The 72089-nt window shown below is 40.7% G+C and overlaps 2 protein-coding genes across 2 annotated transcripts in view; one reads left to right on the top strand and one right to left on the bottom strand.

The window, feature by feature from the left end:
- Window positions 1-11057, top strand: part of PLP1 (proteolipid protein 1) — a 14674-nt gene extending 3617 nt beyond the window's left edge. The window contains exons 2-7 of the mRNA XM_052663549.1: window positions 5073-5259; window positions 6840-6996; window positions 8170-8338; window positions 8787-8860; window positions 9619-9684; window positions 10943-11057. Of these exons, the coding sequence (XP_052519509.1) occupies window positions 5073-5259; window positions 6840-6996; window positions 8170-8338; window positions 8787-8860; window positions 9619-9684; window positions 10943-11014 (725 nt within the window). The 3' untranslated portion in view covers window positions 11015-11057. The remainder of the gene's footprint in view (window positions 1-5072; window positions 5260-6839; window positions 6997-8169; window positions 8339-8786; window positions 8861-9618; window positions 9685-10942) is intronic.
- A 37378-nt stretch (window positions 11058-48435) lies between these two features.
- On the bottom strand, window positions 48436-49041 carry RAB9B (RAB9B, member RAS oncogene family). The gene has a single exon (XM_052663760.1). The coding sequence runs from the start codon at window positions 49039-49041 to the stop codon at window positions 48436-48438; it is 606 nt and encodes a 201-aa protein (XP_052519720.1).
- Window positions 49042-72089: the final 23048 nt, after the last annotated feature.

Genomic DNA, 72089 nt, shown 5'->3' with positions numbered 1-72089 from the left:
CATGACTTGACTGTCTAGCAAGCTTGGATTTTCATGGCCCAGTGGCTACAGAGCCCCTTTCCAGCTCTTGAACATGGTATAAGTGCTGATTTCATGTAGGAAAGACAAGATTACAAGCAGGGTTTTGTCTGATCTGGATAAAGCCAGAAGCAGAAGTCTTTGTCTCTGGCATCTCCTGATGATTGTTGTTTTACTCCTAGAACCCACCCATTCATCCCCAACCATTCCTGGTACCAGTCACGGCTGCTCTAGCATCTTGGCCCTGTCAACTGCGACAGGTCCTGATCAAGTGAGCCTCTGTTCATGGGGTGAGGTTAAGGGGTGGGTTCTGGGAGGAGGGCAAAACTGTAGCTCAGATTAGAGACTTAGAGAGATGGGGCCAGTTTTTCACTCAATGAGCCTGCCTGTTGTTTAGCTCTATTGTATAGGGTTCTTCTATCTCTCCCTTTGTCAGCTGGATTCAAGGGACAGGCTGGGATTTGTGCAAGGCACAACTGGTCTCTTTCTATTATCCCTTTTGATCAAAGACCTTCCTTTCCTCCCTTTGATGGGTTCCCAGATTCAAACTGAATTTCCGTCATGGAGCTCGTCCTTGAAGCATGCCCAGGGCATGGGAAAGGAGGGAGGGCTTGGGAGCTCTTGGCTCCTGCTTAAAGAGACAGCATGAGGATCAACCCAGTATCTTGGATAGACAGAAATCTGGACGAGAGTCACAGCAGTCCTGTTGATCCTTGTCAGATTCCTGTGAAGAGCATTAATGAGAAGGACTTGAAGTTCTGTCACAGATTGATTAGTTTGGGGAGTTCGCAGATACATCTAGCCAACACTGAATATCTTCCCTTTGCTTATGTTTTGCCCACAGGGCTTGGTTATACACATTTTAACACTAGATTGTAGGTAGCTTTGGTCTTTGATTTGCCGATATGTTTGTTCTCCCCAAGACTGAAAGGTCTTTGAAGGAAAAGACTGGGCCTTATAGTTCCCTTTTGTTTCCCACAGTATCTAGGTTATTGCCATATGCTTAATAATTGTACCGGATGCAATGAATGGAAAGGAAAACCCTGGGCAAGGTCATTATTTTTCTGTATGATCTCTCATCAAAGTCAGGTGGTTTAGGGACTTCCCTGGCAGTCCAGTGGTTAAGACTTTACCTTCCAATGCAGGGAGCGCAAGTTCAATCCCTGGTCAGGGAGCTAAGATCCCACATCCCTAAGAGCCAAAACCTTCAAAAACACATAAAATAGAAGCAATATATTATAACCAATTCAGTAACGACTTTAAAAATGATCTATATAAAATCCTTTAGAAAAGGTCAGGTGGTTTAATTCAATTCAGTTGCATTGGGTAATATTATTGCTATATAGTTCTTTTCTGCCAACTCCACCATGTTGCAGTCAATACTTAGCCTGGAAATGTATGTAAGAATGTTTCCTGAGAGGCCAAGGAGGTTCTATAGAATCCTTCATGGCCTTCCTGAAACAAAACGGTACCTTTCCAACCATGAAGTCTTCTGAAATGGAGACCCTTTGGCTTTAGATTATTGTTCACACACCCCCAAATCAAAGGGAACCCAATGAACCTTTCTCAGAATGTTTTGATTGTAAACTCCTTTGATGGCACAATTTCTTGCATGTTCTGAGTTTTTCCCAGTTGGAATCCAAAATTTGATTTTTTGCTTGGGCTGACTGGTAGAGATTCTTCACTTCTGCTGAACTTAAATGCCCTCAGAACAAACATTTCATTTCAATGTGAAGAGATGGACATCTTATGCTGATATTGTTGAACTATTTATAGCTGAAGAGTGAAAGATATACTCAGGGCCATTTAATTTCAACTCCCAGTTAGAGACTCATTAAAGCCTAGGTCTTTCTTGTACCTTGCTTCGAGTGACAGTAAAACAGAAAAGGGGGTGCTAAGTTATTTGAGTTCTAAGAAAATGGAGGAAAAATGGATTGAAGAAGAAAGACTATCAGTGGATGATTCAGAGTTGCTCCCAAGGCTTAGCCCTTTATCACCCAGTAAGAACACTATATATGATACTCTCTGATTATTTGGATGATACAGGGATCAGATAGACTAACGAGGCTTCCCCCCCTGATCTTTACAACCCTGGAGGGGGCATCAGCTGAAGCTTAGAGTGGAATTCTATTTCGTTAGCAAGAGTTCAAGTTTTTTCATTCCTGATCTCACTTGCACCACCATTTTAGCCCTTTCCAGGATAAAAAAAGGTGGGGTGAGTCAGTGGGCACAGGACAGTCACTTTCTAGGGAGGATGGTTCTCCTTACTCTGGGCTAAACAAACAGTTCTTCCATTGTTCCCTGGGTCTGACCCCCTTCCCACCCCCAGGCCTGGAGGCCCCTGCAGAATACCAATGAGGCTCCTAAGATCTCAGGGGAAAAAACAAGGCTTCTTTGTCCAGGGGAGCTATGGAGGGTTCTGTCCAAGCCCTGACCCTGTGCTGGGGAGAGAGGGAACAGTGGGGTCATGCACTTTCCCCTCCCTCCACCCCCAGGCTTCAGAGACCTTCTTTAGTAGAAGATTCTAAGAGTTTGGGAGTGGGGAAGATTTGGATAGGCAGAGAAGGAAAATGGCAGCACTGTTTATTTCCAAGCTCTTTTTCTTGACTTACAAGATGCATCTAGTATCCTGACCTGTTAAGAAAGAGGAAGATTGATATCTGAATGTTTCCTGGGAACAATAATCAATTTCAAGTGCTGTGTTTTTCTCTCTGGTTTATACGTGCGTTTATGTGGATGTTTGCATTCATGCATGTGCCCCTGCTCTGGCACAAATGTGTACATGTGGGGACACACACACACACACACACCCCATGCACCAGCTCTAATGAACTCTCTTACCAAGCACAATTCGTACAAAGTAAACTGTGCCTCCACTTAGAGCAACAAAGCCACAGACTGATTGCTTTCCATAGAGGCCAAGTTTTCTGACAGCAGGCCTTCAGTTCTTAGAGAAGGGAGGAAATGCAGTTCTGCTTCAAATGTTAGCTTCTTATTTTGCTTGGCTTGGGCTTCTATGCCTCATCTCTGGGGTGACACACAAGAATATCGGGAAGAGGCTCTTTGAGCACCAAGGAAGGGCTGTCATTTTAGGGGACAGTGGGTAAGAGGACTCACTTGTGGCCCTGAGAGCAGAGACAAATGCCTCTACCTCAGCTTTCTCACGATAGAAAGAATTTGGTCCTTCAGAATCTGTTCACATGGACATAGTTCAGGAACATCTCAGATGGTCAAGCAGTAAGGGGTAAAAAGAAACTGTACTAGCATTAAGAGAGTCATGCAAAGGATTTTCCTCGTCCCTGGCATTAAAAAGATGAGCTTTGGATAAAGTCCAAATCTAAAAGTCAATACAATGCATTTTATTTGTGTAAGGAGTTTCAGCATGCTTTCCCAAAATAGCAGCTTCTTGGCACATTTGCTATTTATTTACGTGTGTGTATGCACACAAATAATTAATATATGCATATAGTATATCAACCCTGAATATTCATTGGAAGGACTGATGCTGAAGCTCCAATACTTTGGCCACTTGATGAATAGAGATGACTCATTGGAAAAGACCCTGATGCTGGAAAACATTAAGGGCAGAAGGAGAAGAAGATGACAGAGGATGAGATGTTTGGATGGCATTATCAACTCAATGAACATGAGTCTGAGCAAACTCTGGGAGATAGTGAAGGACAGAGAAGCCTGGCATGCTGCAGTCCATGGGGTCACAAAGAGTCGAACACGACAGTGACCGAACAGCAACAATGCATATAATATATACAAAATAATTCATATATCATATCTATATGATATGTGAATAGATGGATAAAATTAATGTATATATAACATCTTTCCTGAAGATTTTCATTTCTTTCACCTTTTGGGGTTGTGGCCAAGAGGCTAGAAGGTGCCTTTCTCATCATCTACTGGACGTTTGTTGTTTCACTCCACATGACACCTTAGAGCTCAAGGCTTGTACTTGGGACACAGCTACTCTCAGAACCTGTGACTTCTTACATGCCCTTCCTGTTTCTCAGCAACACTTGCATGGAGCCTGGGGTACCAGATCTGCGGAATTTCAGAGCTCAGCATTTTAAGACACCTGTATTCCCAGGCCCTAGTGTGTTTTGTCATGCCAGAAAGACATTTCATGCTTTGTTGACTTTGTATAATGTCTCTTTGTAGTTGTTTTGACAGAACTCCAGGGTAGGACTAAGGGTGGGGACACTGGCCAAACTGTAGCATAGGAGGACAAGTCAGCCATGCACAGTGTCCCCAAATCATTCAGCCTGTATGTTTACTACTGTGAATAATAGTCATCCTCCCGTGAACATCTCCTGTCCTCTGCCAGTTCCCTCCTTTCTTTGGAGTGCTCTCCAGACATCCAGACTAAGAAGAATCAAGCATTCTGTGCCGCAAATGCAATGTTCAGAAATACCCAGGAACATGCAATTTCAGTTTTCCCACCTGAAATGCTCTTTCAGGGTCAACTCTTGTCTGACAATATCAATATTTCTACGAAATTGGAAGGGCATTTACCCTTTGTAACCATTTACTAGGCTGCCTGAAACTGTTGGTTAAAAATGTCAGGTCTACCTAGCTTATTCTCCTCCATAGACAAAAATGTCCCCATGGCAGAGTCTATGTCTTTTATATGTTCACACTCCACGTGACACCTAGCACAATGCTGGGCACATAGTAAGTACTCCATAAAAGTTGATAAATGGCAAAAACAAACAAATCAGAAGGGTAAGAAAGGAGGGAATGAGAGCATCATCTTTCTAGCAGCCTACTTGAAAACTGATTACTCAAAAACTCATGGACATTTTGGGAATTCAAGGCAAGGATTTATCTTCAAGAATGGAACAAAATATGGTTGGGGGAGTCAGTCTCACACTCCCCAATTCTGAGGTTCTAGACTTTCCTGCTTTTGGTCTCTGAGGTGACTCCTCCTCCATCTCTGCAACCATGCATGTGAGCACAGGGCCTGGTTGGGCTGGCAGAGAGAGATGAGTGCTGAACTATGTATTGTACATCCCTGACTGTTTGCCCTCCTTTTTCTTCAGGCTTATTAGAGTGCTGTGCAAGATGTCTCGTAGGGGCCCCCTTTGCTTCCCTGGTGGCCACTGGATTGTGTTTCTTTGGGGTGGCACTATTCTGTGGCTGTGGACATGAAGCACTCACTGGTACAGAAAAGTTAATTGAGACATATTTCTCCAAAAACTACCAGGACTATGAGTATCTTATCAATGTGTAAGTACCTACTCTCCCCCACCAATCCTGTCTGTCTTGGAGACACAGAACTCATCAGTACCTTAGTGACTAGTAGGGGATTGGTGTGGAGCCAGACAGAATTCCTGGGTCTTCCTTCTTTTTTAAAAAACATTTTTTATTGGGGTATAGTTGCTTTACAGTGTTGTGTTAGTTTCTGCTGTACAGCAAAGTGAATCAGCTATATGTATACACATATCCCCTCCTTCTTGGACCTCCCTCCTACTCTCCCCTGCCATCCTACCCATCTAGGTCATCATAGAACACAAAGGTGAGCTCTCTGTGCTAATAGAGCAGCTTCCCACTCGCTATCTATTTTACACATGGTAGTGTATATATAGTGAAAGTGAATATATATATATGGGGCTTCCCAGGTGGTGTTAGTGGTAAAGAACCTGCCTGCCAAGGTTCTTGGTTGGGAAGGTCCTGGGTTGGGAAGGTCCCCTGGAGGAGGGTGTGGCTACCCACTCCAGTATTCCTGCCTGGAGAATCCCCATGGACAGAGGAACCTGGCGGGCTATGGTCCGTAGTGTCGCAAAGAGTTGGACATGACTGAAGCGACTTAGCACACACACAGTGAGTATATATGTCAATCCCAATCTCCCAATTTATCCATCCCTCCCCCCACTCTATGTCCACACATCTGTTCTCTATTTACGTCTCTATTTTACGTCTCTATTTACGTCTGTTTACGTCTCTATTCACGTCTGTTTACGTCTCTATTCCTGCCCTGCAGATAGGTTCATCTGTACCATTTTTTCTAGATTCCACATACACACATTGATAGGTGTGCAGATTCCACCTATAGCACATCTGAAGTCCTAAATGAAGGAGAAGTGCCACATTCAGGGGAGGATGTCTGGCCGCCTGCCACCTCACTCCTAACCACACCCCCTCCACCCCTGCCCTTGCTTTGTCTCACATGTTCTCCCTTCTGCTAGGTAGGGTTCACATGGACTGAGCTGGAGCCTCTGCAGTGGTCCATATAGAGAACTTGCGGGAGGCAGACTGATGAGACAAGAGGCGGGCCGCAACGCTTGTTTCACCACACCACTTGAGTGTGCTCTGGCCCAATACTAAGCCTCTCCTGTTTCTAGAGCAAGTTAGGCTCTATTTCCTTCATCCGTCTTCCTTCTTACCTAGCTCCTCTCTCCTCTCTCTTCTGAGGGAGCATCTCTGAAGGGTCAGGCCAAGGAAAGTAGGGTCCCAGTTCTTCAGGTCACAGGGTAAGCCAAATGTGGGGGAGGAGCATCTTCTTTTACTTCAATGAGTGTTAGTTGCTCAGTCATGCCTGACTCTTTGTGACCCTGTGGACTGTAGCCCGCCAGGCTCCTCTGTCCATGGGATTCTCCAGGCAAGAGTACTGGAGTGGGTTGCCATGCCCTTCTCCAGTTACTTCAATAAGTACAAGGTAGACGCCTAGAGGAAGCACCTAGTGATTGCCCTAAACCAACTCTAGCCTTGTTTAGGAGCCTATTCAAGAGTCCAACTGACTTATGCGGCAAGGGAACCAGGCCCTCCATGCGTAAGATTTTCTGGCTTTGTGTTATCTGTTAACACAGGATCCATGCTTTCCAGTATGTCATCTATGGGACTGCCTCTTTCTTCTTCCTTTACGGGGCCCTCCTGCTGGCCGAGGGCTTCTACACCACCGGCGCAGTCAGGCAGATCTTTGGCGACTACAAGACCACCATCTGCGGCAAGGGCCTGAGTGCAACGGTAACAGGGGGCCAGAAGGGGAGGGGTTCCAGAGGCCAACATCAAGCTCATTCTTTGGAGCGGGTGTGTCATTGTTTGGGAAAATGGCTAGGACATCCCGACAAGGTGATCATCCTCAGGATTTTGTGGCAATAACAAGGGGTGGGGGACAACTGGGCATGAGTCTGTGGCCTCATCCCCACCCAAGGCTGGGTCCTCTCTAGGGGCCTGGCTTCTGAGTGAGGACCTGATGGCTACGGCCAAATGAGAAGGTCAGGAAGAACGTGGTGCCCAGCCGGCTTAGCCTCACTTTTCAAAATGTCCCTAGAAAATTTCATCTCAAAGGGGAAAGCCTGAGTTCTGTGGGGTGCTTCATACAATCAGACCATTTCTAAGCCATCTACTGGTACCTCTTTGATCCCTTCCTAGCTGGGACCACAACAAGAACAGATCTGACTGCCTAAGAATTTAAAATGTTACTCAGTGGATTGAGATGTAGGTTCCTGATCTGAGAGGGAGGGTGGATCATAGAAATTGACTCCGAGATGGAATCCATACTATTCTGGGATCCTACATTGTTGAAGGTCCCAGAGGGAACTGGCATAGATCTGCATGTTTAAGGCCTTATCTGTCAGAGGGCTATTATGCTTCTAGTGAGGTACACATTGGTTTCCAGCCTCTAGAGTTAAAGACCATTTGGGGGCTGAATATCTGGGGGTTGTGCTGTTATCTTTTGTGGCTAGCAGTTGGCTTAGAAAGGTTTTTGGATTGGAAATTGAAATCTCTTATTGGCTTTGTTCAATAACTAGGGATCCAAAGTCCTTTGACAAGGGACATTTTCTAAGCTCAGCCTAAGGCATTTAAATGGCACGACTTTCTTTCAAGATCTTTTTTGATTTCTTCACACCTTTTCTGTCGAAACAATCTCCCGAAGCCTTTCTAACCCAGGGGTCCTCCTCACTCCAACCCCCACCCATTCTCCCCCTCCCCGTCATTACTTGGGGCCAATTCTCTAGTAGATAAGATACTGCCAATGACATTTGGCAAAGGTGCCCCGCTTACTAATTTTATTTGGCGGAGATCCCTGAAATCTGGTTTCATGTCTGGCACATGCCATTCCAGGATCTCTTTGTTTACATTTCAATGTCTGCAGACTGACACTGATTTCTAACCGCTCCATGTCAATTGTTTTAGTTTGTGGGCATCACCTATGCCCTGACCGTTGTGTGGCTCCTGGTGTTTGCCTGCTCTGCTGTGCCTGTATACATTTACTTCAACACCTGGACCACCTGCCAGTCTATTGCTGCCCCCAGCAAGACCTCTGCAAGTATAGGCACTCTCTGTGCTGATGCCAGAATGTATGGTGAGTTAGGGCGGCTTGGCTCTCCTACTCACTATCGAAGCCTGATATATTTGGCTCTTAGGCTAAGGAGGGTGGTAATTATGGGGAGAAATAAGAAGTATGGATGCTTGGATCTTAGTTCGTTAATCCCTTTCCACTGAAACCAGAGAGATTTCTTCCCTGAGAAGGGAACTTGTTGGAAGTGGTGGCAGTTTCCTTAGCTGTTTGCACTCCTCTCTCTTAGTTGACTGCTGTTCTGAAACCAGAAGCAGCCCATTTCAATAACAAACAGAAAATTTTGCAACTGTTCAATACCACCTTCTATTTTTTGAGTAAATCTTTAGAAAAGAAAATCCTGATAATTAGTAGGACCCAACTTTTCAGCCAGGATGATTAAAGACGGAAGAAGTTCTCCAGGTAACCCCAAAGCTCTGTGAAGCTTACCTTGTGATATTTGTCTCTTACTTAGGTGTTCTCCCATGGAATGCTTTCCCTGGCAAGGTGTGTGGCTCCAACCTTCTGTCCATCTGCAAAACAGCTGAGGTGAGTGAGCCACTGGGTTATTTTACAGTCAAATCGCCCAAACTGTAACATTTCTACCCATCTTGGATTTTTAGGACTGCAGTTTCTCTTTGCTGGGTTTTGAGTTAGCAGATTGCCTTCTATGAAATATCGCCTGAGCCAGTGAGCGTATACATGGTAAAATATCTAGTTTCCTAAAAACAGCAGATAAAACCTTCCATTCTAAGGCTTCCTCTCTTAAAAGAGAAATTTGTAGCTTTAGGTAAAGATAGAGCTTAATGGCAAAATCCCCCAAGTGAACATTTTTATTCTTAAAAACCTTATCAAGGAAATGAGTTGTGCATAGATATTCATAGATTTTATAACACAGATTTCGTTTGGAACTTCTCAATCTCATTTAAAAAGAAAGTACATTTGAAAAAGGATAACACTGTATTGAAAGTGGATATTATGCACAAATGCAGCAGGGGAATAAAAGGAAGGAAGAAGGCAGTAAACTATTTCTTTGAAAGCAAAATGTTTTGGGATCCCAGGCACAACCGTGGGGAACCAGTTGATTATTTGGGAGGACTATATTATTTTGTGAGTATTCTATGTTCTGGGTGCTATGGGTACACAGAAGAATGGGAGGCCTATACTCTGGGATGTGATAAGTTAGTTAGAGACGCCAAATTAGCACACACAAAAATATCAGCACCTTCTGAAAGTTGCGCTTCACAATCTACAGCACAGCTGATTTTTGCTGTTGCAAGACCCAGTTCTTCTGCATTTTCTTACAGTTCCAAATGACCTTCCATCTGTTTATTGCTGCATTTGTGGGGGCTGCAGCCACACTGGTTTCCCTGGTGAGTTGTCTTTGAATGATCTTGGCAAATAAATGGTCCTGGGATAGCTTGGAGACAGCTATACTGAAAGGTAAAAAGATAGATTCCTTCTAAACTTGAAATGCTGGTGAGAAGCTCCTGGGCAGAGACGGCAGAGTATGGAGACTATGTCTTTCTACTTTGGGTTGGCAAGGCAGAAAATTTTCAAAAATGAGATAGGAACAAGCAAAGTGATATGAGGGAAGAGGAGGAAAGAGATTTGTGGTCAAGAAATAAGATATTGGGACTTCGCTGGTGGCTAAGACTCTGAGCTCCCAACACAAGGGACCTGGGTTTGACCCTGATCAGGGAATTAGACACCACATGCCACAACTAAGAGTTCGCATGCTGTTGCTAAAGATTCTACAAGCTGCAACAAAGATCAAAGATCCCATTTACTGCAACTAAGACCTGGCACAGCCAAATACATACATACATACATAATTTAAAAAAGAATAATAAGATATAGCATTTACAGAGCATGTAACATTGCCAAGTGCTTTGCAGTCAGAAATTATCGTTAATTCTTAACACATCCTGGTCAGATCAGTGACAAGAACACTGAGACCTTACTAAACGTGATTTTTTTGTAGCCTGGAATTCTATATACCATAAACAGAAATCCATCTGGGATGCCTTCCAAGGGATTTAGTTACTCTCCTGAAAATACTGGAAGGACCTCTTAACACTGCTAGAATTGTTATTATTGATGGTGTTATGGCACAGTGTCAATGTCACGCCTTCATTATTAAGAACACGGGGTACTGAATAAGTGTTAATCTACCAAGAATCAGCTTGCAGCACTCCTGGCTCCCACCACTGAGGGTTTTCTCCAGAGCTGACTTGTTCCTCATCTTGTGAAATACATGGCTGTATTAAGTGGGAGAAGGTTGTGCTGCCCAGTGGGGCTATGCCTCTACAGGAAGTCTAGATCCCTCAGACATACATATATGATGATGGCAGAGCCCAGGTAGTGTTGATTTCCCTGAGGAAAACTCAGTGCTGGGCAGAGCAGAGGTGTGGAAAAAGTCCTTGTCAAGTTGATTCTCTGGGCCTGTCTCATGGAGGACGTCTAGTCAAGCATACAGGGCAAAAGCCTGAATGTGTTCCTTTGTGCAGAATATGTTTTTCTTTATTTACCTGTGATTTTATTTCTACCCTTCCTCATTCCCAAAAGGACTGGAAGAGAGAGAGCTGCCTTTTCTACTCTCACGAGTCTTCTCTCTTCTCTTCCCTACAGCTCACCTTCATGATTGCTGCCACTTACAACTTTGCCGTCCTGAAACTCATGGGCCGAGGCACCAAGTTCTGATCTCCTGTAGAAATTTCCCTTTCTCTAATAGCAAGGCTCTAACCACACAGCCTACAGTGCTGCGTCTCCCATGTTAACTCTTTGCCTTTGTCACTGACTGGCCCTCTTCTTACTTGACGAGTGTAACAAGAAAGGAGAGTCTCACGGTGATTAATGTCTCTGCGGATTCTCCCCTCTTATGTACCTCTTTTAGTCATTTTGCTTCATAGCTGGTTCCTGCTAGAAATGGGAAATGCTTAAAGATGGTGACTCCCCAACTGCAAGTCACAAAGAAGTGGAGGCTCTCATTCAATTTTCAAGCATCTCCTGAGGACCAGGAAGTGTTTTCTTCTCAAAGGGCACTTCCACTGATGAAAACAAAGTGGAAAGAAAGATGTTCAGGTAGAGAGAAGGGAGGCACCTGTCCCCGTTGCCATCTTGGGAGCCAAATATATTCTCTTTGGTGTACAAAACCGAGAACTCACTCCAGTCTCCCTAGTACCACTGAAGAGAGAAGAAGAAAAAAAAAAAAAAGAATGCCAGCAAAACAATAAGAGCATTTGCCCAAATCTACCTATTGCAGCTGGGAGAAGGGGGTCAAAGCAAGGATCTTTCTCCCATAGAAAGAGAGCACTGACCCCGATGGCGATGGACTATTTAAGCCCTAACTCAGCCAACCTTACTTATAGCATAAGGGAGAATAGTGTTTGTGTAGACAAAGGGGGCGCTTGGCCTTATACCTCGTTAGAGAAGAGAAACAGGGTGTAGTCAGCATCTTCTTAGTCCCTTCTCCCTGATAACAGCTACCATGACAACCCTGTGGTTTCCAAGGAGCTGAGGATAGAGAGAAACTAGTTCATATGAAAAATAGACTGGCCTAACGAGCAGCAGTTGCTAGTGGCTAACGGTGTAAACCGGGCCAGCCCTCTGGTAGACACAGGATAGATAACTTTTTGGATAGCATGTCTTTTTTCTGTTAATTAGTTGTGTACTTTGGCCTCTGTCATATCTTCACAATGGTGCTCTTTTCATGGGGTATTAGCCATTCAGTCATAGCAGGTGATTTGAAGATCTTGATTTGTTTCAGAATGATGCACATTTCATATTTTCCAGCTTGTATATCACTTGTTTGGGGTTGTACCAGAAAGGTCTGGAGAATGATTCTTTGATTATAATTCTCTAACAAATGAAAATTGGACATTAAACAACACAAATGATACGTAAAATTGGCTAGTTCTTTCATCTGTTGGGATTTTTGACCAATGACTCCGTTCTTTGCAGAAACAGATTTGGTGAATTCGAATCTCAGTTTGAGTAACCTATCTGATTGTCCTTTCTAGGTGGTGGGAGATAATTTGATTTAGTAATGTTACCTTGGTGTGTTAAAGAGTTAGTTTTAACATACAAGTTATTCTCTCCTGGTGCAGATCATGTAACTAAACGCACCAGCCATTGGCTATTCTGTTGGTAAGGTTCCTTGGAAAAGGAAAGGGGGAAAGAGTTTGAAACCCAAATAGCTCCCAGTTTCAGTCTTCCCTCTCTGTGCTTGGGTTTTAATGTTGGGTTAAAAAACAAAAAGCTGATTGGTCTTTATCAAGGGAAAGATTTTACGAGTCTGACTGTAGGCGGCTCTTTTGATGTAGAGTGGTTTTGTTTTCTCCCCCGAAGTGGTTTCAACACATTTAAGGAGATGTAAAATCGTTACCAAAAAAAAAACACTTGATATTTGTTTTCAGCAAAGTATACAATATAAGCTTCCAGGCTGCATATAGGGAGGAGATGGAAAAGGTTCTGTAAGAAACCAATCAAGATCAAGGAAAGTGAAGTAATCCATACCTTGTGTTTTGTTTTGATTTAATAATATAACAAATAACCAACCCTTCCCCAAAAACTTTCTATGTATACATACACACATATACACATACACACAGAGTTAATCAACTGAAAGTGTTTCCTTCATTTCTGATATAGAATTTCAATTTTAACATGCATAAAGGATAAACTTTTAGAAACTTATCTTACAAAATGTATTTTATAAAATTAAAGAAAATAAAATTAAGAATGTTCTCAATCAAACAACTGTGTCTTTTAATTGAATTGTTCTGTTTGACCCCACAATAGCAGTTCAACTAATTGTACCTTGAGTGTGCTTTGTTCAAGGACCTCATTTATTTTTCAGGTCATCCCAAGTCATTCTGACAACAATTTTCTGAAATAAAGAGTAAATAAATCACTTCTATTTTTATAGTTGGAGACACTAAGAAATAGAGGCAAGGTAAATTACCACAAATAACCAGTATATATCTGGGCTTGGACTAGCACTCACTGAGATCTTGATGCTAATTCATTGCATTTTAGGGTTTCTTTTCTCTTAGAAATTGGGTTTCAGAGTGTTCTACAAATTCAGAGTTAAATATGGCTACTTCTTTTCTATGACAATGGGCTTCCCTTGTGGCTCAGCTGGTAAAGAATCCACCTGCAATGTGCGAGACCTGGGTTCAATCCCTGGGCTGGGAAGATCGCCTGGAGAAGGGAAAGGCTACCCACTCCAGTATTCTGGGCTGGAGAATTCCATGGAACTGTACAGTCCATGGGGTCACAAAGAGTCGGACATGACTGAGTGACTTTCACTGTTATGTGACAATAGTGCCCCAGCCCTGGTGTGTATAGGATTCAGTTATTGTTAACTTTTTTTTGAATTGTTTGTATATTCCAATAATGAACACTTAGTGCTTCATGCATGAGTAATGCTTAGTTTTATATGAGAAGTACTGGGTGAAAGGTTTAATGTATGGGCAGAACAGATAAAGTAAAGGCAATGTAAATTTAAACAATCTGTGGCAGGGCAGTATTAAGTTAATAAGTAGCACATGCTATCCCAATGGTCCACTCACTAGCCCACTTAGGACACAGCATTCAATCCCTGTCACAACCCTAGGCTAGAATTTGGCACTCTAACGACCAGCCTAAAGAGCTGGCAAGGAGCATCATCAGAGAGAAAAGAGAGTCTAGCTTGGGGGCAACAAGATATTCATCAGTTAAGGAGCTCTGTACAAAAGTAGCTTCAATGTAATCTCCTGGTTTCTGCTTCACTGCAATTAATATTCTGCAAGCAAGGCTGGTTGGATGACTTTAAGACAAAAAGAATAAAAATATGAAAAGGACTTATTTTTAGACACTGGCAAACAAGGACAGAGCACCATATTTTGGAAAACTGATTCAGGGTGCTATAGAGTGAATATATTTTTGCCTCAGAACAGCGGAAAGCCAGTTCCCAAGAAAGCTGTGTTCTCCATCTGCCCTTATTTGGCTCTGCCCTCTGGGACCCATCTATAGATCGAGTTTTCATGCTCTCAGAAGCTGAGAGCACATCCAGTCTATCAATTGAGTGCATTGTTCTTAGCTCTCCCACACACCATAAACCTCCTTTCTCTGAACTGAAAGAGTTCTCTTTGTGCTTAAATCAGCCAAAGATCAAGCTGCAGCAGTATAAACAAGAAACATTTTCTTACAGCGTCAATGGTATTGCTTTCCGCATCTCCAGGGTCAGTACTGAGTGCAGTTATGCAGGGTGTGGAAGCTGTGGGTTTGGCCCAGAGCAACATTCATTCATTCACTAATTCAGTCTACAAATATTAATTGGGCCCTTATAAGCTTCGTGCTAAATCCTAGGAATTTCAGGTTTGGGGGTGATGTGAGTAGAAAGGGGATAAAGATATGATCTCAAAGATCTCAGTCAGCCTCAACCATAGTGGAGAAATCTCCCAGGGTGGAGCATGGGAGCAGTGGAGGCAGGGAGCATGCAAGAAGCAGTCTGACTGGCTGACTGCAGTGGGCATCTGAATTCTCCCTCCAGTATGTGGGAGAGGTCGTGGTTAAGGGCCAGGACTTCACGTGGCTCTGGTTTTCTAGGGCTCTGATAAAAACAAAACTTCAATTTAGAGTTCTGACAACTTGTGACTTGCTCTCTATGTCCCCCTGCTCCTGGCCTTACATGTGACAGTATTTATGCACACACTGTCACAATGAGTGTGTGTGCTTCCACCCACTCAGTCATCTGGGGAGTCAGAGGGCACACAGATCAGAATTTACGTAAACACAGGCTATTCTGCCTGACTTTTTTTCCTTCCAGGCTAAATCTGAGAAGCCATGCATGGGTAATATGAGACACATGATACTTTTCTCTTTGATTTTTCATATTGAGAGCACAGACAGTGTGTCTATTTTGCATTCATGTCTAGCTTGATGAATACTAAGTAACGGAATAAATAGCCATTCTTACATTAAAAAATCAATACTTGGCCTTTTCCTACATAAATAAACAGGTAAGGAATTCAAGTCAATATCTATAAACTGGGAAGATTTTCCTTGTCTAATTTGAAACAAGCAATCGTACTTTTCCCAATTTTTATTGTCCTAGAAAGTTTGGCGTCTATGTGTTCCAGCTCTGGAACTCCTTGAATTGATCAACTTTATTCCAAAGGAAAGAAAATTCAGATAGAGTTATGAGCATTCCCCACATAACGAAATAATCAAAGGAAATCCAACCTTAACATGGTTTAAACCTTTGAAAATACTTGTTCAACAAATTCTCTGTGCCAAGTGTCATGCCAGTTGCTGGTAATATAGCTGTGACTAAAACAGACACAGTCTCTGCCCTCAGAGAACTCAACTAAAGGAAGAAAAAGTTAAGGAGGGAGACAAAAAATGTGGTAAAGATTGAGAGTAACATCCTGAGACGGAAAAGGTGGGGAAAAAGAGAAACCTGTACAGTCCCTTGAGAAACCGAGTCAAGTAAATGAAGATGGAGGCATACGAGTCTGTGCCTAGAGAAAGAGGCCTGACATACTATGGTATTAAGGTCGAAAAATGTTAATGCATTTCTAATGTATTGTCCATCAACATAAACAGTAAGCCTCCAGCTGTAGGCTCTGAAGGAACTATATTAATTGATACTCCAATCTATTATGTGAAGGTCTAACTTTCAAACATGAAAAGGGAAAAACAGCAAAGCTGGGTTCTGGCAGTTGTAAGAGAGTTGATACTTGAAAATTTATAGGTGGCTCAAATTTTTAAAAATATTTTTTTCTGATTAAGTTCTTTAAAAAAATTTTAAAAGTATAGTTGAAGTATAGCAATATTTTATATAAGTTGTTGTTCAGTTGCTAAGTCGTGTCTCACTCTGCGACCCCATGGACTGCAGCACACCAGGCTTCCTCGTCCTTCGCTATCACCGGGAGTTTGCTCAAACTCATGTCCATGGAGTCAATGATGCCATCCAACCATCTCATTCTCTGTCATTCCCTTCTCCTCCTGCCCTCAATTTTTCCCAGTATCAGGGTCTTTTCCAATTAGTTGGCTCTTTGCATTGGGTGGCCAAAGTACTGGAGTTTCAGCTTCAGCAAGAGTCCTTCCAATAAATATTCCTTTAGGATTAACTGGTTTCATCTCCTTGCAGCCGAAAGGACTCTCAAGAGTCTCCTCCAGCACCACAATTTGAAAGCATTAATTCTTCAGCACTCAGCTTTCTTTATGGTCCAACTCTCATATCCATACATGACTACTGGAAAAACCATAGCTTTGACTATACAGACCTTTGTTCTCAAGGTGATGTCTCTGCATTTTAATACACTGCCTAGGTTTGTCATAGCTTTTTTTCCAAGGAGCAAGCATCTCTTAATTTCATGGCTGTATGTACTGTCCACAGTGATTTTGGGGCCCAGGAAAATAAAATCTGTCTCTGCCTTCACTTTTCCCCCTTCTATTTGCCATGAAATGATGGGACCAGATGCCATGATCTTAGTTTTTTCTGATGTTGAGCTTCAAGCCAGCTTTTTCACTTTCCTCTTTCACCCTCATCAAGAGACACTTTAGTTCTTCTTCACTTTCTGCCATTAGAGTGGTATCATCTGCATATCTGAGGTTGTTGATATTTCTCCTGGCAATCCTGATTCCAGCTTTTGATTCACCCAGCCCATCCTTTCACATGATGTACTCTGCATGTAAGTTAAATAGGCAGGGTGACAATATACAGCCTTGATGTACTCCTTTCCCAACTTTGAACTAGTCAGTTGTTCCATATCTGGTTCTACCTATTGCTTCTTGACCCATATACAGGTTTGTCCAGAGACAGGTAAGGTGGTTTGATACTCCCATCTCTTTAAGAATCTTCCACAGTTTGTTGTGATCCACACAGTCAAATTCTTTAGCATAGTCAATGAAGCAGAAGTAGATGTTTTTCTGGAACTCTTTTCCTTTCTGCATGATCCAGTGAATGTTATCCGTTTGATCTCTGGTTCTTCTGCCTGTTTGAAACTCAGGTGACTCAGTGGTAAAGAATCAGCCTGTCAAGCTGAGGATGCAAGTTCAATCTCTAGGTCAGGATGATACCCTGGAGCAGGAAATGGTAACCCGCCCCAGTATTCTTGCCTGGGAAATCCCATGGACAGAGGAACCTGGCAGGCTACAGTCCTTGGGGTCACAAAAAGTCGGACACCACTTAGTGACTAAAACAACAATTGTGAAAGTTACAGGTGTGCAATATAGGTATTCACAATTTTTAAAGGTAATAGTCCATTTATAGTTATTACAAAGTATTGGCTATATTCCTTGTGGTGTACAATATATTCTTGTAGCTTATTTTGTACAGAATAATTTGTACCACTTAATTCCCTACCCCTATATTGCCCCTTCCCTTTCTCTCTCCCACTTAAAACCACTTGTTTGTTCCCTGTATCTGTGAGTCTACTTCTTTTTTGTTATAGTCACTAGTTTGTTGTGTTTTTAGATCCCACATATCAGTGATATCATACAGTATTTGTCTTTCTGACTCATTTCACTTATCATAATGCCTTCAAAGTCCATCCATGTTGCTGCAAATGACAAACTTTTGTTTTTATGACTGAGTAGTATTCCACTCCACATCTTCTTTAGCCATTTATCTGTTGATGGATGCTTAGGTTGTTTCTATATCTTGTTAATTGTAAACAATTAAGTATGTTTACATGAAAATTTTGGTACATGTGTCTTTTCAAGTTAGTGTTTTTTTTTTTTTTTTCAGGTATATACCCAGGAGTGGAATTTCTGGGTCATAAGGCAGCTCTATTTTTAGGTTTTTGACAAACCTCCATACTGTTTTCCACCATGGCTGCACCAATTTACATTCCCACCAACAGTGTAAGAAGGTTCTCTTTGTTCCACATCCTTGCTAGGTAGCTCTTGTTTTATTTGATGATTTGAGCTTACATCTAGAGCAACTTAGAAGAAAAATGTGGCTCTGGCAGTCAAAACTCTCTTTCATGCCTTCAGATGTGCTAGTTATGAATTGTTGAAATCTTATTTGATTTAAAATGCGAAATCAGCTCACAGTAACAAAAAAATGCTATCAGAAACATAAGCATTCCCCTATGTGTGTGCTCATTCATTCAGTAGTTTCAGACTCTTTGCTACACCATTGGCTGTAGCCCATCAGACTCCTCTGTCCATGGGATTTCCCAGGCAAGAATACTGGAGTGGGTTGCTATTTCCTCCTCCAGGGGATTTTCCTGACTCAGGAATCGAACTTGAGTCTCCTGCATTGCAGGCAGATCCTGGGAGCTAGTTAGAAATGCAGACTCTCAGGCCCTGCCCTAGAATTACTGAATCAGATGCCACAATTTAACAAGATCTTAGAGAACATTTTTCTGTATGTAATTATGTAAAAATGCATTAAAATGTACAATACACTCATCTTAAAAAATTAATGTGATATTTGTGAACTGCCTTACTAATATATGCATTATAAAGCATGCAAAACAGAACATTTAAAATGTGAATATGAAATATTTTGAAATGAAATTTCTTTCATTTGATCACATATGTAAATTTGTCTCTTATTTGAAACATTCCTATAAATATTTTAGTGAGAACAATGTGATTGAATATGTCTCATTAATTTTGTAATGATGGTTGAACATTTTGGAATATAGCAGTTTAGGGCTTGGCTCCAATGAATGTCATAGATGGAAACAATGTCTAACTAAGATTCATAGATCTAAATGGCTGTGGTATGACATTACCTGTGCTCAGTAAATCATGTTACTAACTTTTCATTTATGCAAAGGTTTTTATTAAAATTTGGGTATTAAATTTCCATTCTCCCTAGCATCAATCAGTGGCTTTTGCAGAGTAAAAATATTTTTACAAATCAGTTCAAGCTATTGCAGGCTGTTTTAAGCAAGTTTATAACATCTTGTTATGTTTTTTTCACACAGTTCTCAGCAACAAAATTACAAAAGGACAACAAAAAACACTCTGTGTGACCTATGCCTTTGAAAGACATTTCCTTTCTCACTTATTGTTAAAAAGGCATCTTTCCTTGACAGACAGACTAAGTGATGACATCAGTCAATCTTTATATTAGATATTAATGAGATGGTTTCTTTCTTTTTTAAGATTAAAAATTAATATAAATACTAGTTCTGATGAATCATATTTCAGTCTCATAGAGTACACACATCCCACATTAGAGACCATACTGTGTAGCAGTTTTTCCAAACTATTTTGAGTATGAAAATCTCTTGCTTTAAGGTGAAAACTTTTCTCAGGTATCACCATGATAGTGGTCATATTTTACCATTAATTGATTGAAAAAATATTTAAAATTTACTGTTAATTTGGTAATACTCTTTTCTTTAATGTAAAGAGTTTCTCTTTTTTTCTTCTTAAAATTTAAGCGTAGTTGATTAAGAATATTGTGTTAGTTTCAGGGATATAGCAAAGTGATTCAGTTACACATATGCACATATATCTACATTTTTTTCAGATTTCTTTCTATTATGGGTTATTAAAAGATATTGAATATAGCTATACTGTAGACCCTTGTTATTGACCTACTTTATATACAGTAATGTGTACTTGTTAATCCCAGTTCCTGATTTCTCTCTCCCTCCACTTTTTCCCCTTTGGTAACCATAAGTTTGTTTTCTATGTTTGTGAGTCTGTTTCTGTTTTATAAGTTCACATGTATCATTTCTTTTTAGATTTCACTTATAAGCTATATAATTTGATGTTTCTCTTTCTCTGTCTGACTTATTTCACTCAGTCTGACAATCTCTAGGTCCATCCATATTGCTGCAAATGTCTATTTCATCCTTTTTCCTGGTTGAGTAATATTCCTCTGTGTGTGTGTGTGTGTGTGTGTGTGTGTGTGTGTGTGTGTACACACCATATCTTCTTTATCCAGTCACCCGTTGATGGATATTTAACATTTGGATTGCTTCCATGTCTTGGCTATCGTAAACAGTGCTGCTACGAACATTGGAGTGCATATATCTTTTTGAATTACAGTTTTTGTCTTTCCTGGATATATGCTCAGAGTGGGATTGCTGGATCATATGGTAACTCTAGTTTTTTAAGGAAACTCCATATTGAATAACACTCTTTTAAAACATTTTCTTATAGAACATTGCCAATATACACAAAAGTAGAGAATCAGTTTCATGCATTGTTTACTCAACTTCAGCAATCAACATTCAATAGCACTTTAAAGCAAGTTTCTATATTATTGCTGTCCACATACATGAGGATATTCATTGATTTATTACAGTGGCAATCCTTGGTGTTCAGCTGGGTATGGTGACTCCTTGCAGAAGTGCTGCCATTTTCTACCCTACATGCATGTAGACAGACAAACAAAGCTTTGAGAACTGTGTCACTCTAGAGTCTAAAATCTTTGTGAGTTAAACTAGGTCAGGAGGTGACAATATACTTGAATCATTTCATATTGGCCCCCACAGAATCACTTTTATTAAACTGCACTGCTTTGTGACATTAGGGACATATATTAAGGAGTGTTTCTAAAAAGCAGTCCTATGCAACAGTGACTATGTTTACTATGGGTATGTTTTTGTGGGTGTTATTCACTATACTATACTATATTTACCTAGAAAGCAACAGTGGAGACATTTTGCAATCTCTGAATCAAAAATAGCTGTGCCTTATTTGAATGGTGGGGTAATGCAAATTCATTATGATTACTGATGTTGTGTTTTGGATGCTTTTTTCTGGAGTACATTCAAGCACTTTAGTAATTTAATCCATTTTTGAGTTGTTGAAACCATTCCAGAACAACCTCTTGCTTTGTTGGGTTCTCTTTCTCTTTCCCCTCTGGAGCTGCACAGGGTGGTCGAGATTGAAAGACGAAGAAAAAAACAGTTCTGTTTTTTCTTAAATTTTTTCCTCCAGCTTCAATTTCAAACTCCAGAATACAGAAATAAAAGACTGGGCTCAGATGTGGTTTTGGAGTGAGTTAATACATGGATTCAAGTATGGTGAATTAACATCTCTCAACCAGACCTTGGCAGATTTGATATTCCAACCCTGGGATGAACTCCAGGTGTTTTTTTTTTTTTTTTTGCCATTTTTAATATATCATCCTTGAAGGTACTCTATCTGGAAAACACTTCAAGAAATAGATACAAATTTGAATTAAAATGGCTTCATGCCCAGAGTTTTTATTTTCACAGTTTGGGAAGGCTTTTACATTGTTCATTACTCTCTTTCCCATAATAAGAGTTGAGGGGAGCTAATTCCCAGGGCTGTTCTCCACATTCTGGGGTTCTGCAATTGTTTCAAGGAGTATAAAAATATTAAAAAGATTTTAATGCAGTTAAACTTTTAAAGGCATATGCCATACATTTTAAGGAAAAGATGAGATAAAGAAAAGAAGCAATAATTTTCAGTTCTAAAATATCTGAAAATTACTGCTTTAAACAGTTACCAAAGGTGTGGATTCTGCCCTATTTCCTCCACTTCTGCCTTCCTGGGCTTATGGGTGGGTACACTGATGTTCCCAGGAATAGGTTTTGCTCTGACCCCTTATGTTGATAGTCATGGCCTCTACTGCATAGTGTTTCTGCACCCCATTCTCACAGCCTGAGTATTCACCTTGTACCCCAGATATAATAAGACTGTCCCAATTTTGGATCACCACAACAGTAACTTACAAGTCTTGTTCCCTCCTAGGATCGTGGCTCAGAATTTCTGTTACCAGTTGGTCCACCATTCCTGTTCAATGGTGACAGGCCTAGCAGCCACTGGCAAATCTGCCTGAACCTCTCTAGATTCTATTTCTGCACTCTGTTCACCCTACTGGCTTACAAAGAAATTCCCTGCCCCACCAGACAATCTGGTAACATGAATAACAACCTGGAAATATAATAACAGCAAGAACATAGACCTTCTGCTGTGGGTCAGCATTATTCTTAGTGCTCTGAAGATATGAACTCATGCAAGCTTCATAACAACCCAAAGGTCTGTACTATTAATATAAATGATAAAGATGAAATTGAAGCATGGTACAGGTTAAGTACATTGCCCAAAGTTATAAGCTCATAACTGGTGGAACTAAAACTTATTGAGGGATGATTGACATAAAAAAGCAGTAGATATTTAATATATTACAACTTGATGTGTTTGGAAATAAGTATGCCTTGTGAAACCATCATCACTCTCAAAGCCATAAACTTAGCCATCACATCCAAAAGTTTCCTCTGCCCACTTTGTTTTGCTTTGTTTCTCCTTTTGCCGTAAGTGAAAGTGAAAGTTGCTCAGTTGTGTCTGACTCTATACAGTCCATGGAATTCTCCAAGCCAGAACACTGGAGTAGGTAGCCATTCTCTTCTCCAGGGGATCTTCCCAACCCAGGGATCGAACCCAGGTATCCTGCACTGCAGGCAGATTCTCTACCAGCTGAGCCACCAGAGAAGCTTCGCCATAAGAACACAGCATAAGAAAATTTTAGCTACACAATCCAGTTAAAAGGGCTTGTTAATCACAGGCCCTGTGTTGAAAGTAGGTCTCCAGAATCTATTTATTTTGCATAACTGAAACAGTGACAGACTTTATTTTCTTGGGCTCCAAAATCACTGCCGGTGGTGACTGCAACCATGAAATTAAAAGACGTTTGCTCCTCAGAAGAAAAGCTATGACCAGCCTAGATAGCATATTAAAAAGCAGAGATATTACTTTGCTGACAGAGGTCTGTATAATCAAAGCTATGGTTTTTCTAGTAGTCATGTATGGATGTGAGAGTTGGACTATAAAGAAAGCCAAGAGCCAAAGAACTGCCACTTTTGAACTGTGGTATTGGAGAAGGTTTTGAGAATCCCTTGGACTGCAAGGAGATCAAACCAGGCAATCCTCAAGGAAATCAGTCCTGAATATTCATTGGAAGGACTGATGCTAAAGCAGAAGTTCCAATACTTTGGCCACCTGATGCGAAGAACTGACTTATTTGAAAAGACCCTGATGCTGGGAAAGATCGAAAGCAGGAGGAGAAGGGGAAGACAGAGGATGAGATGGTTGGGTGGCATCACTGACTCAATGGACATGAGTTTGGGCAGGCTCCGGGAGTTGATGTTGGACAGGGAAGCCTGGTGTGTTGCAGTCCATAGGGTCACAAAGAGTCGGACAAGACTGAGTGACTGAACTGAACTGAAACTCTGTAGCCTTGACCAATGCCTCCCCATTTCTCTTCCCCAGCCCCAGCCCCTGGCAAGACTTAAACCTAGGCAGTCAGATTCCAGCCTCTTTGTACTTAACCACTGCTCTGTGGCTCTCCCAGCACAAGGACATATCCTATCATGGGGGATCAGGGCTTTGAAATTAAGAAAAACATTATATATATATATATGTGGAATCTAGAGAAATGGCATGTGCATGAATGCGTGCTCAGTAACTTCACTCGTGTCTGACTCTTTGTCACCCTATGGACTGTAGCCATGGCTCCTCCCTCCATGGGATTCTCCAGGCAAGAATACTGGAGTGGGTTGCCATGCCCTTCTCCCGGGGATCTTCCTGACTCAGGGATCAAAACCAAGTCTCCTGTGTCTCCTGCATTGCAGGTGGATTCTTTACCCACTGAGCCACCTGGGAAGAAAAATGTTATAGGTGACCTTATTTGCAAAGCAAACGTAGAGACACAGACATAGAGAACAAATATAAGGATACCAAGGGAGGGGTGTGGGATGGATTTGGGGATTGATATATATATATACACTATTGATACTATGTATAAAATAGATAACCAATGACAACATACTATATACCACAGGGAACTCTCTCAGTGCTCTGTGGTGACCTAAAGCGGAAAGGAATCAAAAAAAGAGGGGATATGTGCATACATATAGCTGATACACTTTTCTGTACAGCAAGAAATACAAGGTTGTAAAGCAACTATACTCCAATAAAAATTAATTTAAAATAAATAAATGGATCAGTTCAGTTCAGTCGCTCAGTCGTGTCCGACTCTTTGCGACCCCATGAATCGCAGCACGCCAGGCCTCCCTGTCCATCACCAACTCCCGGAGTTCACTCAAACTCATGTCCATCGAGTCAGTGATGCCATCCAGCCAGCTCATCCTCTGTCGTCCCCTTCTCCTCCATAGATATATTAAGAAACATTTTATATAACAAAATTGTCCTGTTTGTCCTGGGAAGGGGGTATGTTGAGGAGAAAGTGAGATTAGTGAGAACAGGATGTGAGGGTCCGAAAAGGCTAATCAGAACTTGGAACACCCAGTTCTCACTATGAGGAAGAACCTCAAGGCATAAATGCCACTGTGCAAATTATGTAGCCGCTAAGTGCAGAACAAGTTTTATCAAAAAACAAACAACTAAAAAATATGTACTATGTAAAACACTAGCACATGATTTAAGGGGATACTAATATGCTTCAGTTCAGTTCATTTCAGTCCCTCAGTCATGTCTGACTCTCCACAACCCCATGAATCGCAGCACGCCAGGCCTCCCTGTCCATCACCATGTTTAAAGACTATTAAATACATTAGGGTGGATGCCTGGAGTGGGAGGGGGATCTGGGAGTAGAAATCATGGAAGAAGGAAAAAAAAAAGAAAAGAAAGACAGGGAGAGAGAGAAAGGCCTTGTCTGGAATGATGACAAAAATTTACTAAGAACTGAGGACTATGATCAACTCAATTCTCAGCCACCTGAGGTCCAATTAAACAAATAAATAGTTGCCCTGCAATAGAATCCTTTACTTTTGAAGATGCTTATCGTTCTTCTGGTTGTCTATATAGAGTGTCTGGTACATGTCAAGGGTAAGTAAAATCTAGTAGGTGACTGTATAAGAATGAACCTTAGTGTAGCCTTTGCTTTACTGGGAAATTACTAGGCTATTCTTTGTTTCTTTTCTTTACAGTTTGACTTGAAAATAAACTCATACCCCAGGCTGTCAGTGTATAAGACGTTACTCTTCAACAATTTATGGAGATGTAATTCACAAGCAACTGACCCATTTAAAGTGTACAATTCAATTAGTGATTAGTGTTTTGGCAGGGTTGTGCAATCATCACCATAATTTTAGAACATTTGCATCACTCCCAAAAGAAACCCAATATCCATTAGCAGTCACTTTCTATTCTTTCATCCTCACCCTTCCAGCCCGAGGCAACCACTAATCCACTTTCTGTCTCTAAGAATTTGTCTATTCTGGATAGTTCACATAAATAGTAACCTACAATATGTGATCTTTCATGATCGGTTTCTTTCCCTTAGCATAATATTTTTGAGGTTCATCTGTGTTATAGCATATATCTGTACTTTGTTCTTATTTGGCCAATAACATATCTTCCAATTGTTGAGTAATATATCCAATTACCAAATAATTTATATTTCATTGTATGGATATACCACATTTTATTTATTCTTCAGTTAATGGATATTTGGGTTTATTTCCACTTTTGGGTAAGTATGCTGCAATAAGCATTACTGTACAAGTTTCTGTGAGAAAATGTTTTTAATTCTTAGGAGTATATACCTACCAGTAGACTTGCTGAATCATGTGCTAATTCTATGTTTAACTTTTTGAAAGACTGCCAGATTGTTTTCTGCAGTGGCTGGAATATTTTATATACCCAACAGCAAGGTATCAAAGTTCTAATTTCTCCACATCTTTGCCACGTGTTACCATTTGATCTGTTGATTATAGCTATCTTACTGGGTATGAAGTGGTATCTCATTTTGGTTTGATTTGCATTTCCCTGATGACTAATGATGAGCATTTTTAATATGCTTATTGTATATTTATCAGCCATTTTCACATCTTTGAAGAAATAGCTATTCAATCCTTTGCCCTTTTTAAAATTGGGGAGTTGTCTTTTTATTATGGAGTTTTAAGAGTATTATATAAAGTATAGGAGCTACAAATCCTTTATCTCATACATGATTTTCAAATATTCTCTTCCATCCTGAGTTGTGTTTTCACTTTCTTGATGGTAGTTTTGAAGGAAAAATTATTTGATTTTGAAGAGTCTAATTTATTTTTTCTTTGAGGCTCTTGATTTTGTTATTATTATCTGAGAAATCCTTGCATAATCCAAGTTTCAGGTTTTCACCTATGCTTGCTCCTAAGAATTTTATCGCTTTTAAAATTAAATTTTGGGGGGAAATATTGGCTTCACAATGCTGTTAGTTTGTGTTGTAAAGCAAAATGAATCAGCTCTACATATCTATATATCTATATCTATATCTGTATGTATACATCCCCTCTTTTTTGGATTTCCTTCCCATTTAGGTCATCACAGAGCATTGAGTAGAGTTCCCTGTACTATAAAGTAGGTTCTTATTAGTTATCTATTTTATAAATAGTAGTGGAGAAGGCGATGGCACCCTACTCCAGTACTCTTGCCTGGAAAATCCTATGGACGAAGGAGCCTGTTAGGCTGCAGTCCATGGGGTTGCTAAGACTCGGATACGACTGAGCGACTTCCCTTTCACTTATCACTTTTGTGCATTGGAGAAGGAAATGGCAACCCACTCCAGTGTTCTTGCCTGGAGAATCCCAGAGACGGGGGAGCCTGGTAGGCTGCCGTCTATGGGGTCACACAGAGTTGGACACGACTGAAGTGACTTAGCAGCAGCAGCAGTGTATATATGTCTATCCCAATCTACCAGTTCATCACCCCCCACCTTCAGTATCCATCCCATGCATTCTTTATGTCAGTGTTGTTTTAACTCTTATGTTTAGGTCTATGGACCATATTGAATTACATTAAGTCTCCTACATACGAACCTTCAAGTTGCAAACTTTCAAAGATGCAAACACGCATTCCATCACCATCAGGCATGTGAAGTTGCAGCTGGCCCTGCGTCTCCTATTGATGATCCTCCACCTCTACCACCTCCCACCCCCTTCTCCCTGCTCTAGTGAGTAACTTTTTCTTCCTGTTCACTTGATGCAAGCTGGTCCCTGCATGTCAGCTGTTGTACTGTACCACTATACTTGCAAGGAACTGTACTGTAAGATTAAAAGGTTTTCTTTATTTTTTGTGTGTGTTTGTTTGTTTATATGTATTATTTGTGTGAAAGTATTGCAAACTTTTCAAAATGCGGTACTGGAGGAGACTCTTGAGAGTCCCTTGGGCTACAAGCAGATCAAGCCAGTCAATCCTAAAGGAAATCAACCCTGAATATTCATTGGAAGGACTGATGCTGAAGCTGAAACTCCAACACTTTGGCCACCTGATGTGAAGAGCTGACTCATTGGAAAAGACCCTGATGCTGGGAAATATTGAGGGCAAGAGGAGAAGTGGGTGACAGAGGATGAGATGGTTGGATGGCATCATCGACTCAATGAACATGAGTTTGAGCAAACTCCCAGGAGTAGTGAAGGACAGGGAAGCTTGGAGTGCTGGAGCCCATGGGCTCGCAAAGAGTCGGACACAACTGAGCAACTGAACAACATGGTACACCTATTACAGTACAGGACCATATAGCTGATTATGTTAGTTGAGTACCCAGGCTAACACTGTTGGACTTAATGAACAAATTGGACTTTTGAATGTGCTCTCGGAATGGAACTCATTCATATGTACAGGACTTACTGTAATTTTTGCATATTGTGTGAGGTGTAACTCCATTCTTTTCTATGTGGCTATCCATTTGTCTTTTGTTGACTGTGACGGCTACTCCATTTCTCCTAAGGGATTCCTGCCCACGGTAGTAGATATAATGGTCATCTAAGTTAAATTCACCCATTCCAGTCCATTTTAGTTCGCTGATTCCTGGAATGTAGATGTTCACTCTTGTCATCTCCTGTTTGGCCACTTCCAATGTGCCTTGATTCATGGACCTAACATTCCAGGTTCCTATGCAATATTGCTCTTTACAGCATCGAACCTTGCTTCCATCACCAGTCCCATCCACAACTGGGTGCTGTTTTTGCTTTGGCTCCATCCCTTCATTCTTTCTGGAGTTATTTCTCCACTGATCTCCAGTAGCATATTGGGCACCTACCGACCTGGGGAGTTCATCTTTCAGTGTCCTATCTTTTTGCCTTTTCATACTGTTCATGGGGGACAACATATTAAAAAGCAGAGACATTACTCTGTCAACAAAGGTCCGTCTAGTCAAGGCTATGTTTTTTCCAGTGGCCATGTATGGGTGTGAGAGTTGGACTATAAAGAAAGCTGAGTGCTGAAGAATTGATGCTTTTGAACTGTGGTGTTGGAGAAGACTCTTGAGAGTCCCTCGAACTGCAAGGAGATTCAACCAGTCCATCCTAAAGGAGATCAGTCCTAAGTGTTCATTTGTAGGACTGATGTTGAAACTGAAGCGCCAATACTTTGGCCACCTGATGTGAAGAGCTGACTCATTTGAAAAGACCCTGATGCTGGGAAAGATTAAGGGCAGGAGGAGAATGGGATGACAGAGGATGAGATGGCATCACAACTCAATGGACATGGGTTTGGGTGGACTCCAGGAGTTGGTGATGGACAAGGAGGCCTGGCGTGCAGCAGTTCATGGGGTTGCAAAGAGTCGGACACAACTGAGCGACTGAACTGAATTGATCCGGTTGTCACAGTACTATTTGTTGGAAAGACCCTTTTTCCCACCTTGAATTGTCCTGACACCTGTGCTGAAAGCCAACTGACTGAAAATGTAAGGATTTATTTCTGGGCTTTTAATTCTATGCCTTTGATCTATTTATCTATTGTTATGTCATTACCACAGTGTCCTAATTACTATAGCTTTGTAATAAATTTTGAATTTTGGAAGTGCGTGTCATCAAAATTTGCTCTCCTTTTCCAAGACTGTTTTAGTTGTTCTGCATCCTGTGTGCTTCCATATCAACTGCAGCATCAACTTGACAATTTTTGCAAAGAAGCCAGCTGGGACTTTGCTAGGGATTGTGTTGATCCTGTAGATCACTTTGGGAGTATTGCTATCTTGGCAATATTAAGTCTTCCAATTCATGAATACAGGATGTCTTTAATTTCTTCCAATGATGTTATGTATTTTTCAGTGTACAAGTCTTGGACTTTTTAAAATCAAATTTGTTTCTGAGCATGTTATTTTTTTGATGCTATTATAAATAAAATTGTCTTAATTTCCATTTTTGATTGTTCACTGCTAGTATACAGAAATACAACTGATTTTTGTGTGTTGATATTGTAACTTGCGACTTTGTTGGACTTTATTTAACTCATAATTTTGGGGGGTTTCTTTAAAATTTTAAATAGTAACAGTATGTCATCTGTGAATAGAGATAATATTAATTCTTCTTTTCCAATGTAGAAGACTTTTATTTCTTGTTCTTGCCTAACTACCTTGGTTAGAACTTCCATCACCATAAAATAAAAGTGGAGAGTGGACATCTTGTCTTGTTTCTGATCATAGGGGCAAAGCATTCAGTCATTCCCCTACAGGCATGATATTAGCTGTAAATATTTCACAGATGCCTTTTATCAGGTTGAGGAAACTCCCTGATATTCTGAGTTTGCAAAGTGTTGTGTCTGCGTGTATTTTATCACAAGAGAGTGCTCAATTTTGTCATCTATTAAAGTGATCATGTGTTTTTACTTTATTCTATTAACATATGACAGTGTATTTTGAATGTTGCCAGCCCAGTATTTCTGATATAAATCCCAATTGGTTATGGCATATAATCGTTTTTACATGCTGCTTGATTCAGTTTGCTGGTATTTGGTTGAAGTTGTTTGTTTCTATATTTATAAGGGTTAAGTGGTCTGTATTTTCATTTCTCATAATGTCTTTATGTGACTTTGGTATCGAGGTAATAATACTGACTTCATAGAATGAGTTGGGAAGTGTCCATTCCTCCTCTATTTTGTGGATTGTTTGTGAATGATTGTGTTAATCTTTTTGTAAAGTTTAGTGGGATTCATTACTACAGCCATCTGGGCTTGGGCTTTTCTTTGTGGGAAGTGTCCTTTAAATTACTAATTCAATCTCTTTACCTGTTATAGATTTATTCAGATTTGCTATTTCTTCTTGAGTCAGTTTTAGCACTGTGTGCCTTTCTAGAAATGTGTCCATCACATCTAAGTTATTCACCCAGAGTTGTTCATAATTTCCTCTATAATTTTTTAAAAAATTTCTATAAGATTATGTTTTGTTCTTGATTTTAATGAATTGAGCCTTTGCTCTTTTATTCTTGGTCAGTTCATCTAAAGTTTGGTCAGCTTTTTCGATCTTTTCAAAGAACCAGCTTTTTTGTTTCATTGATTTTGCTCTTTTTCTGTTCTGAATTTAACTTATTTGCACCCTAGTCTGGGTTATTTCCTTCTTTCTCCTTGTTTTGTTTTTTATTTACTCTTTCTTGTTTCTTAAGGTGAAAGCTAAGCTACTGATTTGAGACCTTTCTTCTTTTAATGCAGATGTTCCCTCTAAGCACTGCTTTTATTGCAGTCCCAAATTTAGGCATGTTGTTCTTTCATTTTTCACTCATCTTCAATATTTCTTAATTTTCCTGTGATTTTTCCATTTATCTATTGGTTATTAAGGTGAGTAGTGTTTAATTTCCACATCTTTGTGAATTTCTCAAATTTCCTTCTGTTGTTAATTTCTAATTTCATTCTGCTGTGGTCAGAGAACATTCTTTAGATAATTTCAACCCTTCTAAATTTATTGAGACTTGTGCAATTGTGTAACATATGATCTATCCTGAAAAATGTTCCTTGTGCACTGGAGAAGAATACATTTTGGCTTGAATCGTTAGAGATGCTTTGTTAGGTCTACTTGGTCTATTCTAGTTTTCTTTTTCCTTATTGATCATTTGTCTAATAGTTTTATCTATTGTTGAAAGTGAAGTATTGAAGTCTCCTGTGATTATTGTTCAATTGTTTACGTCTTCCTTCAATTCTGTCAGTTTTTTGCATCATGTATTTTAGGGTTCTGTTGTTAGATGCATATATGGGATAGATTCTTGAAGGTTGCTAAGCTCCCACCTATACCAAAGTAATAAAAGAATATATCCAGACTTCAAGAAGAAACTTAGCTGGGACTCCTCACAATAGTTTTGCAGATAACATGGAAAACATATTGATTATTGGATGATATAATTAGGTGGGTTTGTAATAAGTTGAGTGATTGTACCATAAAAGTGCTAATTAGTGGGGTTTTATGTCAACCTGAAAGGCTCTGTCCTTAGCACGTACTGTTTGAAATTTTGATTAATGACTGAAGTTAAAAAAAATAAAACTTGCATATTAAATATGTCAGTGACAAATATTGGGAGTGACAGCAAATATAGTGGCTGCTAGAATTAGGTTAAGAAATCATCTTAACAAATTCTGACCATGGGATGAGTCTAACAAGATGCAATTTAGCAGGGGTAAATGTATTCCCACAGTGGTAAGTATCCTATCTCCTCCAGTGAATTGCATTAATACAAGATAGCAGTATAAGATTGATTAATACCATATGAGAAAGCCATTTAAGGGGCATAATTAATAATCAGTAGCTACTTGCGCCTAGCCCAGTGCCTGGCAGTAACTGCTCGAGGAAAGGAGAAGGAAAGAAAAGAAGGAAGGAAGGGAAGGAGAAAGGGAAGAAAGCTTGGTACAAATACAAAGAAATAGGATGTAATTTTAGGCTGAATTAGCAGGAGTTGATTATCTCAAGAAAATCCCACTACAATGATATTCCTAAGGGAGGAATAGTTGGAAGGTGGAGGATGCCTTGCCACCCAAATCCCGCCCCATCTTCCCTCTATGTGCCAGGACATAGGCTATCTCTAGATCCTGTGCTGGTGAGGAAAGTAGCCGATGGTTGAAATTTACTCTGTGGTACACCAAAGGCACCCAAAATGACACATTTTAAGAGAGGAACTAACAAATGAGAGTTTGCTCTGAGGTCAGAGCTCAGGAACTGAAGGATCACCCTAGACTCTGCCTTCATGACCCACACCTCCTATCCAGTCTAGCTTTTCCCTTTCATCACAACAGAAACTTGAGTGATTGCAGGAGCTTCCTCTATGCTCTTCCTGTCTCTACTGTAGCCCCCATTCACATCCACCCTCTCACTGGAGTCAGAGGACTCTTTAGAAAGGCAATTCTGGTCTTCAGTAACTTTTATGTTTAAAACTCTGCTGAAAGCCTGCACTGTTAGTGACTCCTATGCAGTCTTCTTTCTTCTCCCCCTCCTCTCTTGTACGGCTCCTCACCCAACCCGCACCCCTCCCATAATAAGCTGCTGTCCTTCTCTGCCTCTCCTACTGTCAAAGTAATCTCTGGAAGAATATTTCTTGAGCTTCCTTCACTGAATTATTTATCTATGTTTCCTGGAGCATGACAAAACATCTCATTAAAAGCCCTGGGTGGGGATGACACACCCTGGCCCCAACCCACACAGCTAACAGGAGAAAGAGCCAAGGGGAGGAAGAGACATACATGGTGGCTGGGCTGGGAGTTAGACAGCGTCCACGAGACCCGGGGAGTCAGGAGGGTGATGGACACAGGCAGGCTCCTGGCTCCAGGCTGACCAGCGTGCTAGTCTGGGCCATTATCCTCCTTGAAAGCTTTGGACAAACGCAGAAGGCCTGAGCCCACCATGCCTCTCAGCCTAAGACTGTCCAAGTGCTGAGCAGTCAAAGAAATAGTCATCACTGAGGAGAACTCAGCCCTGTCTCTGCCACCAGGACTCAGTAAAGTAGGACAAGTTCTCCATCCCGATTGTACCTAGAGGGACAGAGCCATGCGGGGAAGAGGGTGGAGTGGGGACTGGAGCCCTAATTTCTGGTTCCAGCTCTGCCACTAGCCAGCTGTGACTGGGCACACCACTTGGCTTTTCTGTGTCTGCGTTTTCACTGGTGCAAGGGAGGCAGCACACACGGTGCGGTGATCGGGGCACGGGCTCTGGAGCCAGGCTGCCCGGGTTCACATCTCAGCTCTGTATGTGACAGTGACAAAGCCATTTAGCCTGACAAAGCCTCAGTCCTCTCGCCTGTAAAATGGGGACAACGAATAGTGCCCGCCTCAAAAGATTGCTGCAAACTGCACAGCAGCCAGCGCACAGCCTTGAGAGGTACTCAGAGAGGGTTGCTACGTGCATCTCAGCAGAGGTCCTCGTTCTCCAGAGTCTGATCTGTTCAAGTCACTGGGACCTGGCTCTTCGTTCCAGAGGGAACATGTCATTCTGGTGGTGAGGAGGCATGGTTTGCAGGTGGCCTGGGCCAGCCCTTCAGAAAAAGATGGAGGCACATCACATGTGATGTTCTGCAAACCTTCGTGTGGCCCTCCTCATTTTGAGGCATCCTGGGGAACCCTGCGGTGGAGACCAGTGCTCCCAGGCTTCCAGGACATTTGCCCATGACTTTGCATAGGATAGAGTAAGGACTGTGAAGGAGGAAAAATAATTTCCTCTCTATCCTTCTAGATTCTTGACTGAAGCCCCTCAGTTCACTTCAGTTAAGTCGCTCAGTCATGTCTGACTCTTTGTGATCCCATGGGCTGCAGCACACCAGGCTTCCCTGTCCATTACCATCTCCCAGAGCTTGCTCAAACTCATGTCCATCGAGTCAGTGATGCCATCCAACCATCTCATCCTCTGTCATCCCCTTCTCCTCCTGCCTTCAATCTTCCCCAGCATCAGGGTGTTTTCCAATGAGTCAGTTCTTCACATCTGGTTCCCTGAGGCCTCTGGCCCTGTAGACAGATTAACAGGAGAACAACAAGCAGACTCTTAGTAACCTATGTACCTCCTGCATTCATGGGAGAGACCCAGGAAAATTGAGTGACTCCCCAAAATGGTCTAAGCCTCCAACTTATATACCATCGCCAGCTAAAAGCAAAAGATGATGAGGGAGTGGGGAGAGCCAGTGATGGGAGGTTTTCAGGAAAAGCTCAGGGAACAAGGGTAAGATTGTCATGCATATTTAACAGTTGCTGTCTTCTCCACTGATAAGAGTTGCTTGAGATTAAGCCATCCTTCTCTTCCTGGTCCAGGAAGGGACTCCCTTCAAATGGAGATTTCCCTGATAAATGTAAATGTTTCCTACAACATGGTAACTTCTACTAGGTTTCCAGAGCTTTCCTAGCTCTGCTGTTCCTTAAAAATAACCAGCCTAAAATAATCCTTATGCCAAAGAGATATATTTTGAGGTGGTGAATTCTGCCCTTGCTCTGTGCCCACCCCCAGGGAGCCACAGCAAGGGAGGCCAGGGCCAGGGCAAGAGGTCAGCAAATCCAGGCCTCTCCTCTGGGTACTCAGACAACCAGCCAGAAATGTGCAGCTTCCCTTGACCTCTTACCCCAGACCAGGATGCCCTGGCTTTGGTTTACTTTCCATTTGGGGAGTCACCTATGATTCTGCCAAGATTTGGGAACCTACAGAGAAAGGACCTGTGCTTCAAGCCATTAATGGTATCATGAGCAACCTGGCCAATAGGGCAGCCAGGACTGGCCCCACAGAGGTTTGCCACTCAGCACTGTTGTCCAAGCTGGGGCTGCCACCAGTGCCTCCCCATCCATCCACCCTTCCACCCACCCATCCATGCACCCACCCATCCACCCTTCCACCCACCCATCCATGCACCCACCCATCCTTCCATCCACCCAACCATCCATCCAAGTACCCATTCATTCTTCTATCCACCCACCACTCATCCACCCACCCACCTATTCACCCATCTATCTATCTAGGTACCCATCCATCCTTCCATCCACGTGAGATTACAGATTGGGAGAAACAGAAAGAAATAGAGAGGTGTTCTGAAAGCCTGTAAGAGTAGGAAGCCAGGGGAAAAGCCCAAAGAGGTGATGCTTAGGCCTGATCCCAAGGGAGAGAAGGCACCAGGCAGGCAATGACTGAGGGGAGAGGATGAAGGAGGGCCGACTGTGTCCCTGCCCTGGGCCAGGGTGTTTCCAAGCCCTTTGCCTTGGTGGGTCAGGCTCTGGGTTCTGGATGCCCATGGACTTTCACTTGACAAACAAACTCTCTGACTGCTACCACCGAGGCTTTTTAACACCAAGGCCTCAGACCATGGGCATCACAGTCCGAGAGAAAAGATATAGGTAGGTGCCTGGGCTGCACAGCCCACAGAGACCTGAATTTAGCAGCTCATGGTGGGCTCAAGTGCTTGCATTTTCAATAAGGTCTCCAGGTGGTTCTGTTCTAGGTGCTCTGCTGCTTTGTGGACCATTCTATAGACATAAGTGGCATGTCTGTAATGCAGATTGGAGTTTCGCATCTGTTTGTTTAAAAACCTTTCATTTGTTGCCTATTACTTTCAAAATACATCCCCATTCCTTAGTAAAGATTAAATGGCTTTTTGTGCTTTGGCTTCTGCCTCAACTTCTGCTCCTGCTGCTTCCCATTTAGCCTTCTTATCCCCACACATTTAATAGTGCCTGGTACACAGGAGACACAGGACAAAAATTTACCCATCACCATGAAAATGAGGAATTTAAAACATATCATATCTTGCTTAGGGACCTGGGGATATTTCAAGTCAAAAAAAATAGAGCTGTTTTCAAATACGGGAAGTCTATTCCATGTAAAACGCTTGTTTCCTTTTTTTTTTTTTAATTTAAGGAAGAGACATTTTTATTTTGGACTACTGTAATTCAGATGTGGAATATGCAAGTCTAATTCTCTTCCTGTACACTGCATATATGTGGGATATATACACAAAGACCTGTAAAATACTTGTTTTGAATAGCCCTAGGACCAATCAGTAGGAGAAGGCAATGGCACTCCACTCCAGTACTCTTGCCTGGAAAATCCCATGGACAGAAGAGCCTGGTGGGCTGCAGTCCATGGGGTCGCTGAGGGTCGGACACGACTGAGCGACTTCACTTTCGCTTTTCACTTTCATGCATTGAAGAAGGAAATGGCAACCCACTCCAGTGTTCTTGCCTGGAGAATCCCAGGGACGGGGGAGCCTGGTGGGCTGCCGTCTATGGGGTCGCACAGAGTCGGACACGACTAAAGCGACTTAGCAGGAGCAGAAGCAGGAGCAATCACTGGAAGTCATAAGAAGTCAGAATTTGACTCCATGTAAGGAATTTGCACCATCTTTGCAAAGATTAATCACCTGCATTGTAAAAACGTTACATTTCCTGCCCTCTGCAGTATTCCAGCATTGATTCCATGGCCACTTGGCAGGTAATTGGTGAAACTGGGAAGAAATAACCTACCATTCTTGAAATAGGATTCTATGGGGTAATAAAGCTAAATGGGAGAAGGAAAGAAAATAAACTCCCCTTTTCAGGTAAGTAGAGCATTATGGGTTTACATTACCATACACACCATACCCATATATATTATATATGGAGTATCTGTTTTTCATACTACAGAACAGACCAAACGAAATTAACATCCCTTATTTTTTTCTTTGTTGTTCCAATAAATAATTTAGCCTCTTACAATGTCTATGGGTCACCATTATAAACATTAGTTCTCATAATATTGAAGTGTGGAAATGCCAGGTAACAAAAATCTCTGCCAAAATGTAAGATACTCAGCTTTTGTTACTGTAACAAAAGAAGTATTCTAGAAAAAATAATAAAGACATGCGTCATGCAGAGACAATAATTCTTCAGCTCAATTTATTATGTTCCAATTTTTTTTTATTGTGACAAACTAAAAAATAACACTACAAATCAGAAAGCTAGATCAGAAAGCTCACTTGGCTGCTGCTGCTGCGTCGCTTCAGTCATGTCCGATTCTGTGCGACCTCACAGACTGCAGCCCACTAGGCTCCTCTGTCCCTGGAATTCTTCAGGCAAGAATACTGGAGTGGGTTGTCACTTGGCTGAGATACAGCTAATAACAAAAGCTAACACCCGTACATAATTAACAGCAGTTTTTACGATTGATTGCCAATAACTTTTTCTTATTGTACATACATAAAATGAAGGAGGAGAACATGGGACTGAAGGACCGGATTTTCTTTTAAAACTCTCCATCAGATATCTCTTTCCTTGCTCTGTTTATTAGAAACTTCGATTTTAGTCATTTGTGTAATTTTTAGTCAGACTTTAAAAGACTTGGGATGCTAACAAAACCTGACAGCTCTCATTTCAACAACAATTTTCAGTAGTGTTTGTTTGTTCAGTAAGGCAGACACTGTGGGGAGGCACGCCTTCTTAGTAGTTCCCAGGGTTGCTTCCTTGGGAGGAAGAGTAAGGCGTGACTGACTCAATATATCTTCCAGAAAAGAGCTGCTTGCTATTTTTTTGACTCCTTCTTCCACTATCTGAAGACTGAATCTTGCTCTGCTTAGAAACTTACCTTCATTTCCTTGAAACTTACCTACCTTTCCTTTCTTTGCCCCTCTGGCTTCATTTCTTCCCTGTCTCTATCTCTTCTGCATCTTTCAAACTACATCAGATGAATAAGTTTGGGGGATCGATTGTGTATCATGGTCATGCCCAGTCGCTTCAGTCATGTCCAACTCTTTGTGACCCCAGGGACTGTAGCTTGCCAGACTCCCGACCAGTAATGCTGAAGAAGCTGAAGTTGAACGGTTCTATGAAGACCTACAAGACCTTCTAGAACTAACACCCCCCAAAAAAAATGTCCTTCTCATTATAGGGGACTGAAATGCAATAGTAGGACGTCAAGAAATACCTGGAGTAACAGGCGAATTTGGCCTTGAAGTGCAGCATGAAGCAGGGCAAGGCTAGTAGAGTTTTGCAAAGAGACTGCACTGGTCATAGCAAACACCCTCTTCCAAGAGCACAAGAGGGGACTCTACACATGGACATCACCAGATGGTCAACACCAAAACAGATTGATTATATTCTTTGCAGCCAAAGATGGAGAAGCTCTATATAGTCTGCAAAAACAAGACCGGGAGCTGACTGTCGCTCAGATCATGAACTCCTTATTGCCAAATTAAGACTTATATGGAAGAAAGAAGGGAAAACCATTAGACCATTCAGGTACGATCTAAATCAAATCCCTTACAAGGATATGGTAGAAGTGACAAATAGATTCAAGGGATTAAATCTGCTAGACAAAGAGCCTGAAGAACTATGGATGGGGGTTGTGACATTTACAGGAGACAGGGATCAAGACCATCCCCAAGAAATGGAAGTGCAAAAAAGCAAAATGGCTGTCTGGGAGGCCTTACAAATAGCTGTGAAAAGAAAAGAAGCAGAAAGCAAAGGAGAAAAGGAAAGATATAAGCATCTGAATGCAGAGTTCCAAAGAATAGCAAGGAGATATAAGAAAGCCTTCCTCAGCGATCAATGCAAAGAAATAGAGGAAAGCAACAGAATGGGAAAGACTAGAGATCTCTCCAAGAAAATTAGAGATACCAAGGGAACATTTCATGCAAAGATGGGCTCAATAAAGGACAGAAATGGTATGGACCTAACAGAAGCAGGAGATATTAAGAAGAGGTGGCAAGAATACACAGAAGAACTGTACAAAAAAGATGTTCACGACCAAGATAATCACGATGGTGTGATCACGCATCTAGAGTCAGACATCCTGGTATGTGAAGTCAAGTGGGCCTTAGGAAGCATCTCTATGAACAAAGCTAGTGGAGGTGATGGAATTCCAGTTGAGCTATTTCAAATCCTGAAAGATGATGCTGTGAAAGTGCTGCACTCAATGTGCCAGCACATTTGGAAAACTCAGCAGTGGCCACAGGACTGGGAAAGGTCAGTTTTCATTCCAATTCCAAAGAAAGGCAATGCCAAAGAATGCTCAAACTACCACACAATTGCACTCATCTGACATGCTAGTAAAGTAATGCTCAAAATTCTCCAAGCCAGGCTTCAGCAATATGTGAACCATGAATTTCCAGATGTTCAAGCTGGTTTTAGAAAAGGCAAAGGAACCAGAGATCAAATTGCCAACACCCGCTGAATCATCGAAAAAGCAAGAGAGTTTCAGAAAAACATCTATTTCTGCTTTATTGACTGCCAAAGCCTTTAACTGTGTGGATCACAATCAACTGTGGAAAATTCTGAAAGAGATGGGCATACCAGACCACCTGACCTGCCTCTTGAGAAACTTGTATGCAGGTCAGGAAGCAACAGTTAGAACTGGACATGGAACAACAGACTGGTTCCAAATAGGAAAAGGAACCAGTATGTCAAGTCTGTATGTTGTCATCCTGGTTATTTAACTTATATGCAGAGTACATCATGAGAAATGCTGGGCTGGATGAAACACAAGTTGGAATCAAGATTTCTGGGAGAAATATCAATAACCTCAGATATGCAGATGACACCACCCTTATGGCAGAAAATGAAGAGGAACTAAAGAGCCGCTTGATAAAAGCGAAAGAGGAGAGTGAAAAAATTGGCTTAAACCTCAACATTCAGAAAACTAAGATCACGGCATCCGGTCCCATCACTTCATGGCAAATAGATGGGGAAACAGTGGCTGACTTTATTTTTCTGGGCTCCAAAATCATTGCAGATGGTGATTGCAGCCATGAAATTAAAAGACCCTTACTCCTTGGAAGGAAAGTTATGACCAGCCTAGACAGCATATTAAAAAGCAGAGGCATTACTTTGCCAACAAAGGTCCATCAAGTCAAGGCTATGGTTTTTCCAGTGGTCATGTATGGATGTGAGAGTTGGACTGTGAAGAAAGCTGAGCACTGAAGAACTGATGCTTTTGAACTGTGGTGTTGGAGAAGATTCTTGAGAATCCCTTGGACTGTAAGGAGATCCAACTAGTCCATCCTAAAGGAGATCCGTCCTGGGTGTTCATTGGAAGGACTGATGTTGAAGCTGAAACTCCAATACTTTGGCCACCTGATGTGAAGAGCTGACTCATTTGAAAAGACCCTGATGCTGGGAGGGATTGGGGACAGGAGGAGAAGGGGATGACAGAGAATGAGATGGTTGGATGGCATCACTGACTCGATTGACATGGGTTTGGGTCGACTCTGGGAGCTGGTGATGGACATGGGGGCCTGGCATGCTGTGGTTCATGGGGTCGCAAAGAGTCGGACACAACTGAGTGACTGAAGTGACCTGAACTAGGAAACTTGTTTGTCTTAAAGAGCGTCTTTACGTCTATTGAATACTGCAATCCTTTGCCAATTATATCAGAAGAACCCATGTTGTGAAGTTTTTAAAAACCATTTTTAACCTCTGAGCACATTTAAAATTCATTGTAAATACTGCAGTAATAGTCATGAGAAGAGAAAAAAATCTACTCTGGAATGTGTTTCTGTTCTTAATGTGAAATAAATATAGATGGGGGAATTGTTGATTAATATCTTGAAGGAAAGAAAGAATTTCTCATCTACTCTGTGCCAAGAATATTGCTAGGTCCTTGTGAGTATTGTTTCTGGTAATCCTCAAAACAACATGGTAAGGAAGACATTTTTTTACTACATAAGCTGAAGAAAATGAAGATCAGCAAGTTTACAGGGAGTGGCAGGACTGGGATTTGAATTCAGAAGATTAAAACCTATGTAATTGCAACACTGCGAATATACTAAATGCTACTGAATTTTACACTTTAATATGGTTAATTTTATGTGATTCTTACCTGAAAAGACAAACACAAATTTAAAATTAGAAAAAAATGTATGTGTTTATAGTTTGTATCAATGTAACTAAATCACAATATGGTCAACTGGAAAATGCTTAGGACTCAGCTTTGACTGGCCAGCTCTGTGACCACGAGCAAGTTATTTCACCACTCCAGGTTCCAGTTTTCCTCATCTGTAAAATAAAGAGAAGGTGGACTAACTGGATGATTTCTAGGCGCCTCTTCAGCTCCTAACAGTCTGCAGTCTTGTGGGTCATCTACCGCTGAATACTGGTCTTTATTGCCCCCTTGTGGGTGAAAGCTGAACTGTCACTGTTTCTGTATTCGTATAAGATTTCAGAATAATATTCATTAAAATAACAGCAAAAAACACAAATGGAACCAGTCTTTGACATCATGCAGATAAAGAAGTTGAATATTTTGCTATCAATTTTTTGTCACGATGACACAAGATTAGACTCATAATCTTTCTAAACAAGAATAAGTGCATAGTTTCAAATGTGGTCAAGAACAAAGAACAGATCAAGTAGCATTTCTCTCTCCTCCACCACCCTGCCAACCCTTTCAATAATCTTCAAACATTTAAAAAAATATTATAAACAAAATTAAAGAGGAAGAGGTATGGGAGAGGACTGCAGAAAACCAGTAATACAAATATGATGAAAGGTTAATGCATATTTTATATATATATATATAAAGAGATTCTAGAAATCAATAAGAAACAAAAATGACTGTTCCCCAAATGTGCTAAGGATTAGAATGGGCTATTCACTCAAGAAAAAATAAAAATAGTCAATACATTCATGAACAACTATTTCTTCTCAAAGATTGAAAGAAATGCAAATCAAAATGAGATTATTTTTCATTCATCAAATTAGGCATATGTGGTTCATGAAGATAATATTCCAGGAAAAATTGAGTGTTTATAGAAATAAGCCTTCTTTTATTTTACTGTTATTGATGTAATTTGGAACAACTTTTCTTCTACATGACAATTTGATAATGGATATTAAAAATCATAAAAATATTCATTCTCATTGACCTAGAATTTTACTTATAGGAAATAATAGAAATGTGAATTGATTAATATTAGGGACATGCACTGCTGCTTTACTTTGTAAAAAGGAAACCATTGGAAAACAGCCTAAATGTCTAGCAATAAGTGTCTGAAATATCTTTTTTTTTTTCAGAAGCAAAGGAAAGCTTTATTCTTCAGTCAAAGAATGGAGAGATATAAGCTCCAGGTTTAGAGAACCAACTCTTCCCTGATTACATGTATTATGGCAAATCCTTCAATAGACTATTATGCAAGCATTAAATATAATCCCTAGAAGAATATATAATGACCTAGTGAAAAATGTCACGTTTGGTAAGTGAAAATCATTACAATCAGCTTGTGCAGTATGATATCAATTTTCTTTATTACATAAATATATTAAAACACACACACACACTAAAAAGTAATATTTAACAATCTGATTACCTCAGAGTAATAAGATTAAAGGAAACTTTCATTTTTTTATCTTGCTTTTCTGTTTCTTTTTTTCCTTCAGATTTTTTTGGTTGTTGTTTGTTTTTTTGCCATGGGTGTGTATGACTTTCATAATCAGGAAAAAAAATAAAAACAAATTTTTAGTGTCAGCTGGTGACACTGTTTTCCTGTTGGGAACAAATGAAAAAAGAGACAATTCAAAGGATATACCAACACTTTTTCTTCCAACTCTGTACTGAACAATATATTACAGGACACACCCTTGGCCATGATGTTTCTAAGTCAGCCAGGAACAATGAAAGAGAAAAAAGAGATGAGCCTCCTTCTTGCTTCCTCATGAATGAACCACAGGAAGGCATGATTTATATTTTAACTCTAATCAATACAGCTAGCATTTCTTTCATCAAGGTGGAGTTTCTCAATTTCTTTTCATCAATCAGTTAAGTAAAAGAAGCACAGTGTGACATGTCTGGCTAAAATTCAGGAGTGCTATAATGAAATTCATTACACATTGACCCATAATTCATAAAGTATGAAAAGAATTGACAGATTGCTCAAAAATACACATACTTGAACTCCCAAAACCCACCATTTAGAAGAGCACTTAAATATGGCTGAACCAAAATTCTCTGTGTTGCCTTGGAAAAGACAAAGTGATTTATGAAGACACATGGATCACTGTAGCAATTCCTATACAACTAAAGGTGAAGATTCCTTCACATCTTGAGCTGTGAAGACACTTGTTCTGGCTGGGAAAGCACGAAATAACCCTTCACCCCCTTAAAAAAAAGAAAACCATAATAACTCTCCTACAAACACCACCACCTCCATGAGTAAGAGAAAAGCTAGATCCTTGCTTACCAGTTTTTGCAAACATACCACTAAGGAGACATTTAATAATTTAATAGCCTTATTTTCATTCTTTATACCTAGCTTCTATCATTATCCTTTCCTTTTCTTAAAGGTAAAGGAGTGAAAATGAGGGCTTTATTGGTGATGTTAAATTGAAGAAATTAAAAAGACAGCCAAAAACAAAAGGTCACTCTGAAAGGTGATGGATTTATTAATTAGCTTCACTGTGGTGATTATTTCTTAGTGTGTATGTACATTGAATCATCATTTTGAATGCCTTAAGTATATACAACTTTTATTTGTCAATTATACCTCAATAAAGCTGGGAGGAAAGAGAGATCAGATTGTAAAAAAAATGCACATATATGAATATTTAATAAAAAAATTGTATCACAGTTTACTTGCCCTAAAGATCAAATGTAAGAAAAGCACTCTGTGGTAATGAATCCTATATCTCCGTAGCAAAGTGATAAAAAAGTGAAATGATTATGTGGATCACTGAGGTTAAGGTATATATATACATTGCCATTCAGGAGATGGGACTGGAGCCTCTGGTTCAATCTCTGGGTCAGGAAGATTCCCTGGAGTAGAAAATGGCTACCCACTCCAGTATTCTTGCGTGGAGAATTTCACGGACAGAGGAGCCTATGGGCTATAGTCTATGGGGTTGAAAAGAGTCGGGCACAACTTAGCTACTACACGACAATAGAACTACTTCAGGTAATTCAAATGAAAGTAGAGATGTCACTTCCAGCCTTCAATTACTCATATTGGTGCGTCAATCTTCCCAGTGTGTTTTAAATATTCAGTTATAGAATTGAGGAGAAATCATGTATTCCACATTTCCTGGAAGAACTATAGCCAAACTATTTCGACAGTGGATAAGAATCTGCCTGCCAATGCAGGGGACATGGGTTCTATCCTTGGTCAGAGAAGATTCCACATGCTGCAGAGCAACCAAGCCCAAGTGCGGCAACTTCTGAGCCCATCCTCTAGGGCCCAGGAGCTGCAGCTACTGAGTCTGTGTGTCATAACCACTGAAGCTCGTGGGCCGAGAGGCTGTGCTCCACAACAAGAGAAGTCACCGTAATGAGAAACTCACACATCATAAGGAAGAGTAGCCCCCACTTGCCACAACTGGAGAAGGCTCACGGGCAGCAATGAAGAGCCAGTGCCACCAGAACTATATAATTAAAAATTAAAAAAAAAAAGAAAACCTGCAAAGACAGAAAATTAGTATTTAAAGTATCAGTTTTGGATGAGCAAATCCTTTATAAGAGCTTGGAGATATATGACAAGATTCAGTGCTTTCTGAACGGTGGTATTGGAGAAGACTCTTGAGAGTCCCTTGGACTGCAAGAAGATCCAACCAGACAATCCTAAAGGAAATCAGTTCTGAATATTCATTGGAGGAATTGATGCTGAAGCTGAAACTCCAATACTTTAGCTACCTGATGCGAAGAACGGACTCATTGGAAAAGACCCTGATGCTGGGAAAGATTGAAGGAGGGAGGAGAAGGGGGCGGCAGAAGATAAGATGATTGGATGGCATCACCAACGCGATGGACATGAGTTTGAGTAGGCTCTGGGAGTTGGTGATGGACAGGGAAGCCTGGTGTGCTGCAGTCCATGGGGTTGCAAAGAGGTGGACGCGACTGAGCAACTGAACTGAACTGAGATCTATGACCTTCTAGCTTAAAACTGACATCATTCTAGCCCAATCAAAAGGATTTCAGATGCTTGTAGTTGAGGTTGGTCTGATAATTTATTACATAATTTTCCTTAGTGAGGGAAAGAGTACGTGTGGCAAAAAAATCTGTTTGTTTTTCCCTTTGTGATTTTGACTGCTGAAAGTTCCAATAGGCAAAATAGAGGGCGGGAGGGAAGAGGACTAAATCTGTGACAGATGGAATGATGTGGAAATGATGTGCTGTGGAGAGACTTGTGCTGATGTACCAGATATTCAAATCACTCGATCAATGCTAACCCAAGTCTCTTTAAAGTCCAATATGTGAGAGGCAATAGAATATTTAACAAAATTATCCTTTGCTTTCAGATTTGTTTGGCCTATATTTTCATATTTTCCTAAGATCTGGACAGTAGGCCAGTCAAGAAAATAAAGAGAACATGTAAGCTCTGTTTCTATTTTGTGATGGCTTACTTTCATTTCAAATGATGAAGAAATAAAGTGGAGTGTCAAGATCCAATTTCTATCCCAATACTCTTTATGTATTAAAAACTGGCATAAAATAAAAGGAAATTTCCTATCTTAATCTTTAGACTTTGCTTCCCAATCAGTAGAACAGTGTCTGTCTGATCAGTAGGTAGTGGCTGCTTGAAGTACCACGTGAAAAAATGATCCAGGGGCCACATGTAGGACAGTCTGAAAGAGTGACTTGATAGATGAATATGCTCCGTCACACTCACCAGTTGCTTGAAAAGAGAAAGGGAAAAAAGAAGCACACACATTGTATACTGGTTATTCAAAATGCACTTTTTATTCACTTTAACACAGATGATTTTTTTTTTTTACAGTTGAAACAAAATATCTGATACACAATTTTGAGTTTTTAGCAGCACCGGCAACAAGAGGATTGTGGAATACCTCAGGGTACAATAGAGATGGCTGAGGCAGGCACAAATTAACCTGAAATTCATCAATCCACTGAAGATATATGAAAACTGAGGCCCCCTGAATGTTAGCCCAATACATGAAAATAAATTAATAGATATTCTGTATGATGTTTTAATGGACCATTGAAAACAGTATAGTTTCAATTAGAAACATCTTGTTCCAAAAAATCCAGTGTTCATGAAAAAAACACCTACTGAAAATATTGCACTGCACATTCTAGAGTACACAATTTTCTATATGCACAGATCCTGGTACTCACAGATTTCAGCCTTTGGTGTTTTTTTTTGAAAAATCTTAACCAAACTGTATGTCAGCACCCCACTGAGTGTTACTCACTAAAATGCCGCCACTTTTTGTCACTTAATATTAAGTGTTTTTGTTAATATATTATGTAGTGATTTGGTAGAAAAAAACTGGTATGGCTAAGAGAATAGGGGCTTCAACTGACCTGCCAATAAAATTAACACTTGTCTTGGATGGACAGGAGGCCTATGAATGGGATACCCAAGTAATTTTTATTTTTTTGCTTAAATGATCACGTGCCATTCTCATAGTGACAAGTACTTTTGTGAGTGGATGGAGGTCTTTATGAAGGCCTGAGATCTACAAATAGAAACTATTATAAGCTGAGTGCAAGTAGAAAGAGAAGGCCCCAGGTCTCATGCACTTAAAAACAATTAGCAATTAACAGTTCTGATGTACAGATTTTCACTCTAACATGATTGTAGCAAAATGATCATAGTACTTGGAAACCAGTGTGGCTGGCTATAGGCATAGGCAGGATAGGGACCAATACTTAAGAGCTGTGGGGTCCCAGTTCTGGCTTCGACTTCTGGCATCAAAGTTAGTTAGACAATGGGGTCAGGACCATATTTAAATTGGAAATATTGAGTATGACTCGATTAAAATATCATCTTCCACTTATCAATGTTGCCAAAAAGTCCCAGAGCTCTTAAAGCACATAAGGTCCCACTTGTAAGGCTGATTCCATATGTGGCTACATTGGAGAGTTCTAGGCTATATTCCTGTGAAAGCTCCTGCCCCCTTCCCGACCTAGGTCTTTTTTGCGGTCATTTTTAACTGTCCCTCACTACCTTGGGTCACTATTTTATCACTGATGTTGTAAAAGTACAGATTAAAAGCTGTGCAGGACAAGTAAATCAACTGACAAGAACTAGACTGCATATTCATAATAAAGTATATAGCTGGCAGCCATGGTAATCAAACTCTGACAAACCGTTTTTGTATTTTAATATGGTATCTTCAGGATGTTTATATTGGGCATGTAATGATTACTTGGAGTTCAAGAATTTTTCCTGCCATAGTGCAAAAGCAAAAGAAAGAGCTATGTGGTTGCTGTTAAAGGCTGATCCCAGAATAGTCTGAGAAATTTTAAAGTTCCTTCCATAGCTGTAGCTGTTGTCTTAAGATATATCTAACTATAAAATGGCACTTATACGTAGTTTGTAGCTCATAGATTCCTAGGACTTAGAGCTGAAAGGGACCTTAAACCAAACATCTAGTCAGTATAGAAGTTCTTTTTATGGTATTTTAACAGATGGTCATCTAACATCTTGAATATTTTCACTGGAAGAGGGTTCACTATTAAGGCAGACCATTCCACTGCTGGACAACTCTAATTATGAGTTCATTCTAATGCTGGGTTAAAGCATGTTCTCTTGTTACTTTCAACATCCTAGTCTGGCCAGCTGAACATACAGTGCAACATACAATAAATCAGTTTCTTCTTCTACAATAAATATTCGAGTTAAGGTACCTTATGAGAAAAGCCCAGTATCCTCCAATCTGTTCTGAAGGCTTCTCTGAGAGCACAGTATGGTGACCAAAGGACCATCACAATTATGAGCAGAGTGCACTGGATTCAAAGCTGTATACTAAGCAGCATTGCTAGATAAGAGGTTGTCAGAGAAGCAACACCCCTGTGCAGCAAAAGTAGACTTACGAAATAAAACCAGACCAACCACCTATTTGCAAGGGTGGTTGGCAAAGTGAAGCATAATCCATTCACTAGGACCCTGTTCCTTCAAATACAATGAGTATAATAAATTTCCAGAGTCATTAGTTTATCTCTTACTGAGATGGCATTTTTTTTAAGTTCAGATGGGAGCAAACCATACACAAGTGTTTAAACAAGGCAGTGTACATCATTATATTTTGCACTCCTAATCTTTACCACCTCTTTATAATTCATTCAAGCTTAGGACATCCTAGTTTGCATTATTGTCTTTATTGTAGTACATCTCAGAGTCTTATTTTTTTCCCCTTTGGCAGACATGTCAGAAACTGCTTGGCAAGAGTCAATGGTGACATTTGTTAGTTGATTAATGGAACGCTTTAAGGGATAGCTGTAGCTCTTTAACTCCTTCATGCGGCTGGTTCTAAGATTAAACTGTGATTTGAAAAGTATTTAAATCTCTCAGGACTAAAGTTTTCTGAAATGTCCTGATACACACAAGAAGGAAATAGCAGAAATTACACAAAATACAGTTGGCTTGATAAAGCTTTTTTTTTTTTCTTCTTTAAATCACTCTACAACTTCAACTTGAAAGGCAAGTTCACATCAGAAACTTATCTCTTATCCCTTTGTACGTGTGTGCACTAATAGAGGGGCACAGTGATTCTCACACTACTGACTGATCAATTTGGGGCACATTTTAAACGGCTTCCTACTTTTAACAGCATGAAGATCCTGCTTTGGAACCACTGTTCAGGTCAATAGTGTGACCTAACATGCAGTGCTCCAGTTGCTCCTCCACAGCCAACACCTGCCTGACAGCTTCTTCAAAGGCCACTGTCACATTAGTATCATCTTTGGCGCTTGTTTCTAGATAAGGGTAATCTCCATTCTCCATGCACCAGGACTGCGCCTCCTCAGTAGTCACTTGCCTATCCTCTTTGTCTACTTTGTTCCCCAGGACTACAAAGGGGAAGTGCTCAGGGTCTTTCACATCTGCGTAGTAGATGAATTCTTTCTGCCAATTACCCAGGTTCTCAAAGCTCTGCCGGTCATCCACGCTGAAGGTCAAGAGGCAGCAGTCTGCTCCCCTGTAGAAGGGTGTCCTAAGGCTCTTGAAACGTTCCTGCCCTGCAGTGTCCCAGATCTGGAGAGTTACAAAACGTCCATCTACCTCCAAATCTCGATTTAAGAACTCTACCCCTATGGTGTGAAAAGCCTGGGAGTCAAATTTATTGGTTACATAACGGTTCATGAGTGAGCTTTTCCCAACTCCACCGTCACCCAAGAGAATGACCTTTAAGAGCAGGGATTTCCCACTCATTGTTGCAGCACCAGATGAAGAAGAGTTTATAACCAAGAGATCCTGAAAATAAAAAGTAGGAGGGAAAACAGTTAAACCTGAAACTGAAATCAACTTCATAGTAAATCAACTTCTTCTGAATTAGGAGGCCTTCTTATTTACTTTCTCTCTTATTTCATGTTCATTAAATGATATAGTATAGCAGAAGGAATACAATTCTTTTATGCATAAGGGAGAAAATAGGTCTTGTTTTTCTGAAGTCTCTTGCCTGTGTCAGGAAAAATGGCTGAATGCCATGGATAAATGGACTAGCAGATGGTGCTATAATCTGGTTCAGTTCTGACCCTATTCTAGGGGAGAAAGCCTAGAACAAGAATGCTACTCAAATGTGTAACATCTTAGCTTCTGGTTTGGACAATTCCAAACAAGAAGCAAAGACTATGAAACTGATTAGAGGTGTCTGCAGTCTGTTCCTGATGGACCCAAGAACATCTGAGGAGAGAAAGCTATGTAGGCTGGAATCTTGATTTTGTTAGTAGAAGTTTTGGTTAGGATTACATTGGACCCCAGAACTTGGGAAAGAGAAAAAGACTAGCTTTCTTCAGGCATTTGCCCCATTATATTAATACCTGCATCATTATGGATACCCTCACAAGTAAAGGATCTTCCATAATCTTTTCTTCATGGAACAATGGCACTCAAGTTGATGATTGTTGACTGGTATTATTATAAACAGCTACCATTAAGGAAGAGAATCTTGGATAGCTTATTAAACTCTGGATTTAGGTTCTAATTCCATAATGACACCAATGAAAACATACTGTAAACTCTAAAGAGCTAATGATTATACAGTATCTTTATTGTTACCTCCACATGTCTATACATGGATGATCTAGAACACATCTTAAAAAGATCAAATGTTTACTGAACAACTACCTTGTACTAGAGTCTGTTAGGTTCTTTCAAATTAGGTCCATTGTGGAAACTCAACAATGATGATGTTGATTGGGTATTATTTATAAAAGTGACCCAAATAGATGAAAACTAATCACTCATCAAAAGTGCACTTGTTATATCTCATATTTACACTTAGGTGATGATAATGTTGCATATATATACTGCATATAGAATTTGTAGAGACAAATGAAATAATTAGCATACAAAAAATTTTAAAACAACGCTAAGAAAGAAGCACATGCAAAGGAGCACACACATTTGAAATGTAGCTTGAAAACCTCAGTAGTTCTTAGAGTTATGTTGCTGTGTAGGTGTACTATGTATTTTTCTAAATATTCATTTTAAGAGATCCAATAAAAACATATAAAACAGATACCTACCCAACTGAGAATAAAATGTAAACCTACCCAGTTGGGTCTTTGTCACAGTTTTAGTCTTTTTCTTGTTGTTGTTATATTCTCTCTTTTTCTGATTCTAAAAAACAGATTGGGAAACATTATTTTTAAAAATTTATTTAAAAATAAAGTTAAGGCTATCTATGTAGAAATACACTCAAGTCAGGAAAAAGATCAATCTCAATTTACCTACAGAGGATGCTTTTCACAAATACTTAAGAGTTCAAGTGGCTAAAAATGTTTGCCATGGACAAAATAATTTTATTGGATGAACGTTAACTCTGCCCTAACTTGAATGTACTTTATATGGACTGCAAGGAGATCAAACCATTCAATCCTAAAGGATATCAATCCTGAACATTCACTGGAAGGACTGATGCTGAAGCTTCAATGCTTTGGCCACCTGAATCGAAGAGCTGACTCATTAGGAAAGACCTTGATGCTGGGAAAGATTGAGGGCAGGAGGAGAAAAGCGGACAACAGGGGACAAGACAGTTGGATGGCATTGCTGGCTCAATGGGCATGAGTTTGAGCTAGCCCTGGGAAATGGCGAAGGACAGGGAAGCCAGGCGCACTGCAGACCATGGGGTCACAAGGAGTTGGACACGACTGAGCGACTGAACAACAACAAATGGTTTTACATTGTCTCTCTATTGAACTCTCCATTCAAAGTAAAAGTAAATCAAGGAAATAGATGATATTAAGGAAAGGGAAAGCACAGAGGAGTTTAAGATATCTTGAAATTCTAAGTCAGACATGAAACTCCTTCCCTTTGTACCTACCAACGTGCCAATCTCCAAGAAAGGTATTAATGTACTCATCAATCTGCCTGAAGGGTGTCTCTGCAATTGATTCCATAAGATCAGAGAGGAAAAAAATATGTTTGGGGACTCCTTGTTTACCATATGTAGTCTTGGCTAATTTACTAAATTTTGGTCATCTGTCTTAAACACAGGTTTTAGCATTTAACTGGCTTTATTAAATTCAAATACAACTTCATTTAAAATTATAATTCATTATGGCAAACATCTTATTTCAGCAACATCAAGAGTACTGATCTAAAAAGAAAAAACAGTTCCTAGTTTGTTGAATGTTCTAACTGAGGAATTAAGAAGCTTTTAAGAAATTTCCACTGCTTAGCAATCTCATGTTAATTTTTATATTGGTCTGTAGGATAACATCACAGAGTAGAACTCTGGAACTCTCACTTGAAGGAAGTACTTAGGCACAATACTGACAGTATTAAGGGCCCATGCCAAGTGAGCGTCCTTAAGTTCCTAGCAAACAGGTGTTCACATCATTAAACAACTCACTAACTCTACATTTCTGGCTGCTGCAGATAAACTCAAATGACGGGTCAAGGACTGAGTGAATATGGAAAGCAAATATCAGCTCCAGGAAAATGATGAAGTATTAATAACTATCTGAGATAGTGCTGCAATTGCTTATGTATCCCCTATTTGGTTGTGTGCACACATAACTTCTGGGTGGATAGGCTCTACAGCAGGGAAGAGCAATGTGGTTCAGTGCCAAGTGTACGGGGCTGGTAGCTCTTCACCTCCTTTCATTCATTGGTGGCGGCCTTGTGACTCCATATTAACTGTTCTCAGAAAGGGCCTGCCAGTGGGAGGATAACACTTCTTCCTTTTCTCTTTCTTCCATATCTGAGAATGACCTGTTCCCCAAAAGTTTTGGTTATCTGCATATACGACAGAATCTTAGCACTGGAGGGACCTTACGGGTCTTCTGGCCCAATACTGCAACTGATGCTTGAGAAAACATTTGAGTGCCTGTTGTGTGCTCTGTTCTTACTAAGGTGATCCTCCATTTCCCTCTGTTGTCTCCAACTCCCCTTTATTTGCAGGAGGTAAAAATGAATACAGTTTAGGCTTGTCTCCTTGTCTTCAGTCACTAAATCCTGCTCATTTTTCCTTGTGATATCCTTTTTCAGTGTTTTACTGCTATCTTCATTTTGGTCCACATCTCTTTGTATCTAGTCTATTGTGAAAGCTTCTTAGCTCTTGTCTCCCTGCCTCTAGTTTCTCCTTACCTAATCCATATACTTTGTAAAGCTTCCATCACTTGAGCACCCACTGGGTGTAGACCCTGTGGGAAATCAAACATTTTTGAGGCAAGGTCTTTCTTAGCCTCAAGGAGTTTATAATTTGACATATAAGCTTCAGACCTCCTAGTCAACAGTTGAAATAATATTATACTGTCTTATATTGTTAAAAAATCTTTTTTTCCTGCACAACCAAATTCTAAATTTCTGGATCCTAGGGCCTTTGTTTGTATACGTCTTTGAAGTCCCTTTATGTGGCAGCAGAGGGATAATTGATAAGTGCGTGTTTATTATTTAGGTAAATACCCAGAACTAATGCCTCTGAATGGATGCAAAGATACAGTATATTCACAGTTCTGTAAGACATCCAAATATTATTAGTTATAAGGTGACTAAAGAGGAGAAGTCATGGGCTTACCTGGATCACTTTCTAGATGGGACTTAACAGGAATTCCACTTGTTGAAAGTCAGTGGAAATGCTCGTTTTCCTCCCTCTCCTCTCACATTTCAAATATATAAATTTTTCAATTTTCAACAAAAACAAGAGCAGAATAATTATCCCGACTTTATGTTTTCGGGGGGTGCTAGCATCATCAGCATCATTTGAGTGTGATACCCTTCAGTACATACTTTAAAAGAACTAGCACAATATAAAAGTGAATCAAATGATTTTTTTCTTCAGGATATGCCACATTTATAGCAAATCTTAAAAGAAGGTAGCATTAAGTAGGCAAGGAAATTCTTGGATAAACCTGAGTGCATTTAGTAGGAAAGTCAAATCCCTTATACATCCCTTAAGGGTCCCTTATTAGTTTAGGATTTGGACTAAAATGTTTATTCTAATTTTGGCCCTATTCAGAGAAAGATCTGCCTCTAAATGGCTCAGACATCCCAGAGATACCATTCCCCTTTCCTACTTCACTCCCCAAAACAGATTAACAAATATTCTCTAAGGATAGTTTATTCACTTTTTTCCCCCAAATAGGGTCTTGGTCTTGGACAGTAAGGTGAATTAGGAATTGACATAAGTGATACTCCCTAGCTTTCTTTGTTCTCCCCCACTTTTGTTACCTTCTGAACCTGTTGTACCTGCACCCACACAGGCTTATTACAATTATTGTATTTAGTTGAGGATGCTTGTGGGTGGGGATGGAGGTGCTTGAGGAGGCAGTACAATGGTAAGAAAGAGACTGAACCTTTGAAAATAGTACATTTCAGCGTGATGATGGAGAGAAAAATAGAAAAGTAAATTGGAATCATCAGTTCGGCTGCCATGAGTAGGATGATGCTCAGATCCAAAATGCAGATTGTTTGGGAGCAAGTTTTGAGAAAGATGTGTACTGCAGGTCGGAGGGTAGGGGGAAGAGAAGCTGAGGAGGGCTAGGCAGTGGGTGAGAGTGGCTATGGTAGCAATCTGCACCGGGGGAGGAGCCATAGTTAGAGCTGTGGGGAATGCCCACCTCACGGTGACACATCGGTTGAGACTATTCAACTCGCTGTGGATTCCTGGCACAATATTTGGAAATACTACACTGGCGAATTGAGTGGGGCTTTCCTTCATCTACATAAAAATCAATGCAAATAGGAAATGATTGGATCTTTGAGACCCTCTACTTGAAATGGTATAGATTGTTTCCAATACAACCTGATGCTCGGGGTTGGGAACGGGGGATGGTTCCGCAGCAGGGAAACCCTCTGACGCACTGGATTCATTTTGCAGAGCTAAACAAGTTATCAGCTACATCCATACTCTGAGTCCAAATGCCACAGCTGTCATTGCCACTGAAACGCTATTCTTACATTTATGCCCATATTTATATCTTACATGCAACTAGAAGGGTCCAAGGTGGAGTTTCACCTCTAACCTCTCCTCACAACGACAGCTCCGTGGGCTATGAGCCCGAAGGCAAACTAGAAAGCAATTTGGCACTGTTCCCAGGCCACTTCTTCCTGAGTAGACAGCCTGGAGAAGAAGAGGTGAGGTTTGGGTGACATTAAGTGAGCAAGGTACAGGGAAAAGAAGCCTCCTTAGGAGGCTGGGAATGCTGGCATCTCCGTGACAGGGGTCCTGTTAGCATCGGAGACCCAGAAAGTGAAGATGTCACCCATAGTTCCAACTACCTCGGACCCAGATCATCTCACTTCATCCCCAGCTCTGAGAACCCTCGGCTGTGGCGCATGCGCACTGGGCCACACCCGCTCCCCACGGAGCCCTGCGCCTCTGCCCGGCTTTGCCAGCTGCTCTGGATTACTCAGCAACGCCCCCCTCCACCATCACCTACCCCCGCCCCTGCAACTCCGACGCCGGCGGCGCCCAGGCCCCTTCCACAAGGTGCAAGTGCCCCCGGGGATCACCCAGACCTCCCTTTCTCCCTCTGCCCCCGGGGGCCCCATCTCCCCGCCTCCCGGGTCCTCCAGCCGCTCAGCCACTCTTGCTGCCCCCTCACCGGCATCTTACCCAACACAATGGGAGCGAGGCGGGAGAGGGCCGCGGGGGCCAGGCCGGTGAGCCCTCCGTGCCGGCAATCCGGTTCCGCGGCGACACCGCCACCGCTCCTGCCGCCTCCTCGTCCTCAGCGGGGCGGCAAGTGCAGCTCGGACCTCGGTGGCCTGACAGCTGCCGCTCGCGCCCGCCGCTGCCGCCGCGCAGCGTCTCGCGCCCGCGCCCGCCAGAGGAGGGGGCGGGGCGCGCGCCGCCTCCTATCGCCCCTTTCCCGGCGTGGAGGACCCGGGCTAGCCGCCTCCCGCCCTCGCGGGTCGGGAGCACTCTCTGGCTCGCTCACACTTCTTTCAGGCTCAGTGGCCAACCCTGGTTTCCTTTGTCCTCCTTCCCTCCCCTCGCAGATCAGTAGGCACAGCGACAATGGCCCCACAAACATTGCTCTGCCACTTAGCTCATCCATAGCCACAGCCCCATTTCTGGGAATTACCTTCGACCTACGGCACAACTTAGCCACTAAGCCATCACCTACCTCATTTCCCCTACCTTCAAACCAACTGCTTTTCTCAAGAGGGTAGCACATACACTTAATTATTCTTGTTTAAAATAATTCAGGGAAATACAGAATCACGACACATTACTAGGCCCTGTAGCTGGCTATTGCTCATAAAATTCTGATGGCAATCCAAGAGGAAAGGTTCTCATCTGTAGCTCAGGCATAGAAAGCACACTGCCATTTACCCTTACAGGTTACCATTCTGGAGGGCCACCCTGAGAGCATTACCTGAGGTTCCCAGAAACGTTACTGGGGTAGAATGCAGTGTTCCAATGGGGCCTATCCACCTACCCAATCACTTCTTTTCGTCTCCTGTGCCCCTCTGGTGCTGTGCTGTGCTGTGCTTAGTCGCTCAGTTGTGTCCAGCTCCTTGCGACTCCATGGACTGTAGCCTGTCAGGCTCTTCTGTCCATGAGGATTTACTGGGGTGAGTTGCCATGCCCTCCTCCAGGGGATCTTCCTGACTCAGGGATCCAACCCAGTTCTCCCACATTGCAGGCGGATTCTTTATTGTAACAGCCACCAGGGACGCCCGTTCCCCTCTGGTACCTCCAACCAATTTGTGATTTTTTTTTTTCACCTGAAATCAAAGGAGGATGGAGCTTCTGGGGTCATTTAGCCTGCACTCCATCTTTGTCAAGCAGATTCATCTCTGAAGCTTCCCCGTTGCCTGATAATCTGTCCCTAATGTGGCACTACACCTCATTCTCCATGTGCTCCCTCAGAGACTTCAGGCACCCTCCCTCTAGGAAGGCCACACTCTCTCTACCTCTTCCCAAGTTAACCACTCAGTCAAGCTCATAGACCCCAGCTTAAATATCACTTCCTCAGGGTAACCTTTCTCAACCCCAGAATAGAAAAAGTGCTTCAGTTTATTCTCTTGTAGTCTCCTGTATAGCCTGCTGTACTTTTCTTTGTAATACTTTGCAGTTTATGATGAGATTTTTTTAACTTTAAAATTTTAATTGGCATATAGTTGATATACAATATTGTGTAAGTTACAGGTGTACAACATAGTGATTCACAATTTTATACTTCATTTATAGTTATTATAAAATATTGGTTAAATTCCCCATGTTGTACAATATATTCTTGCAGCTTATTTTATACATAATAGTTGTATCTCTTAGTCCCTTACCCCTATCTTGCCGCTTCCCTCTTCCCTCTCCCCACTGGTAACCAATAGTATGTTCTCTTTATCTGTGTGTCTGTTTCTTTTATTATATTCACTGGTTTGTTTTATTTTTTATATTCCACATATAAGTGATGTCATATGGCATTTGTCTGTCTCTGTCAGACACTTCACTTAGCATAATACCCTCCAAGTCCATCCATGTGTGGGTGCTCAATTGCTTTAGTCATGTCCGACTCTTTGCAAACCTATGGACTGTAGCCCACCAGGTTCCTTGGTCCATGGGATTTTCCAGGCAAGAATACTAGACTTGGTTGTCATGCCCTTCTCAAGGGTGCATGCATCTTTCCAAATTAGTGTTTTCATTTTTTTCAGATATATGCCCAGGAGTGGAATTGCTAGGTCATATCATAGTTATATTTTTAGTTTTTTGAGAAACCTCCATACTGTTTTCCACAGTGGCTGCACCAATTTACATTCCCACCAACAATGGATGAGGGTTCCCTTTTCTCCACATCTTTGCCAATATTTGACATTTGTGTTCTTTTTGATGATAGCCATTTTGTCAGGTATGACCTATATCAAATCCCTTATGATTATACAGTGGAAGTGAGAAATAGATTTAAGGGTCTAGATCTGATAGATAGAGTGCCTGATGAACTATGGACAGAGCTTCATGACATTGTACAGGAGACAAGGATCAAGACCATCCCCATGGAAAAGAAAGGCAAAAGAGCAAAATGGCTGTCTGGGAGGCCTTACAGATAGCTGTGAAAAGAAGAGAAGTGAAAAGCAAAGGAGAAAAGGAAAGATGTAAGCATCTGAATGCAGAGTTCCAAAGAATAGCAAGGAGAGATAAGAAAGCCTTCCTCAGTGATCAATGCAAAGAAATAGAGGAAAACAACAGAATGGGAAAGACTAGAGATCACTTCAAAAAAATTAGAGATACCAAGGCTACATTTCATGCAAAGACGGGCTCGATAAAGGACAGAAATGGTATGGACCTAACAGAAGCAGAAGATATTAAGAAGAGGTGGCAAGAATACACAGAAGAACTGTACAAAAAAGATTTTCACGACCAAGATAATCACGATGGTATGATCACTCACCTAGAGCCAGGCATCTTGGAATGTGAAGTCAAGTGGGCCTTAGAAAGCAAAACTTCGAACAAAGCTAGTGGAGGTGATGGAATTTCACTTGAGCTACTTCAAATCCTGAAAGATGATGCTGTGAAAGTGCTGCACTCAATATGCCAGCAAATTTGGAAAACTCAGCAGTGGCCACAGGACTGGAAAAGGTCAGTTTTCACTCCAATCCCAAAGAAAGGCAATGCCAAAGAATGCTCAAACTATTGCACAGTTGCACTCATCTCACACGCTAGTAAAGTAATGCTCAAAATTCTCCAAGCCAGGCTTCAGCAATACATGAACCGTGAACTTGCAGATGTTCAAGCTGGTTTTAGAAAAGGCAGAGGAACCAGAGATCAAATTGCCAACATTTGCTGGATCATGGAAAAAGCAAGAGAGTTCGAGAAAAACATCTATTTCTGCTTTATTGACTATGCCAAAGCCTTTGACTGTGTGCATCACAATAAACTGTGGAAAATTCTGAAAAAGATGGAGATACCAGACCACCTGACCTGCCTCTTGAGAAACCTATATGCAGGTCAGGAAGCAGCAGTTAGAACTGGACATGGACCAACAGACTGGTTCCAAATAGGAAAAGGAGTACGTCAAGGCTGTATATTGTCACCCTGGTTATTTAACTTCTATGCAGAGTACATCATGAGAAATGCTGGGCTGGAAGAAGCACAAGCTGGAATCAAGATTGCCAGGAGAAATGTCAATAACCTCAGATATGCAGATGACACCACCCTTATGGCAGAAAGTGAAGAGGAACTAAAAAGCGTCTTGATGAAAGTGAAAGAGGAGAGTGAAAAAGTTGGCTTAAAGCTCAACATTCAGAAAACAAAGATCATGGCATCTGGTCCCATCACTTCATGGGAAATGGATGGGGAAACAGTGGAAACAGTGTCAGACTTTATTTTTTGGGGGGCTCCAAAATCACTGAAGATGGTGATTGCAGCCATGAAATTAAAAGACGCTTACTCCTTGGAAGGAAAGTTATGACCAATCTAGATAGCATATTCAAAAGCAGAGAAATTAGTCAACAAAGGTCCGTTTAGTCAAGGCTATGGTTTTTCCATTGTTCACGTATGGATGTGAGAGCTGGACTGTGAAGAAAGCTGAGCGCCGAAGAATTGATGCTTTTGAACTGTGGTGTTGGAGAAGACTCTTGAGAGTCCCTTGGACTGCAAGGAGATCCAACCAGTCCATTCTAAAGATCAGTCCTGGGTGTTCTTTGGAAGGAATGATGCTAAAGCTGAAACTCCAGGACTTTGGCCACCTCATGCGAAGAGTTGACTCATTGGAAAAGACTCTGATGCTGGGAGGGATTGGGGGCAGGAGGAGAAGGGACGACAGAGGATGAGATGGCTGGATGGCATCACCGACTCGATGGACATGAGTCTGAGTGGACTCCAGGAGTTGGTGATGGACAGGGAGGCCTGGCGTGCTGCAATTCATGGGGTGGCAAAGAGTCAGACATGACTGAGTGACTGAACTGAACTGATTATGACAGGTGTGAGGTGATATCTCATTATGATTCTAATTTGTAATTCTTTGATAATTAATGATATTGAGCATTTTTTCATGTGCTTGTTGGCCACCTAAATGTCCTCTTTGTAAAAATGTTTATTCAGGTCTTCTCACCATTTTTGGATTGGGTTACTTGATTTTTTCTGTTGAGTTGTAATAGCTGTTTATATATTTTGGATATTAACCCCTTATCAGTCATATAATTTGCAAATGTTGTCTCTCATTCAGTAGGTTGTCTTTATGAGGAGATATTTAAGTGTATAATTATTTATTTGATACCTGCCTTCCTCCACTGGGCTTCCCTTGTAGCTCAGTCGGTAAAGAATCTGCCTGCAGTACAGGAGACCTGGGTTCGATCCCTGGGTTGGGAAGATCCCCTGGAGAAGGAAATGGCAGCCCACTCCAGTATCCTTGCCTGGAAAATTTCATGGACAGAGGAGTCTGGTGGGCTGCAGTCCATGGGGTCGCAAAGAGTCTGGCACGACTGAGCGACTAACACTTACTTCCTCCACTAAACTATGTTGCACTATAAAGTCAAGAACTGTGACTATGTAGATTCACCATCATATCTGCAGAGCCTAGGGCAATGCTTGCTACATAGGATATGCTCAGAAAATATTTGTTGAATATAAATGTTGTTTCATCAATAGTTATTGTTAAAAAGAAAATGAATGTATCTAACTGAATTCCTTGTGCTCCTACTTAAATCAGTCCTGCTCCCTATACAAGCACACTGAAACACTCTTCTGTTGAAGAAGTGCTCATAGTCCTTTAAAGCAATTGCTTTACTCACACATTCTTAATATTATCTGTAATAATATTAATGAAAGAGAACTTTTCAGCATGGGCCCCAATGTATGTATATGTATTTGCAGATTTTATACATGTACTACTGTTCATATCTACTTTATATATTCATTATAATACATATACACTGAAAATATTCCAACCCAGAAAATTGAAAAGAATAACAAAAAATTTGTTGGTGTTTCAATGCTTTCTTTCTGCACTGTATTGAACTGTTCAGTGAACTGCTCAAAATAACAGTCCTTCATATTGGAGCAGAGAAGACAATGGCACCCCACTCCAATACTCTTGCCTGTAAAATCCCATGGACAGAGGAGCCTGGTGGGCTGCAGTCCATGGGGTCGCTTAGAGTCGGATACGACTGAGTGACTTCACTTTCACTTTTCACTTTCATGCATTGGAAAAGGCAATGGTGCCCCACTTCAGCACTCTTGCCTGGAAAATCCCAGAGACGGAAGAGCCTGGTGGGCTGCCATCTATGGGGTTGCACAGAGTCAGACATGACTGAAGCGACTTAGCAGCAGCAGCATATTTGAGTCTCTCATCTTTATGGGAATCTAGTTTATCTTTGTTCTTTTCTCACAGATGCTATTTTCCAACAGTTTAATTATCTCTGAAAAATCCCATCCCCCAACCTATTTGCAAATTTTATGGGCCTTTTAATTTCTAGACTTGGACACCCAGTTCTGTAGTCAGAAGCTCATAACTGCTGAAGATATTACATATTTGCAGAATGTTGGAATCCTTAGAGGGTAATTAATTAATCCTTAGGGTTAAGCAAAATCCTATGTTAGCCCAAAGTCTCCTAAACAAATCCGATATTAAGAGTCTCTAGAGACTATTTGAAAAGCAACTACCATCCACATAGAATAGAAGAAACATGATTACACTAATCGTGAGGGAACAGCACAAAGCAGATAGCTCAAAGTTTCAAAGTTCCAGCTGTGGGTTTTGGCACTCTCAGACTGGACTATTCCAAATGACCCATCATTGAGATCTGTCAAACTATGCCCTCCATCAGTGATGCTTCCATGCATAGTGAAGTAATATAATCCTATCTTTGTAGCATAGTTACACACACACACACACACACACACACAACTTTTCTATCAAAACTACAATCATACTGTAGTCAGTAGATTGAAGACTAAAGCAAAATTGTCTCTTAATACTGAAGAAAAGGTTACCTTTGGAGAGTGACACACACATGCAAAAATCAGCATTCAGTGTATGAAATCTATTTCTTCCAAAAGCGCCCCATCCTGATTCAGTTTTAAATACATTGATATGGGCTTAAAGACATAATTTGAATGTGATTAGTATAAAAGAAAAGCCTGATGTTGTGTTCATAAGGTGCTTATGAACAAAAGAGTTTCATGAAGGGGTCAAATCATGCTATTTCTCTTCCTGGAGAGTCACAATGCATATTAGAACACTAAAGGCTGTTAAAATCTTGCAATGAAGAAAGCATTTTTTGAATACGAAACTTCTGTGACCACAAATCCATTTTGTTTATTGAACAACTGTTAACAGGACTAATATACTTCAAAATCCAAGTTGGCAACTACTGTATTAATTGTACAAAGTTGTAATGTGATAACAAAACATTAGTAGTAGTAGTAGTGTAGTTGTTGAGTTGTGTCTGACTCTTTGTGGCCCCATGAACTGTAGCTTGCCAGGCTTCTCTGTCCTTGGGACTCTCCAGCTCTCCAGGCAAGAATACTAGGGTGGGTTGCCATTCCCTTCTCCAGGGGATGTTACCAACCTAGGGACTGAACCCATGTCTCCTGCATTGCAGGCAGATTCTTTACCATCTGAGCCACCAGCGTTGCCCTAACAGAACACTGGTTTGCCTTAAATATGGATGGTAGTATATATCATCTTGCTTGGCCACCTAGATTGATTTATAGTGACTTCCTGGAGACTTGTGCTATGAAAGATTCTAAGGTGCATCTAGCTCAGTAGAAAAGAGTGATTAGTTAGTGGTGACTACCATAGATGAGGTAATGTGTTTGCCATCCTTGGCCTAGATATTTACATGGCAGCTATACATTCCAGATTTCCAGATACATCCAATTTTGAGCATTTTCTTCTGTTGTCTCCATATTTGCAATACTTATGGGACCATCTGATGTTTTATTCAGAAAATATAGTAACATAGATTGTATAAGGAAACTGGGAAATAAGAATTTGTCAATATTTACCTATCATTGTCCGAAAGCAAGTCACTGGATCTGGTGACACAGTAAATTTTTATCACTTGGCATGTGAATAATCTTGCAGAACTGGGATGCTTTGCCAGTTTTTCCATAGCCTGAAGGAAGGATCTGTGAAGATAATCCAATTATTGAAAACATTAGTATGAACTCAGTATTATTATTTTTAAAATGTATGTATTTTCAAGCTCTGCTCACTAAAAACATTTCAAAACAATGTAAATGCTAAAGAGCATCACTAGTGCCCAGACTGAGATTCTAAATATCATTGACCAATGAAAGGAATCAAGGTTTCTCAGAGAAATGGCTGATTCTAGGTCTGTGGCAAGATATGTCCAATGCACTTGGAATATCTTGCCACACCAGATAGCAAAGAAGTTATGGAGGCTGTGAGATAATAGAAAATATGTTTTGGCCTCTGTTCCCAGTTCCTGGCACAGAGCGCCTAAAACCATTGTAAATTCTTGAGTGATAAGAATGCTATATTTTGTTCTAATATTTGGTCTTTGACCCTGGTTCCTGAATAGGCTTCTAAATTCCTTAGAATTTCTTGAGTGATTGGAGTATCTTTTGTTCTAATGAGGCAACTCTGGGTGGGTTCTTGTATAGCTCCTGGATGGGGGCTGATCTCCAGAAAGACCAAGCTGCAACTAGAAGCTTGGAATATCAGCCCCATCCTCCACTTCTCTAGAGATGGGAAAGGGACTAGAAATGGAGTTAATAACTGAGCATGCTTATGTAAAGAAGCCTCCATAAAAATACCCCAAATTATGGGGTTTGGAGGTCTTCCAGGTTGGTGAACACATCCACATATGGGAGAGTAATGTACTCCAACTCCACAGGGACAGAAGCTCCTCCATTCAGGAGCCTCCCAGACCTTGCCCTATGCATCTATTCTTCTGACTGTTCACTGTATCTTTTTACCATATCCTCAAATTTAAATTGGTAAACTTAAGTGTTCCCCTGAGTTCTATGAGCTGCTCTAACAAATAATAAAATTCAATGAGGAGGAGGTCATGGGAACCTCTGTTTTGTAGCTGATTGGTCAGAAGCAGACAACAGTTTGGACTTTTGATTGGCTTTTTCCCTATACAGGTACACTACTAAGGTTGTGCCAAAAGGACTTAGGAGCCAAACCGAAGAGAGTCTCACTGGCCAACATGAAGCAATTTGAGCATCAGTAAACGCAATAATTTGCTTCTGGGTGGTATAGTGGTAAATAATCCACCTGCCAATTCAGAAGATGCAAGAGAAGCAGGTTTGATCCCTGGGTTGGGTAGATGCCCTGGAGTAGGAAATGGCAACCCATTCCAGTATTCTTGCCTTGGAAATTCCATGGACAGAGGAGCCTGGCAGGCTACAGTCCATGGGGTTGCAAAGAGTCAGTCAGACATGACTGACCATGCATAGCACAGCAGTAAACAATAACTACAGTGGATTGTAATGTATCAAATGTGTTTACATAAATGAATTCAGGATGATGCTTAAAAATGTAACTGGTCAAAAAATGTCAACAAAAAACTGGTCAACTTGGAGAAAGTTATGAAACCAGCTCATTATTCTAAAACTGGTAAACAAAATAAAGAACCTAATATTTAACCTGCTTTTCTAATATACATTCTTTCTCTGTGAAACCAAATAGTTCATGAGAAAGTGTTTCAGTAGAAGATTTCCACCTAATAAATTAAGAAAGAATGACAGAATTTTACAATGGCTAATGAATTAATGGATCTAGGCAGTGATCATCAATGTCTGCTAATATTAAGAGTAATATCCAAATATCTAACTTAATGGAAAGACAAAGCAGTGTTTATGAAGTATTTTTGCTAAAAAATAAAATTTGATCAAGCCTTTAGATATAATTATGACTTTTTAGGAAAAAGGACAAAGATGTTTAATAACATCACAAGAATGTAAGCAAGAACGTGTAAAACAAGTTTAGAGTCAGGATGTTGGAAAGGGGAACTCTACAGAAAACAGGATGGCTTCTTCAACAAATTGCAAGAGAGAATCTGAAAATTGTATTTAGGAGTAATTTTAAAAAGAAGTGCAAAACTTATACTTCTGAAAACAACAAATATTGAAAGAAATTAAAAAGATCTAAATAAATGGAAAGACCTCCCATGTTTGTGGATCAGAAGACATAATATTATTAAGATGGCTATACTCTCCAAATTGACTACAAATTCAGTGCAACCCCTACCAGAATTCCTGCTGGTGTTCTGTAGATTTACAAGCAGTTCCTAAAATCCATATGAAAATTTTGTAAGTTTACAGTTTATTCACTGGCTATCATGAGTTTGGTTAGTATCTATCAGTCTCCTTTCAGGTTCTGGAACCTGAAAAACTAAGGGTACTACCCACATCTTGCCTGTTCACTGCAGCCTTTCTACCTTTTGAAGTTCCCCTTGTATAGAAAACTCACTTCCCCCTGCTATCTTCAGAATTCAATATATAGACTCTTGGTTTTGGCAGGGCTATTAGATAGACTGATTGAATCCATTGATTTCCAAACTTAGCTGCACATCAACATCACTTAGAGGAATTATCAAAAGTATTGATTTCAAGTCCCTGACTTTGAAAGCTCTGCAGTGGGGCCCTCAAATGTATGTTTTTAACAAGTTCCCTGTGTGATTATGATAAGCTGGCCCCCACACAAGTATTTAGGAACCATAAACATTTTCCAGCCTCTCACCTATATGACTTTACAACCAACTCAATCCATTATTTAGACAGTTTACTTGCTAGAAAGTTCTTTCTTATGAAGTGATGGATTCTGCAACCTGTGTGTGTGTGTGTGTGTGTGTGTGTGTGTGTGTGCATGCTAAGTCACTTTGGTCGTGTCTGACTCTTTGCAGCCCTATGGACTGTGGGCCACCAGTCGCCTCTGTCCATGGAATTCTCCAGGCAAGAATACCAGAGTGGGTAGCCATACCCTCCTCCAGGGGATATTCCCGACCCAATGATTGAACTAATATCTTTTACAGCTCCTGCATTGGCAGAAGGGTTTCTTTTTTTGTTGTTTGTTTTTTACCACTAATGCCACCTGGGAAGCCCCTGAAACCTCTAAGTCTCCTTATTTTGGTACTAGTTCTGACCTCAGAGATGTCAGTAGGTTTCTTAGAAGTGTCTCCTAATTGAAGGGAAAGTAAAATCAGAAATATAAGTTCCCCCTTTGATGATGGTGAGTAGCTTCTAAAAATAAGTTGCTTGTCAGCAAAAGAAAAAAATTCAAGGTGGATATAATGTTCAGCATCTCTGTGCAAAAGCTTGTTTTTCTCTAAAATACCCAAACTTTCTTTTTTTAAAAGACATATCATGTTCTTGGATTAGAGGATTAATATTGTGAAAATGACTGTACTACCCAAAGCAATCTATAGATTCAATGCAGTCCTTATCAAACTACCAATGGAATTTTTCACAGAACTAGAACAAGTAACTTCCAAATTTATATGGATACACAAAATACCCCATATAGCCAAAGCACTCTTGAGAAAGAAGAATGGAGCTGGAGGAATCAACCTTCCTGATTTCGGACTATAATACAATACTACAGTCATCAAGACAGTATGGGACTGGCACAAAAATAGAAATATAGTCCAATGGAATAAGACAAAAAGCTCAGAGATAAATCCATGCACCTATAGGCACCTTATCTTTGACAAAGGAGGCAAATATAAACAATGGAGAAAAGACACTCTCTTCAGTAAATTGTGCTGGGAAAACTGGGTAGCAACATGTAAAGAATGAAATTAGAACACTTTCTAACTCCATATGCAAAAATAAACTCAAAATGGATTAAAGACCTAAATGTAAGACCAGAAACTATAAACCTTTTAGAGGAAAACATCGGCAGAGCATTCTTTGATGTAAACCACAGCAAGAACCTCTATGAGCCACGTCCTAAAGTAATGGAAATAAAACCAAAAATAAACAAATGGGACCTAATTAGACTTAAAAGCTTTTGCACAATGAAGGAAACCATAAGCAAGGTGAAAAGACAGCTCTCAGAATGAGAGAAAATAATAGCAACTAAAACAACTGAAAAAGCACTAATCTCCAAAATACACAAGCAGCTCATGAAGCTCAATGCCAGAAAAACAAACAACCCAATCAAAAAGAGAGCAGAAGACTTAAACAGATACTTCTCTAAAGAAGACCTACAGATGGCTAATAAACACATGAAAAGAGCTCAACATCTCTCATTATTAGGAAAATGCAAATCAAAACGACAATGATGTATTATCTTACACCAGTCAAAATTAGTCAGTTCAGTTGCTCAGTCCTGTCTGACTCTTTGCAACCCCATGGACTGCAGCAAGCCAGGCTTCCTTGTACATCACCAATGCCTGGAGCTTAAACTCACATTCATCGAGTTGGTGATGCCATCCAACCATCTCATCTTCTGTTGTCCCCTTCACCCCCTGCCTTCAATCTTTCCCAGCATCAGGGTCTTTTCCAATGAGCTGGTTCTTAGCATCAGGTGGCCAAAGTATTGGAGCTTCAGCTTCAACATCAGTCCTTCTGATGAATACTCAGGACTGATTTCATTTAGGATGGACTGGTTGGATCTTCTTGCAGTCCAAGGGACTCTCAAGAATCTCCTCCAACACCACAGTTCAAAAGCATCAATTCTTCAGCAGTCAGCTTTCTTTATAGTCCAACTCTCACATCCATATGTGACTACTGAAAAAACCATAGCTTTGACTAGACAGACTTTTGCTGGCAAAGTAGTGTCTCTGCTTTTTAATATGCTGTCTAGGTTAGTCATAGCTTTTCTTCCAAGGAGCAAGCAGCTTCTATTTTCATGGCTGCAGTCACCATTCACAGTGATTTTGGAGCCCCCCAAAATAAAGTCTCTCACTGTTTCCATTGTTTCCACATCTATTTGCTGTTAAGTGATGGGACCAGATGCCATGATCCTAGCTTTTTGAATGTTGAGTTTTAAGCCAATTTTTTCGCTCTCCTCTTTCACTTTTATCAAGAGGCTCTTCAGTTCTTCTTCACTTTCTGCCATAAGGGTGGTGTCATCTGCATATCTGAGGTTATTGACATTTCTCCTGCCAATCTTGATTCCAGCTTGTGCTTCCTCCAGCCTGGCATTTCACATGATGTACTCTGCAGCAAATAGGGTGACAATATACAGCTTTGACATACACCTTTCCTGATTTGGAACCAGTCTACTGTTCCATGTCCAGTTCTAACTGTTGCTTCTTGACCTGCATACAGATTTCTCAGGAGGCAGGTCAGGTGGTCTGGTATTCCCATTTCTTAAAGAATTTTCCACAGTTTGTTGTGATCCACACAGTCAAAGGCTTTGACATAGTCAATAAAGCAGAAGTAGATGTTTTTCTGAAACTCCCTTGCTTTTTCAGCGATCCAATGGATATTGACAATTTGATTTCTGGTTCCTCTGCCATTTCTAAAACCAGCTTGAACATCTGGAAGTTCACGGTTCACGTACTGTTGAAGCCTTGCTTGGACAATTTTGAGAATTACTTTGCTAGTGTGTGAGATGAGTGCAATTGTGCGGTAGTTTGAGCATTCTTTGGCATTGACTTTCTTTGGGATTGGGATGAAAACTGACCTTTTCCAGTTCTGTGGCCACTGCTGAGTTTTCCCAATTTGCTGGCATGTTGAGTGCAGCACTTTCACAGCATCATGTTTTGGGACTTGAAATAGTTCAGCTGAAATTCCATCACCTTCACTAGCTTTGTTTGTAGTGATGCTTCCTAAGGCCCACTTGACTTGGCATGTCAGGATGTCTGGCTCTAGGAGAGTGATCACACCATTGTGGTTATCTGGGTCATAAAGATCTTTTCTGTATAGTTCTTCTGTGTATTCTTGCCACCTCTTCTTAATATCTTCTGCTTCTGTTAGGTCTATACCTTTTCTGTCCTTTATTGTGTGCACCTTTGCACGAAATGTTCCTTTGGTATCTCTAGTTTTCTTGAAGAGATCTTTTTGGCCATCATCAAAAAGTTTATGAATAATAAATGCTGGAGAGGGTGTGGAGAAAAGGGCACCCCCTTGTACTGTTGGTGGGAATGCAAATTGATATAGCACTATGGAAACTCCTTAAAAAACTAGGAATAAAACTACCATTGTTTTTGTTCAGCCACCCAGGCAATTCTGTCTCTTTGCTACCCCGTGGACTTCAGCACATCAGGCCTCCCTGTCCCTCACCATCTCCAGGAGTTTCTCTAAGTTCATGTTCATTGCATTGGTGATGCCGTCTAGTTATCTTGTCCTCTGACACCCTCTTCTCCTTCTGTTCTCAATCTTTTCCAGCATCAAGAACTTTTCCAATGAGTCATTTGTTTGCATCCGATGACCAAAATACTGGAGCTACAACTTCAGTGTCAGTTCTTCCAGTGAATATTCAAGGTTTATCTCTGTTGGATCAACAAAAAAGCAAGCGAGTTTCAGAAAAACATCTACTTCTGCTTATTGACTATGCCAAAACCTTTGACTGTGTGGATCACAACAAACTGTGGAAAATTCTTCAAGAGATGGGCATAGCAGACCACCTGACCTGCCTCTTGAGAAATATGTATGCAGGTCAAGAAGCAGCAGTTAGAACTGGACGTGAAACAAGAAACTGGTTCCAAATCAGGAAAGGAGTATGTCAAGGCTGTATATTGTCACCCTGCTTATTTAACTTACATGCAGAGTACATCATGCAAAATGCCAGGCTGGATGAAGCACAAGCTGGAATCAAGATTGGCAGGAGAAATGTCAATAATCTCAGATATGCAGATGACACCACCCTTATGGCAGAAAGTGAAGAAGAACTAAAGAGCCTCTTAATGAAAGTGAAAGAGGAGAGTGAAAAAGTTGGCTTAAAACTCAACATTCAGAAAACTAAGATCATGGCATCTGGTCCCATTACTTCATGGCAAATAGATGTGGAAACAATGGAAACAGTGAGAGACTTTACTTTCGGGGACTTGAAAATCACTGCAGGCGGTGACTGCAGCCATGAAATTAGAAGATGCTTACTCCTTTGAAGTAAAGCTATGACCAACCTGGACAGCATATTAAAAAGCAGATACATTACTTTGCCAGCAAAGGTCCATCTAGTCAAAGCTATGGTTTTTCCAGTAGTCACATATGGATGTGAGAGTTGGACTATAAAGAAAGTTGAGTGCCAAAGAATTGATGCTTTTGAACTGTGGTGTTGGAGAAGTCTCTTGAGAGTCCCTTGGATAGCAAGGAGAGCCAACCAGTCCATCCTAAATGAAATCAGTCCTGAATATTCATTGGAAGGACTGATGCTGAAGCTGAAGCTCCAATACTTTGGCCCCGTGATGGGAAGAACTGACTCATTGGAAAAGACCCTGATTCTGGGAAAGACTGAAGACGGGAGGAGAAGGGGATGAGAGAGGATGAGATGGTTGGATGGCATCACCAACTCTATGGACATGAGTTTCAGCAAGTGCTGAGAGTTGGTGATGGACAGGGAGGCCTGCCATGCTAAAGTCCATGGGGTTGCAAAGAGGCAGACACAACTGAGCAAGTGAACTGTACTGAACTGGTCTCCCTTAAGACTGACTGGTTTGATCTGAGGAGGGAATGGTATACCACCCTAGTATACGTGCCATGAGAACCTCTTCAATTTTATAAAAGGCCAAACACTACCTTATGACCCAACAATCCCACTACATGGCATATACTCTGAGGAAACCATAATTAAAAAAGACATATGTACCCCAAGGTTCATTGCAGCACTATTTACAAAAGCTTGGACATGGAAGCAGCCTAGATGTCCATTGACAGATGAATGGATAAAGAAGTTGTGATACATATACACAATGGACTATTACTCACCTATTAAAAGGAATATATTTGAGTTGGTTCTAATGATGTGGATGAACCTAGAGACTATTATACGGAGTGAAGTAAATCAGAAAGAGAAAGTCAAGTATTGTATATTAATGCATATATATGTAATCTACAAAGATGGTACTGATGAACCTATCTACAGGGAGGCAATGCAGATGCAGACATTCCTATAAAAGTATGGTGACTAGACAGGAAATCAATGCAAATATGCTTTGACTACATTTGTAATGTTAACAGTCATTTCTGAAAATGGTTGATCCGTTTTGTTGTATTGATGTTTATTATGTTTCATTTTTGGACATTTCTCCCATTTGTCAGAGTCACAGAAAATTCTTACTATGTATTTTAAGAGGCTAGCCTCATCTAATTTGGTTTCATTTGCAAATCTTGTGAACATGTTCTTGATTCCCTAATTCAGGTAATTAATACATCCATCTATTCTGCAAATATACTTGCCTACTCTGTATCTAGACTTGCTCTAGAACGTAGGAGCCTGGCAGTGAGCAAAAACAGTCATAACATCTGGTCTCATGAATTACAATGTAGTAGATAAAAATCTAAATGCTATAGTCATGTTGAAAGACATGCTAGCAGTTTCTTACAAAACTAAACATAGCTTTACCATCTTATCCAGCAATTATACTCCTTGGCATTTATCCAAAGGAGTGGAAAACTGATCTCCACACAAAAACCTGGACACTAGTGTTTATAGCAGCTTTGTTTACAATTCATAAGACTTAGAAGCAACCAAGATGTCCTTCAGTGCATGAATATATAAATAAACTGTGTACATTCAAACAATGGAAATTTATTCAATGTTAAAAAGAAATGGGTTATCAAACCATGAAAAAACATGGAAGAACCTTAAATATGCATTACTATGTGAAAGTAGTCAATCTGAAAGGCTACGTACTGTATAGTTCCAACTGTATGATATTCTGGAAAAGGAAAACTATGAAGAACATTAAAAGGATCACTGGTTGCCAGGATTTGGGGGGGGCAGTGAAAAATACTTTGTATGATACCATAATGATGGATACATGCCATTATACGATTGTCCAAACTGATAGAATGAACAGCTCCAAGAGTGAACCCTAAGGTAAACTATGAACTTTGAATGATTATGATGTGTCAAAGTATGTTAATCAATTGTAACAAATGTACCTCTCTGTTGTGAGATGTTTATAATGGGGAAGGCCATGCATGCGGGAGAGAGGGTATACCTCTGTGCCTTCCCTAGTTTTTTTTGTGAACTTTGAACTACTTAAAAATAAAATCTTAATTAAAAAGTTTAAATATCTAAATGCTATGATATGTATAGGATATCAACAGCAACAACAGCATCCATTATTACAGAGATAAAGCTAGGACTGTCATATCTTGGACAGCTATGGCAATGCTTTAGAAGAGAACAGGCTCTGTTTACATGGAAAGTATTTGGACTGGCCTATAATTCAGTATAAAAATTTGCCATTTTCTGGAAAAACAAAGTTTTAATTCCCCATCAAGTAAAATATCTTCTATCTTCTGTCAGTACAATAATCCAAATACTCAAACATTCAGTTCCTACAGTAGAAAATACTATGTGTAGATCCTTCACCAGAGATAAACATCAATATCTCTAGTACATCAAGAGAGGAGTGGATAAAGAAGGTGTGGTACATATACAAAATGGAATATTACTCAGCCATGAAAGGATGAAATAATGCCATTTGCAACAACATGAATGGACCTAGAGATTGTCATACTGAGTGAAGTAAATCAGAGAAGGAGACATATCGCATACTATCACTTATATGTGGACTAAATAAAAAGCTACAAATGAACTTATCTACAAAACAGAAATAAAGTTACAGGTGTAGAAAATAAACTTATGGTTACTGGGGTGGGTAAGAGGGGGAAGGATAAATTGGAAGACTGATATTGATACACACATTACTATAATATAAAATAAATAACCAATAAGAACTTACTGTGTAGCACAGGGAACTTCACTTGGTAC

The sequence above is a fragment of the Budorcas taxicolor genome, chromosome X, assembly GCF_023091745.1.
Source record: "Budorcas taxicolor isolate Tak-1 chromosome X, Takin1.1, whole genome shotgun sequence".
In the NCBI taxonomy this organism is placed as follows: Eukaryota; Metazoa; Chordata; class Mammalia; order Artiodactyla; family Bovidae; genus Budorcas; species Budorcas taxicolor.
The sequence above is the reverse complement of the archived record's forward strand: the minus strand, read 5'-3'. Positions and strand labels throughout refer to the sequence as shown.

Coding starts and splice junctions, on each gene's coding strand:
- RAB9B (XM_052663760.1), bottom strand. CDS start 49,041: ATGAGTGGGAAATCCCTGCTCTTAAAGGTCATTCTCTTGGGTGACGGT.